Genomic DNA, 70,026 nt, shown 5'->3' with positions numbered 1-70,026 from the left:
GGCTGAATAAAATCAATGTGGAATTCAAAATCTATTGGACAGCTGCACTGCAATGGGATAACATACTCCTTGCTGAAAAGAGAGAAAGGAAGAAAGAAATTAATGATGCTACAGTTAATCATCAATTACAAGCTGGAAAATAATATTATACACAATATGCACTGAATTTATCTGTGTTTGGAGGGAGGGGTTACTTATTACCCACACAGAATCTGGTTACAGAAGTATTTATAAAATTTATTTTTTAGAAGTTACCTATGTGTATCCTCACATTCTTATGAACCAGAATATCTAGCAAGTACAAACAATCCAAAGTGGAGCAACACTAAGTACAGAACCAGAAATGAGGCTCCTCCTGTGGCCCTTCTCGTGGAAGACAATCACAGAATCACACGGTTGGAAGGGATCTCAAGAGATCATGGGGCCCAACCCCCACTACCAAAGCAGGGTCCCTAGGACAGGTCGCACAGGGAGGTGTCCAGACAGGTCTTGAATATCTCCAGAGATGCAGACTCCACCACCTCCCTGGGCAGCCTGTCCCAGGGCTCTGTCACCCTCACTGTGTAAAAGTTCTTCCGCATGTTGGTGCGGAACTTCCTGTGCTCCAACTTGCAGCCATTGCCCCTTGACCTGTCTCCACAGAGCACTGAAAAGGGGCTGGCCATTTCCCCCTGCATCCCATACTTAAGATATTTATAAACATAAATAAGGTCCCCCCTTAGTCTTCTTTTCTCCAGGCTGAACAGTCCCAGCTCACTCAGTCTTTCCTCACAGGGGAGATGCTCACATGAGAAAAGGTTGTGTGTGCCTTGCACAGTGTTGGAAATACCACCACATCAGAATGACAAGACTTTAAACACTGTAGAAATAATGATACCGTGGCTTGATTTTCATAGGAGCCCTTTATATCTCAGACTGGTAGTGCCAAGGGTATTAGCACACACCTTTTCAAGCTGTCTTGCTTTCACATGCATTTATTTTGATATAACAAATAAAAATACAAAGGCATCAGTGTAACACCATCCATCATCCTACAAATCAAGACCAACATACCCAAGCTTATTCTGGTCTTTGTAAGCTGACTGAAATCCTATCCTGCTGATTACCAAAGAATGCATGTTATACACAATTTTCCTTCGGAAAGTACACTTTGAAATGTCTAAGGAAATAAACAATAACAGCAAAGTCCTTTTTTCTCTGTCCTGTTCAGGAAGAAGACGGAACAGCAGACTGGGAAGGCAATTTGTTTTAAGGACCTTCTACAGTAAGTTCCTTAAGAGACAAAAACCCGTTATGCTGCCTGTTGCCTGATGGACCTTCTGTACCTAAGGAGAAAGCTCTGTGGTAGAATATATGACTTCTCCTACACTTATGGAAGTAAAAGGCAGTTTTTCCCCTGACCTCAAATGGTTATGAATTGAGCTCATAGTTCCTTAAGTTTCATACAGTACCAAGTATTCCAGAGAGCTTTCATTTTTAGGAAGGATTTAACAATGAAAAACACTGGTAAAAACTAATGTTAGGAAACCATCAGCAACTCTACCAAATTCCCTCAGGGGCATCTCTAGGCATCCTTCTTGTATTGAAAAAAACTGCCATGATTTAAAATTGTGATCTGTACTCTGTCTAATCTCTGTATTCTGAGAGTATGAAAATTCTGCACACCTCAGCACTTGTTATAAAAATGGAGCAAATAAACAGAATCACATCATGCCTGGAGGTACCCACAAAGTGAGGAGTTACGTTCAGTGCTGTGAGAAAGCTGAAACATCCCTTCTGACAGATTGACTATTGAGTTTAACAGATATGGGGAAGTTAGAAAAACAAATACACAAAAAAGACACAAGTATCCCTTTTAGAGTGCTGGGCTCATTTTTACTGCAGAATTTTTCATTTTCCTTGTATGTGCCTTGTCTATTTATATCTCTGTGCTTCAGTAAAATATGAGCTGCTTCCAAATCACAGGCTAAGACAAAAACTAGCTGCTAAGACCTCCAGTTCCTAGAATTCACAGAAATCTTTGCACTAACACAACTCACTGTAATTACAACTAATATAACCAAAATACTGCAAAACTATTTCCTAATCAACAGGATCTCTCTTTTCCTTTTCCTCTTCCCAGTTCCTATTGACAATTACTACCAATTACTTCATGAGAACACTCAGCGTTACATCTATGCTCCAAACAGGGTAAGATGAAGTCTCTGCCACTTAGAGCTCCACATCAGAAGAGGACTTTAAATATTTTTAAACAGAAGAAGCAAATCTAATGACTGATCAGTCTCTGGACTGAGGTTAGCTATTTGCTGTCCCACCTATCATTACCAGCTCATACTATAATTTCCAGAAACCTTTATCTTGAAAGGAAGATCCATTCACTTAGGATTTATTAACTGGGGACTATACAGATTATGAACAGCAGGCATGTCACTTCACCATCCAATTAATGGAGTCAACATCAATTTAGAATAGCTGAAACCCCAGTTCACCTATGCACATACTTAGTTTGCACAGCATTTACTTCCCAGTGAATGTGTACCTGAAACAGTTCATATATGGAATTATTTTGCAGTCCAGATGGTAGCCGAATTCCTTAAAGCTTCCAAGATATTAACTTCTCCATATAGAGGAAAATTAGATTTTTCAGATTTCATGCATGTCTCATAAAATGTGGACAAATGTCTGTCCTTAACTCACCTCTTACCAACAGATACATCAGACAGATTTATAAATGATGGAAATTGTACAACATTTACAGCAGGGTAAGCATGAACAGGAATTAATAACGTATCTTCTCCCTGAAAAAAAAAAAGGTGTGTGTGGGGTAAATATTTCTTGCCATGAATAAATGCTATGGAAAGAAAAAATTCCTTGGCCAGTAAATGGCAAAAATCATCTGGCATAGTTGGCCAGTGAATGGGCATAATCATCTTCAAGATCATCACTGTGCACCTCAGGATATTGATATTCTACCTGCTTTCAGCATCCATCTATCTATCCATAATTTCAGCAACTTCAGAGCTTCTCCAAAGCTGCTCAGCTAAGACATTATATCAGTATGGCCCAAAGACTGACCTACTGGCAAAGAATAACAGAATAAGGAAGATATTCTCCCCACAGCTCCAAGATGCTTACAGAGAGGAAAATTTTAAATGCTTAAAATTAAATACTCCCAATTCAGACTTAATGGGAGTAAACCCACGTGGCTCCAGGATATTAACTGCACCTTTATCATTATCCTCACCTTTTAACAGTAGTTGCAGTCCATCACAACTACAAATGTATTTTAGAATAAATCCTCACCTGGCAGTGAATTCGGATGCAGTCATAGTAATACCGCCACTCATCAGGGCAAAAATCAACAGTCACCACATATGACAAGCCAGGGACAAGCCGGTGCTAGAAAATCACAGAATCACAGAATTACAAGGTTGGAAAAGACCTTTGAAGATCATCAAGTCCAGCCATTCCCATCCTATGCTAAATCATACCCCTCAGTACCTCATCAACCCTTTTTATAAACACATCCAGGGAAGGTGACTCAACCCCCCTCCCTGGGCAGCCTGTTCCAGGCCCTGATGACTCTTTCAGTAAAAAATTATTTTCTAATATCCAATCTGCCCCTGCCCTGGCATAGCTTCATGCCATTTCCCCTTGTCCTATCTCCTGTCACCTGGCTGAAGAGACCATCACTCACCTCTCTACAACCTCCCTTCAGGTAGTTGTAGGTGGCGATAAGGTCTCCCCTCAGCCTCCTCTTCTCCAGGCTAAACATCCCCAGCTCCCTCCGCCATTCCTCATAGGATTTGCCCTCCAGCCCCTTCACCAGCCTGGTTGCCCTTCTCTGCACTCACTCCAGGACCTCAATGTCCTTTTTATGGTGGGGAGCCCAGAACTGCACACAGCACTCAAGGTGTGGCCTCACCAATGCCCAGTACAGGGACACAATCACCTCCCCAGACCTACTGGCCACACTGGTTTTGATACAAGCCAAGATGTCATTGGCCTTCTTGGCTGCCTGGGCACACTGCTGGCTCATATTCAGCCTGCAGTCAGCCAACACCCCCAGGTCCTTCTCCTCCTGACAGCTCTCCAGCCAGTCTCACCCAAGCCTGTAGCACTGCATGGGGTTATTATGTCCCATGTGCAGCACTCTACACTTGGCCATGTTAAACTTCATCCTGTTGGATGAAGTTAGATGAAGACCCAAAATAATACAGAATACATGTAAAAGATGTTTATATGACACACACACAGTACTGCACGCAAAAAGCAGTGTAAAGGCTTTCTGACACTTACTGTTTTGCTGTATTTGATCTGAAAATACTTTGTCTGGGGTGGTATTATGTGAAGGTTTATTACATCGCCAGAAATGTTTATCAGTTTCTGTAGAACAAAAGAAAACCAAAACCACAAACCACTTTACAATAGGAGGTCAATCAAGAAGGCCAAGTGTGAGATCATCCATAGCTAAGAAGCTGGACTAAACAAGTAAGCAATACTTTTTATTTTAACATAAATAATTCTGAATATGGTCTAATATCACATAAAGCTTGTATCCTGCATTTTTAATTTTTGGAAACAAGTCACAGTCCCTTACTTAGGAATGATGGTTAGTCTTGCTAAAGAAGACACTAATGCTAAATCAAATTCTAGGCCTGTTTTGCTTATGTGCAAAAGGAACAAAAATTGAAACAACCTATTGACTTTGCTTTGTCAGAGGTCTGAAACAACAGAAATGATGCAATATTCCATGGTTTTGCTTTGGCTCTCAAAGGAACAAACCTTTGGATGGTAACAGCTTTTAAGTGCTGCTTTTTAGAGCACCCCACAGAGCAAACGGCCTCACGACCACAAGCAGTCTGCTCAGCTTCTGTTATCCTTCCACGAGCCCCAGGAGGATCCCCGCTCCAGCACTCACCAGCGTCTGTTGGTGATGCTTTCCAACTTCATACCCTCCATAGTGTAACACAGCAGGCTCAGCCTGTACAACCTTGCTCCTCTCAAGCTCTGAATAAATCTCTACAGTGATAATAAGACAGGAAGGAAACCAGGTGAAACACACACAATGACTGTTACGCTGATCAAGTATATTTGTGTTGTACCCAAAATATTACAGTGAAAAAAAAATGAGACATAAGATTATTTCTCTGGCTAAGCAGGCATGACTCTTTCAATGGAAAGTTAAGGCAGCATCTACTACCCAGCAGAGCCATGATCCTGTTGCCAGTTTATGTCTTGGCATCAACAAGCCACCTCAAAATTTTAGGGTCAGACAGGATCAGCACAGCCACTATTTCTTTCCCGACTACCTCTCCTATGATTTGGGCTCACAGGAAGATGCAATTTAAGCAACAGGATGGGAGTTTTGCCTTTGTGTTATGAAAAAAATATAATAGAGAAGTGTCTCCTAGGATTTATGCAAGGTTGGCAAAAAGTGAGAGCAGAAACTTACTTGATTCCAGCAGGTGATTGGGGACAGCATGTCTTTTTTTAGGCTCCTCCACTAGACTGCCCAGAAGGACACTGGGTATTTTCTCACAGGATTTCTTAGGAAAAGTAATTTCTGCAGCAGCCACTTGAACTATGTCCATGTTAGGACAGAAATGGAGTCTGAATGGTAGCAAAATTCCTCAGTGCCTGGGAGTGAATGAAAATAACATAATGATCAGAACATCTTCCCTTGCACTTGTAACATCTGATGCATAAAACTGCCAAAAAAGAAAAAACTGGGAAATGGAGTTACTTTTTTTTCCTACTGAAGTAGATTACTCTGTGTGTGCTGAGTATAGGGCAGAGTGATTCCAGGAAGCCTTGCTCCCATCACAAGCCCTACCACTTTGGGCATGTTCATCTGTTCTAGGGAATTTTGGGAACATTTGGTTTTCAGAACTGCGTAAAACATCTCTCTTCCTTCACATCCTCCAGCACAGAGAAGGAGAGAAGGTTCTTCTGATAATTCCACTATCCAAACTGATTTCTGCAGAGATGTTCTTCCAATCTCTCCTGGGTGTTTGGGTTGTTAACTTGCAGATTCATTTTTACTTTTTAAATATTAATATGAGGGATAAGAAAGCTGGCATTTGAATCTTTTGTTTAGATAGCATCATCTGGGTTATTTGCTTAGTGAAGACAACTGTAAACCCAGAAGGCCACCAGCATTCTAGATCCTTTGTTAAGTAAGCACAGTTATCAGAACATAAACTTCTCTAATGACAAGTGCAAATATTGCAAAGGACGGACACCGGACACAACCCATACACAAAAATTATCTTCATAAATACAGCACACAGCCCTTGGCTCTCCTGTGAACCAGAGAACTGCATGGAGAAAAAGACAAGATACTTTGTGGACAAAGTACTGAGTTCAAAAGCCATGATGCATTTTTCAGCTTTTAAGGAGGGGTTGAAAACCGTTTTGTATTTGTTCTACATGAACAGGAAGGTGGGTGCGCAGCTCAGGATGGTGCCACATTAATATCAATCCACACTTGAGCTCACCCAATGCTAGATAACACTGACTCCTCTTGCCAAGCTTCAGTCATGAGGCACCTTCCTACTCCGGGACCAGTGGCACAAAAGCTGATTAGCTGCTTGGACAACAGAGTTAGTTTGTATGATCCACACTACAGCAGCACCTTCAGACTCTATCAGTACCAGGAGTGGTATTTGGTTTGCTATGTTGTTTTAACACTCTCATACTGCCTTGAACGACCTTAAGGGGCCCAAATCTAAAATTAACAGTCATCAATAAAAGTCTGAAGGAGGAAAGGCAGAGGGGAGCATCAAAGCAATGCCCAACATACTTGGATCAGCACTTTCGAGGACTGAAAAGGTCCACCCTCCCCATTACATTTTATGGCCTCATCTCTGGTATTTGTCTGGTTTTCTATCTGCTTTAGATCTTTCAGGCAGAAGCTGAGAGGTGCTTCAAGCTCATAAAGTGCTGGTTTGATTTATGGCCTTGTGTGGTATTAAATAATAAATAAGCAAGAAGCTTTAAATAATGTGCTACCAGTACCCCAACCTCAATAATATTTTCCACTCCATGCCTCCAAGTACAAATTTTCCACTTGCAACAGAAAATCTGTAAGAGGAGCTGCATTATTTTGCACAACAGTAAATTTCTTCTGAGGTAGTGAGACCAACCAAACTCGGACAAAAACGTCCTAGGGAGCTGCTTTGGCAGGGGGGTTGGACCCGATGATCTCTTGAGGTCCCTTCCAACCCCTACAATTCTATGATTCCAACCCCTACAATTCTATGATTCTATGATTCTATGCTAAAAAAATTCTAAACATAAGGCTTACATTCTTTCCACTGGAGTTGTTCAATCTACACAGCTGCCATCCTCCTCCTCTCGGCCAGCGTTCCCCACCAGGAATACCAGTTTCCAAAGGCTGCATAAATTAGCAAAGGATTGCTGGTGTAATCTTATCAATAACTTAAAAGTGGTGCTACTGTCACCACTCACCAACCTCAGTAACCCACCGCAGTGTTCCTCGAAGGGCTAATATGGGATGCATATTTACGTGCCAAGGTCCGGGAATCTCTGACTGATGGACTGATGTTCTTAAGTCTTCCAGGATACCCATGTCTAACCTGAACATAACTATTTTTGGGGGGGGGGGTTGTTTGGGGTTTTGGGGTTTTTTTTCTTTCGGCAAAGCAATCAACAGGAGAACCCCGGGGCTCTGAAATCCTGTTTCCCTGGGAGGCAATGGCAGAACTCACCCCAAACCCCTCAGGCCAGGGTATCCCCTTTCTCCTGCGGGCCTTCTAATCCCTTCGTGCCTGACAGAGGTCCCAGCACGCCTCAGAACCAGGCAGCCATGCGGTTTGACGCTATGACACGAGGCTTGCAAGAGCACCCACTCGCTTAAGGGGCAAGCGCGCTTTTAAGGTCCGGACTGTATACTTAGCCCAGCGGGCAGAACGGCGCACAGCTCCTCCACACGTACCCCCGTCGGTGCCGCGGCCTCCCCACCTCCAGCCCGGTCGGAGCTGAGCTGGACGTCCGGCCCCAACAACTCTGGGGAGAGCGACGCGACTCGGGCCGAAACAACTTCCCCCGCTCCGCCCGGGCGGGAGGAAGCCCCTGCTAACCCCGCTCCTCCCCTCACCGCGGCTCCCCGCTCCCAGGGGCCCGGTAACCGGTCACCCCCACCCCGCGGCACGGCCCTCACCTCAGCGCCGTCTCAGGCCGCGTCTGGCGCTAAGCAACAGGGCACCGGGCCGCACCACTCGCCGCTGGCGGGGGGGGGCGGTGTGGAGGGTGTGCGCGTTGGTGCTGGGCCTCCCGCCGCGCTCGGGGACGGCCATTCGGGGCGGTGGATGTCCCCTCAGGGCCGGGAGGAGCAGGCGCTGCAGCCGGGCTGGCTGCGCCAGGAGAGGAACGGAAGGCTTTTCCTGCTCTTGCTCTCCCTCTTCCCCCCAAGGCCGCGTCGTTCCAGGACCCGCAGCGTGGCCGCGGGCAGGGCAGCGCCTCTGGCTCTCTTGACACCCCGTCGCCTCTGAAGGCGGCAGGCGCTGTCTTTCCGGGCGGGCAGGGGCTCCGGCCTGAAGGAGGTGATGCTAAGCCTGCCCTGGCTTCAGCCAAACAAGGAGAGCTTTATTAAAGCGTTAAAAAACCCAAACCAAACCCAGCCTTGAGAGAAAGCGTCACCATTACGCTGCCCGTGCGGTCTGGCTTCTCAGCACTGGAGAGTCGTCCCGTCAGCCGCCATCCTGGAAACAACTTTTCAGTGTATTGCACTAATCACCAGTTATTTTGCTTTATTTTTCACTTTTACCTGCACGTGTACAGGAAAGCAACCTGGGCAGATTGACCAGAGCGAGGAATGCTGCACTAAACACAGCAGGGTCTCTGGTGTGGGCAGGGAGAACCGCTATGCCTCGGGACACCCTGGCGTCCCATCCTTTCTAAGTGTCGTCCCAAATCTGTAAGCCCTTCAGACTCCCAACAGAGTTTGGTGGAAGAGCCAAAGAGAAAGACGAACACTGAGGAAATCTGCACTGATTTCCTGCATCAGGTAATGCCAAAAATACAACTGAGGGCATTGTCTGCCCCGGCTCCTTCTCCCATGGGTGTGTTGTGTTTTGCCTTGGGCATGAGCTGAAGGAGAGAAGATTTAGGTTAGATATTAGGGGAAAGTTCTTTACAGAGAGAGTGGTGAGGTGCTGGAACAAGCTGCCCAGAGAGGCGGTGGATGCCTCATCCCTGGAGGTGTTCAAGGCCAGGTTGGATAGGGCCCTGGGCAACTTTGTCTAGGTCATGCTTGGAGGTTGGTGACCCTGTCTGTGGCAGGAGATTGGAACTCTGTGATCCTTGGGGTCCCTTCCAACCCAGACCATTCTATGATTCTATGAGTGTTTGCTTGGGACAAGCTCTTTCCATAGCCCTCCAGTTCTTTTGCATGATGTCTCAAGGACACTTACTACAGAAAGGCAGAACTATTTCCAGAAGTTATTTTTTCCCTTAAGATTCCAAGAACAAAATTCTTCTCTTTCAGCATTTCTAATGAGGTAAAATTTGACTAAAAGTAGTTCAATGCTCCATTCAAATAAAAAAGGAAAAAGAAACTTCAGATCATAAAATTCAGTTCCCAGTATATAGTTCCTATACTTAGTAAATTTGCTGTTGATTAGCAAACAATGACTCCTGCACCCTTGACCAGAGATGGGGAGAGATGCCCAGTGATGACAGCATCTAGTTCTAGATCAGCTTCTACATGGACTTCATGTGAACTCCAGCAGCTCACTGCCTCACCATTTCACGGCACGTTTTTTGTCAGATCTGGTCCTCACCTCTGGTTGTGCCCCAGTGTGCATTCAAAAAGCACATAAATCCTCAGGGAGGTACATAAAACACCTCCTCCCTGTCAAACCTCCTGCCTCATCCTTCCTTTCCTGGGTACAAGCACCTCTTCCTCTTCGTAGCTCCGCGTACACGTGTATGTGCCATTTGTGGAGCTTGGACCTTTTCAAACATCAGAGAAAGCAAGCTAGTGCTGTCCCAAACCATTCAGTTTATTCTCCAACTGACAAGTTGGAAAGATGATTAAAATTATTTTCTGTTTCAGAGTGTGTCTGCTGGAGAGCCCCCTCAGAGGGACAGGCTGCCTGAATTGGCTCTCTGGGGCAAGTGGAGATGTCTCTGAAAAACGCTACATTTTTTCATGGCACAGGTTGGTGCTGTAAACAGACTTGCCAGCTCCAGAGCTTGATCCCAGTGTCCCACACTGAACTCGTTTAGGTCTATGGGTTTGCTGGGGTTTTCTTCCTGTTTCCACAAAAAAGACCGTGGGAACACAGTAGAGCAAACATCATGGTATCATATTTCTCCTCCCACAGAGGCACAGCTGACATGTCTGTCTGTCCACTTGAACAGTGGTAGTTGAGTGTGAACCAGAATCCATCTCCGCTTCCACATCAGATGAGCTGAACAGGGCACCTCAAGGTTTCCCAAGAGGTAGCAAATCAATGGAAAAGGTAGGTGAAAAGAGGGGGTTATGAGTCAATAAATCTGCAGATTTCCTTGGGAAGGCTAGTATAAATGGTGTGAACTGGGGTTTAAACAGGTTCCCACCTCAGTTTTATTTTTATATATGATATATATAAGATATATATGACATGTATATATGATATAGATAATGTATGTGATATATATGATACATATGATACATGATATCATATATATGAGATGAAAAATATGTGCCTGACTGTCAAGCTGTATGAGGGGCATTGCAAGCAATTTAATCATTTAGTGAAGGAGGGAGAAAAATGAATTATTAGGCCGAAACGCTAATGGAAATTTTAAGTATTAATAAATATTTAACATCAAAGTTGGTTAGTGTTTGATAAGTAAACAACCCTACAATGTGAGTAACACAAAGCAAAGTAATTTCTTTTATTTACTCCTAAAGTTACAATAAAATGTCTTATTCTGAGGTATCATTTCTGGTTTAGATTACAGACTTCGAGGAAATTCCAGCTGGACCACACTTAAAATGGATATACCAGGTAGGAGTAAAGGTAGATGCACACAGCCAAGTGCACTGCTGCGTTGTTTAGTTAAACAAACACCTCTTTTTGGGATGTGTGAATTACTGGTAAGAACTCTCTGTAGTCTGCTGCTGCTCCTAGATTTCCCAATGCACAGTGTCTGTCCCTCTGTGCTGACATCCGCTGCGCTGCCAGCCAAGGGATGGTTTGCTCAGGTGAGAATTCTCCAGGTTTTATTTTGCACCCAACTTCTTTGGAATGCTCAGCCTGCACACGAATATAATGGGAGGGTGACAGGCTCTTCATCCACACTGTTGGTGTTTAAATCCACCATCATCCCTCTGAAAGTCTCAGGTGACCATGGTCTGCCTCAGAGCATGCCCCACATTCAGGAGTACGTTCAGGAACAAAGCTCCCTCGACTACATAAACGGGAGCAAGAGTGGTGGCTTTCAAGGGAAGCTGTTACAATATGAATGGAATAATAGAATATTGCTGCAGCCAAAGGAAGAGAGAGAGTGACTTGGCACTCCACTGAGATGATGCAGCACTGCCAGTGTGGTTTCTTGAGACTACTGTAATGGCATCGTCTGGCTGCCTCTCAGCCCCCCTTTTAACAATTTGTTTAGTCCTTTGACCAGTTTCATCCAAACTCTGTGGAAAAGCAGAGCTCTTCAAGAAATGGAAGTTTCTATGAGTTTTGTGTGGACAAGGGCAAGGAGAACCGAAACGTTTGTCCTTTGCAATGGAAAGGATGCTGTGCGATGCAAACTGGGGAGCTGGGCAGGACAGATGTAGCGTGGGGTTAGAGCAAGTACTGCTGTTTGCCCCACTCCTGCTCTGGGGACGTGGGGGGAGATGAGGGCAGTGTGTGGGAAAATGGAGCATTGCAATTCAAGAGTCCTAAGGAGCATGTATATAGAAGTGCTCAGAGCAGGCGTGGGAAAGGGCAACGCTCACTAGGAAACATGGATTCCTTCACTGCTGCTCAGCAGATGACTTGCCTAAGCCAGTGGCTAGATGTTCAGTGCACAGGTAACAAGCCATATATTTTATGGCCACAGTCATTGACTTGTAGGCCTGGAGCACATCTGTGTCCTGGGCAGCCCTTCATCCTATTTGACCTGTGACGGGTGGTGGTGTGTTGGCAAAAGGTGGCAAAAGGTGTTTCAAGAGCCTTTGCCAAGGCTGCAGTGCTTTTGGAAAGAGCACCGGCGTGCGGTGCAAACTTGACCTCTTTTTTGAAGCCACGTTCATTATTGTGCTACAAGTGAACTTGGCAAGCAAGGGTTTGGACAGCCTGCCCGGGCAGCTGGGAGCTCACACCCCCAGTAAGCACACAGCCCCTTTACAACCGTTCTGCCACAGAAACTAAACCTGTAAAAACAAAGAGCTGGGGAAGGGGACTGTGGAGAAACTGCCTGTGGGGAGGCCAGGGCAGCTGGAATCTGCATCTCACCAATGAGGTACCACAGGGATCCAACCCAGTGACTTCTTATAACCTATAACATTAGGACAAAATGCATACTGACTGTTTCTCTGGATGTTGGATGAGAGGATGAAATCCCAGGAGCATTTAGAGTCCACTTTGGAAAGGGTGGGAAGAGCAGTTTCCCTGTTTGCATTTTCCCTGGGGTCCCTTGACCCCAGACTGGAGGTTTCCTTCACCTCTGGCAGCTGTGCTTGCCTGGGCTTGGTGGGAGGTGCGGGTGGCCAGCTGTGCTGCAGCAGGCTCTGCCAGCCTCCTGATTTCTGGCTCTCCAGGATGTGTGCTTGCTGCAGGAGGCATGTGCAGAGCTGTTGAGAGCAGAAGCAGTGCAGACAGCCTGAATCCCATTCCTCCAACCCTGTTTCTCAGCAGGGTGCTTATTCCAGGGCCGTATTTCCCCTTGATTGATCACCTCTGCCATCGTAGGGCTGACATCTTACACAGGAGTCCTGCTTGGTCCCTTATCTTGGGAGCAGGAGGAATGATCATTCCGCAGCGACACCCGTCGATAACAGTGAATAATCGCTGGGAAGGGAGGCAGACAGGAACATGCTCAAGAGAGGTGCTGTTATTCTTGGGACAGGAGGCTTCTGCAGAGGAGGAGGAGAGCTTGGAGGGTGGGGGGGGGGGGGAGAGGGAGGGGAGGGTGTCCTGTCATTGCTGATGCTCTCTAGGACTTAGCAGCTGGAAAGAAACATTGGCTAAGGATAGTCAAAGCTGGGAAGAAAAAAAAACTGAGGAGGGAAGGGGATGAAGTGAAAGGAGCTAAGAGCCACACTGGAGAGCGTACAGACAGCCCAGTCACCTCTGGTGTGCGAGGGATGAAGGAAACAGCCTGTGATTGACTATGTGGACCATTCGGGTGATCGTCTTCTGGATTTCAGCTGTCCTGGTAGGTGCTCAGAGCTATTTATTCCCAATTGCATGGAATCACACGTTGTCTGAGTAAGTGCACCTCTGTTCCATGAAGTTGTGGTGTGTTTGTTTTAAAGAGTCTGTGTAGAAGCGGATTGATTTTTTTATTATTATTATTTTACTCTTGCTGCTGCTGCTTCCTGTGCTAATTGACAGTGGCCAGGTGGCTAGATGCTGAATGCCTCAATTTCCCCACCTATATAAAGACAGCGGCATGCCTCAGTTTCCCCATCTACATAGAGACAGCAGTGTTACTAACTTGCTTTGGTAAACAAAGCAGATTCTGTGATGAAAGAGAAAAGATTTGTTGCTGTTTAGAGAAGCTTTGCTGCTTTGCACCAGCAATCCCCTAAGTGGGAATGCCCACCACTACCAAAGCCTCCCTTGATTCAGATTGAAGGGAAGCAAACCGATGGTTGACCCACAAAGTTTGGTTTCTTCCTTTCAGCTTTATCACTTCACTGGGAATTTATGTGACAGATCGTAAGTGCTGAGCTCCAGCTACTCAGACTGGTCGGGAAGGACAGCTGAACCTGGGCTGTGATCTCCAGGTGCTGCTCAGCTTTTTCATATTTTGAAAGCGTATCGATCCAAGACTGAAATGTATCCAGCTTAGGTGTGAGAAGTCAGGAAAGGATCAAGCTCTTGGCACATGTGAAAAATCCCTGTTTCATTGCAACTAATGGAAAACTCAATCTGTTTGTCCCAGCAGGGGATTTGGTTAAAATTCTGAAAAAAGCAAAGTTCTGCCTAGAAATTTATTTGGAGAGTGAACGTAATCTGTAAACTTTTTTTGCCTTTTGGTCGTCTTCTGCATTAAAAATAGTGATTATGATGGTTTTCTTGTCACTGTGCTTTCCTGTCCTCAGGTGTTTCCTAAAGAACTCTGTAAACAGATGTCACTGCTCTGGGTGCCGCTGAGAGCATCTCCTTCTGCTTGTTCTCAGAACGAGAACAGTCCTTCGAAATGCCTATTTTGATTTTGCCAGGCATCTTTTGTTCCCTTCTCATTAAACTAAACCCACTTGCTTTCACATAGCTGTGAATTCTGCAGCTGAAGATTATTAAATAGTGCTTAGATTCATTCATTCCACAGGTTAAAAACTGCAGTTGGCTATTGCTATCAAGTATCACAAACTGCAGCTGGTTTGTCCTGGTTTGGACACCTAATTATCACAGCGATTTGTGTTTCAAATGCTTTGAGTACTTTATATTTCCTTTAAACAACACATGAGGACGTCTTGCCCCCTCATCAAAACCTGACAGCCCGGGAGCTGTTCCAACGAACTTGTTTAGGAAAAGAGGAAGAAACCGCAGGGAGAGGAAGGAGCCCATTTTCCTCCTCGATTTCAAGGTGCGGGGGCCGGCTGTTTGCTCCCAGTTGCGGATGGTAAACACGAGCGAGACTGAGCGCAGCTGGCAGCAGAGTGGGGTTATCTGGCTGTGGCATGGGAAGCGGGATGTGGCATCGCTCGGCAAACAGCCGCGCCGGACCTGCCGTGGTCCTGCTCGCACCCAGCCTGCCCCCGTCGGATGCCAGCGTTGGCAAAGACTGACAGAGGAACAGCACTTGTGGAAAAACAAGGTCTTTAAAGCAGCACCTGGAGGCTCTCTGCTTTATCTGGGTTTAAAATCTGGTTTCCTGCGTGTCTATTACCCGACAGCGGTGTCTGGTCAGGAGGATGGAGCGGACATCGCTTGGCCGGGGTTAAAGAGTAACTGTAAAAACTTCACCATATTCCTGCTTGAGCCGCACATTCTACATAAGAAAATAATGCTGCATCAGGTCATCAGGGTGGTCTTTACAGCTGAATGTCCTAAAAGCACGCAGGCTTATTCTTAGCCAGAAAGAAATAACATCTTCAAGTCTCTCTTTAGAACAAAAGCTTTCTCAGGACCTACACTTCTCAAAAGGAAAAGTTGCCCACAAGACTTATAGCCTTTTTTAAGGTGAACTATTTCCCTGATGCTGAAATTGTTTCTAACGGGAGGGCTAGCACTTGCTTTGGCATACGTTCAGTATCACCCTGTACAACCCACATGCAAATGCTCATCAGTAGTATGTTTTTTTAATGTGTTTTCAAGTTAAAATTTGGACAGAGACACTACAGAAGTATGTTGTGGATCTTAACTGTCACTTGTGAACTCTGAAAAGACACTGAATTGCTTTACTGTTGGTAGTCAAATAGGTAACAATAGAGAGTGATAAATAACGCACGTTTTAAAAACCTGTCAGTATTTAGAAATCATCAAATTCAGCCTTCAGCTGACAACTGAAGCTACTAAATGCATTTACATTTCTATACACGTTACTCCAGCCAGTTACTTCTTTTTTTATTTTTCCCCCAGAGATTAAACGGATTTTTAAAAGTCTATTTTATCTGCAAATATGACGTGGATTAAAAAATTCATCGAAATCCTGGCACCAGAGGATAGTTTATTTAATCTGGATTCTTTGTGTGTGTGATTGCAGAAAATTCATTACGTTATGCAAAACCAAATGGTTTTTTAGTTTATTTATTTTATGACGCACAAAGACAAGGGAGAAAGATGCTGAAGTTAAACATGACAGACTGTTAGGTTAGGAACGGCACGCTGCTGAAAAGATCAAATGTTGTTCAGAAATACAATAGCCAGAGTAGGTCCAGCCAAAATGAGTGGGAATATAGTCGCTGATGTCTTTCAGGTTAGAATTTAATTGTAGAAAAGGAATAGTTCTCATTACAAGGATTTCAGTGATCATTCTTTCTTCTAAATCTAATCTGAAAGTGATCAGCAATGCTGCAAAACTGATGAGATTGAGTAATGGTATGATGCTGCTGGGTTAACTTTCCCTGCACAAAGTACTAAAAACATTCTGCCCAATTCTTTTCAAATAATACACTCTGATGGCTTGCTTTTCATCTCTTAAATGTGTTGTGTGTATATACATATGTGTATATATATATACACACACACATACACACACAAGTTCCATAGTGGGAATTTATAAATATCTTTGCGTTTGTTCTTAATATAACATCTATTTTATATTAGTATTTTTATTGTCAAAAATAATAGAAAGTGGTAAAATGATAGAAATGGTAAAAGTACATTTTTTCTGCAAGATAAAACAACTGGGACCTTGTCCTACAAATCATTGCACAGTGATTTTTAATACATGCCATTTTAATGGTGGGTTGCTGTTTCATATGTTCATTTTGGTCAAGCTACATATAACATAAACCACCTGTATAACTGCTACATCAGAACTGAGTTAAGACTAACATTTCCACACTGTTTTGGGAGAAAGGAGGATGGGAGAAGATGGGAAGGTGAGAAAATGGCCTTAGGAGAAATTACCATCTAGGTTCTCACAGAGAAATCTGGGTGAGATTCTGCTTCCAGGTTGGGTCCTGCAGCTTCCCGACCAGTAGACATGAAACAGGCTTGGGTGCTCTGCAACCAGTCCACGTATTTAAGATCACTTGTGCCCAGGAAAATGACCTGCCAGGTCCATGGTTTAACACTTCCAGGGGTGAACAATTAATTCCTTGATGCTCTAAGAGTGTCCAGCAGTGCCTTGGGTGTTTCTGCAGCCCTTTGGAAGAGCATCCCACTCATGTACTTTATTTAGCTGAATAACGCGTTCATTTTTGTCAGTAGCTAATGTCAGCAAAAGGGTGAAGGTTGAAGCTCAGTCTGTGCTTGCCTGCTGCTACTATAAAAAAGCAGACCTAATTAGGAAAACTGACTGCATTTCAAGGAAATTGACTGTATTTTGAGCAAATATTGCCCGCAGCCACTTGATAGGGTTGCATGAGAAATGTGAGCATAAGAAGGGTAAATCCTGCCAAGGGACTGTAATTTTTAAGACAAAAAGTGATTCTGCTGCTTTTAAAATTTTCAGGTCAGAGCTGTCCTACCCTTGTGTGACCTCCTGAGTATCCTGAAAAAGGAAGAAGAAGACTGCGCTGAGGTTCTCTTGCTGGAGGCGAAGAACAGGACATCTGAAAATGATCTACTCCCGAGCTCAGGTAAAGGCTGGACCAATATACACGATAAAAACTGCTCTCAACTAAGCTGAGTGGACTCAAAATCAGATACCCCATATTCCTTCACATAGGAGGCATACATCTTGTAAGCATCTCTCATTTAGGAGCAGAAAACCAAGTAAGATCTGTTAAAAGGCTCCAAGAGTGGGATTTTGACCTTGCTGTGACAGCAAGGGTCACAGGAACCTTCTAAGTCAGCCACCCAACTGTGCTCCTTATGATCAGGGAGCACATCCACAACAAAATCTTGCAAATACAGAGGCTTTGGAATTCTTCTCATCTTGGAAAGGGATTTTTTTTTTTTTTATAAAGTCAGTCCAGTAAGTGCAGATTTACTTAACTACATTTGCCTTCAAAATCAATGAATACCAGCAGCCGACATTTAAATCATGTGCCCTGAAGGCGTCTGGTGCTTCCTCCTTACTCCAACTTACTGTCACATAACAGCACTCTTGTATTTCAGAGGGGATTTATCATCATGTAAGGGAGCTTTTTGGCCTGGGAAGGTCTTGTGATACTGAGTCCTCCCCATGTAGACAGCTTCCCTTTCACAGCTGAGCAAGCGCGTTCATGTGCGAGGGGTCTCAGAGAGACACCTGCAAGCAGTTACTGAAGCTTGCCCATGGTCTGAATGGTACCTACCCCAGGGCAGCAGCTGGGTCAGCATCCCACAGGGTACGTTGGATGTTAGGCAAAAATTTTTTACTGAAAGAGTTGTCAGGGCCTGGAATAGGGAGGGGATTGAGTCACCTTCCCTGGATGTGTTTAAAAAAAGGGTAGATCAGGTACTTAGGGATATGGTTTAGCACAGGATGGGAACGGTTGGACTCAATGGTCTAAAAGGTCTTTTCCAACCTTGTAATTCCGTGAGGCAACAGATGTGACTATTGTTTGTGCAGAGGCAGCCATCCCTGTGAAGGATGGGTTTGTCATTCACAGCATCTCACAGACTGAATGGTATCTGGGTGACTTTTGTGGACCATGACATAGCAAGGCCCTCACCCGTGTGGAAGGCGATGGAGCTCCCATGAGACATGCTGTGTGACTGGTGTCCTGGCTAGAGATAAGTTACCATGTGGAGCAAGAGTTGAGGCTTTTTCTTAGTTTCAAAGCTTTCCTCTCTAGCAGAGAGTGCTGGAGACATAGAACTGGTCCACTATTGCCTGGTCCAAGAGCAGAACTCAGAGGGAGGATGTATTACCTGGTTTCTTAGCACATCTAGCATTTTTCTCCATCTTCATTTGATGCCCGTGAGCCTTGCAGACAGATGGGTGTGAGCACTGCTTCAGAGCAATTACACCCATGTAGCAGTGACAGGGTACCTTATGGCAGGTTACCTGCTGTTCCACAGCATAGATCTGCCTCGTTGCTTATAAGAATTTTGATGACAGGAATAAATAGATATTGTTCTTTCCTTCCCTGGTGCCCTTCGCTGAAGAGGAGGGTGGCTTGACAACCTACACATTTTTCTGCTTCGATCCTGTGACATAACTCTAATGTTAAGCTCTGTGGTTCCTCTGTGTCAGAACTCCAGTGACATGAGTTAAACTTCACAGGACCATGAGCCCAGCACCAGCGTTAGCAGGCAGTGCCATCTCACAGATGCACTCATTTTATCTCAGTCAAACAGTAGCTCCTCAACAGAGAGCTAATCCAGTTTTAAATTGGATCCAAGTCTTTAAAATTCCCTCAAGGCCTTTTGCTACTGGGATAACGGTTTTAAACAGGATAATTCTACTCTGTGCCCCTCTCCCCAAAACTACAGAGAGAGAAGATAAAAGGGTAGTATTGTGTTAAATCTTTCAGAAGCATTTCTCAGTGGCTCTCAAAATTGCTCCTCTGACACTACTAGTCAGGTCGAACAAGGCATACTGCTGTGGGCTCAGGGCTACCATTAAAAGTGGCCAGAGTGACTAAGCCCCTCTGTGTATCTCTGCAAACACACCTCCTGGCAGGGAAACCTCAGAAGAATAAACAGGGAGTAAGATGCACATCTTTCCCCAAGTAATGGTTCCCAAAGAGAGAGACCAGGAATTTTCTCCTGCTGGCCCTTACTCAAGGAAGGTTTGTTACCTTGGTAAGTCACAGACTAATGCTTTTATTCTGGGTAAAGGTGCATCTGAAAACACCTCCAGCCTTCCATTATCTGCATGTCTGAGCTCTGCACAGAGAAAATCCCATACAGAGACTTAAGTCTGAAGGAGAGAGAAACAAAGCTCTGGGGATTCAGCACATGTCCTTGGTGGTTCATGTGGAGAGAGAAAAGCAGCTCTCTGAGGTGTAGGTTGCCTTCCACACCCCATCCTTCATGCACCTACCCCAGAAGCTTTGACTGGTGCAAACAGGAAGGAGGGCAAAGCAGAGAATGAGCTTCCCTGGTGCCATCTCTGCTGCAGTGGTCACACCTCTGTGACAATGGCACAAGCACACAGGAGTAGTTGTGCATGAATCGAGCACAAAGCACTTGAGCAGGAAGCCTTTTTCTCTTCCTGCAGTATAAGGAAAAAGACACTCTCACAAGGACACACTCTTGTGATGCCCTTGGCTTGGAGAAGGAAGAAGTGTTACATTAATGTAACCCAGGTCATGGTAAGGCTCTTCGGTGTGCATGAGCGAAGAAGAGATAATCAGGTGCAGGGAGCAGGGGGGAAGCTGCTGGATGTCTGGGAGCTCTGGATGTGGTGACCTGCAGTACGGTTGCTGGGGAATGCTCTATTTGCTGCTCCCAAAGAACAGAGGAATGTCAGGGAGGTACTGCTGTCCTCTCCTCCACCCAGGAAGCTCTTTAGCCAGGTAAGCGTGGGTGGCACCAGCTTTGGTCCATGAGGAATGGCAAGAAGCCCACCTGTGGGAGGAATGGCTCAGCTGCTTTCTGTTATCTCCTCCTGAGTGGTGACCATCTCAACATGGTAATGCTGAGAGATTCTTCTGTGCACCCAGTCTGATTCGGGGGCCTTACGCCGGTGGTGTTGGAGTGGAGGTTCCATAGTGTGAACAGTGCAGCATGGTGAGGTGTGAGTACCACCCAAGGTGATGTTTCAGTTAAACTACTGCTTTGAAGTGGCTGCCAGGTCCCACAGTGAAGGTGACAAAACCCTGGGACAGGCTGCCCAGGGGGGTTGTGGAGTCTCCTTCTCTGGAGATATTCAAGACCCGTCTGGACGCCAACCTGTGCGACCTGTCCTAGGGAGCTGCTTTGGCAGGGGGGTTGGACTCGATCTCTGGAGGTCCCTTCCAACCTCTACAATTCTGTGATAAGCATTGTCATGGAGAGGACATCAGTGCTGAGGTGCCCTGGCTGCAGAAAGCTCTGTATTTCCAGGCACTAGGACGGTTGTGCAGGAGGAAACCAACACATTTCCAGAAATGTAAATATTTTTGTCAGGCTAATGGAGGCTGCCCTTATAAAGCCTGCAGTGTTTGAAGAGAACACTCGACACTTCCTCCCCTCCACTTCCAGTGAGCATGCAGGGCATTTGGCACATGCTGGGACCTGCCAGGTGTAGGGTGGTCCTGGCGTGCTCCAGCACCCACATTTTTCCCTGGCATGTAACAAAACCCATGGACAAGGCTTTGCAAAAGCCAGTGACGGTGAGTGGAGGCAGAAGCAAACCAGCCTGAATGCTTGCAGGAGAAGAGCAAAATAAGAAAGACCAGGTTTGCAGCTTCCCCGTGGCACAAGGAGCATCAGTTACAGGTCTTCTTTATCAACACTCTGCACTGCAGGCCAAAATGCATCCATGCCAGCTTCAAGCAGCCAAGCAAGGCTGAGATCACCATTACACTGTGTTCCACTGACCATCAGCTCCTTGCTGCCTCTCTACCACTCCTACCAGAAGGCAACACAGCCAAGCTGAGGACACGGATGGAAAAGCCCCCCTCACACCCTGACTGTAGGAGGGGACCATCAGATGTCTATCCTTAATACAAGCAGCTTGTGCACCTGAGGGAAACGGGGTGAATCTGGGCAGTGTTAGTCAGTCCCTGCAGCTGATGGAGGCCTCAGGTGGCAGAAGGTCTAGGGAGGGCAACTGCATCACAGGCTCGTGCCTGCAGAGCCCAGCAGGACTCCAAGTTCAATGGTTGCTCTGAGATGGGTCCTCCAACAGGCAGTTCACACCGTCAGAAGCTTGGCATCTAGAAGAACAACACTACAGGCAGATTGTACCAGCATATTTGGTATGTACCAACATGCTTGGTTTTGCTCTGGCTTGTAAACGCGATGATCTTCCCTTTACAGTCCCAGAGACTGACAGAGCTTGGCAGTTTTGCTCTCCTGTAGCAGAAAAGCCACTGAGGTCCCAAGCCAAGCCCAGAAAGTGGTCTGTTGGCCACAACAGCACAGTCTTAGCATAAGGAAAGAGATGAAAAGCAGAGGAGAATTTATGGTGTTACAAGGATGACATTGATACTGTGCCTCTCTGTTCTCCCTAGTATCATTCTGAAACTGTTTAAACTCCTAGTCATGTTGTATCTTTTTCTGTTTACAGAAGGATTATGTAAGGAAAACATCAGGGTCACTCAAAGTGGAAGCCTTAGAAAGACTGAAAAGTGAGCTAAAAAATTCACATCTGGTTTCCTTCATCTTTCCAGAGCCATTCAATAGTTACCAGAAAGCAGATGGGTAGCCAAGGGTCTGATGCAAAGTTCACAATGGCCCAAGTTGCTCTTTGTGTGTCTAGTAGAGACTAGTGGAGACAAGGACCAAAATGGGATGGGCCTGGAGCTTGCTGGGGCTGGTTTAAAGCAAGCAAGACCTGTTCTGTCCTATCCAGGCCTCAACAGGTCTCAGCAGGACTTGTTCTGTCTTGTCCAGCTTACTTTTCAGAGTACTGAGCATCTTCATTCCTGCAGCTGCCCTGGTCCTTGGGAGACATTGCATGGTGTTTCATTGTTTGGAGATGTTGGATTGTGTTTCATTGTTGGGATAAGTTTCACAGCGTTCTGTCACTGGGAGATCCTTCATGGTGTTGTTACCAGAGTTGTTCAAGGTATCAGTGTTTTGTTGTTGCCTCCCCAGGCAGATGTGCTGGAATGTGGGATAACATGACCTGCTGGCCTTCGTCTGCCGTGGGACAGACTGTCAATGCTCACTGCCCTGAGTTCTTCCAGATGCTGACAGGGAAAAAAGGTAAAACTAAAAAGATGCTTTTCTTGCCCAGGTGATTTTTTTTATGGTCTGCTTATTTTTAAAAGTGTTATTGACAAAGATGCCACTGCCAGGTCTGAACTTGAAGTGAAATTGTGTCCCAGCTTCTTTTAAAGACCAATGGTCAATTAGCAGCTACGTTTCCAATGCTAAGTTAAACGTGGGAAAGCCTGGAACTAAAGTAACAAGATGTTTGGAGTGTTTATTCTTCTTAGCCAGGTGGAGAAAAGTGCAGTAAGTACATGCTATCCTGAAAAGCAGGGGTTTAGCATCATTCCTTGAAGGAAAGAGTTTTCTTCACTCAGGCTCTGTGTTTATGTATTTCTGTCCATCTTTCCCCTTCTAATAACTCTGCTGATCGCAGCTGAACTTGGTGGGGACAAACCTTCACACAGCATTACGTTCATACAAGTTTTGGAAAAAGAGCCAGCCAGGCAGAGGGAAGCATTCCCCTTTTTCCCTCCATCAGGAGGAAACCTGCACCAGGTTTTCATCTCTTGGCTGTGACAGGCTCCACACAAGTGGCACAAATTCCCAGGAACGTGGCTCACCAAACAACATACTCAAAGAGAGATGGGCTCAGGCAGTGTTTGTTGTCCATTCTCTGGGATTTCTAGGCTAGAAATGAAGTGAAATATCTTCCTAGGTATACTAGAGTAATCATTAGCCATTAAGTATGAGTTTCTGTCTGCTTGCTGTTCCGTTCTGCTTTTCAGCCATGCCCAAGAAATGTGCTTACATTTCTCTGTAGCAAGTTAATGATTCGGTTGGAAGAGGGGTTTGCATTCTTTGGTTATAGCCCACGAATTAGTGAGGTCCAGTGCTTACAGAAAAGCAGACAGATTCATTTCATGGAGGGAGGGAAGGGAGACAAAAGTATTAGACTGTCTAATAAAGATTAGATAAGTCGGAGGAGAAGCACTTAGTGCTCTTTAAATAAAATCAGAAATGAGCCGCTGGGATTAAAATAAATACTGTGCTTCTTTCTGTACACACAAACAGTAGCTGCCCATTGAACCCTGTAATCTGGTTTAAGGACAGAGGATAAACTACACAAAGGCAGAGATCGCAGCAGAAGCCATCCATCTGGCGTGCACTCACGGATCGTTAGCATAGTGATACCGGCCCTTGGATGCTGGATGCATTAAATGGATGCATTAAATGACATCCCCGCTGGTACTGCCACTAGAGGGAACTGCTCCCTGCCTTCGGCCCTCACCGGCAGGGAAGCTGGAATTTGTACATCCAAAGGTCACAGCTCCATCTCAGCGTCCATTGCATTATCTTGGAGATAGTCTAACTGCTTTAAACTTTAGTTGCCCTCCTTATCGAGAAGCTGAAGCACTTCTGATAAGCAGTAATCAGAGTGACAGTGTTCAAAACAGTAACCCAAGGCATGATCCATTGGCATTTGCATCTTGTTCTGGTCTCTGCATTTTGTGTCCAAGTCAGCAACAGTTTATTCTCATAACCACATTCTTCTCAGGTGTTGTGCTGTGGTTGGCTTGTGACTCACACAGTTATTAACACTAGTAGTTGTCCTGTTTATAGCAATTTTGCAAAAGATCTGTTTGCTTGGGGAGGGGGGGGGAAGAAAAGCAAAAGTTTTCTCTCCTCCCCACTTACAAAACAAACAGGGAGCCACCAAAGCCAATGAACCATACGTTAAGGGACACAGACAGCTCTGAGCTCTGACCAAGCCCTGGTCTCTGAGCTGTTGAGCTCTGTGCCGACATGTAGACCTGCACTGCAGCCTGGAATGTCTGGCCTTTTTCTGTGTAACAGGCCAAAGAAACAGAATCACCTGGAATCAAGTAACTGAAGTTCACACCCAGACCTGCACTTTATGTCTCGGGCAAGAAGTGAGGAAAGGTGAGACAGCTGTGGGGGTGCAGAGGCAGAGGAGAAGGACACATCAGGCAGCCCCACTTCCATGGCCATCCTTTTAGCCAGTGTTCCCCCTTGTCTGCACAACTCCAACAGCCTCCAAGGCACCAGTAAACACAAAGCACCGGTTGCTAGACAGGCTGCAGTCCCCAAATCTCCTCAGATCAGGGCATGCTGCAGTTTGCCCAGTGTGTGTGTCACCTGTAAGCAAGTAGCATAGTTTAAAACTGTGCTCATGCCCATCAATACAATGTGCCCTGTGCAGTCTCCTGTGCTCAGCATACAACACAACTGCATGCACACACCAACACAGAACCTCACCTCTTCTTCTCTGACCCACTTTGACATCCCCAGGCAAAAGCCAGTTACAGGCATGTTTACAAGCACAATGCTGCTCTGAGCTAAGTTCATGTTGTCTTAATAACTGAAGCTCAAGTAATTTGCCTCCATACCAGTACCTAGCTGGGTGCCAAGGCAGTCTGGGGAGAACTGTTTGGGTGAGTTGTTTCCCTCCTGTTCCTGCTGCACTGCAATAGGGTATAGAAAACCTGACTTAATAAGTAAGCCTGGTCCTTCCAGAGATACTACGCTGGAACAAGATGTTTGTAAAAGCACCAGAATAATAGTCTGATGCTGACACACCCAGAGCTCTTCCCACTTGGACATCTCAGCATGTTAGCTGTGCCTTGCAGCTTTACAGACGTGAGTTCAAACCAAGTGCAGGGCACCAGAATTAGCCCAGCAGTAGCAGGAGCCCTGACTCTGTCCTGACATCTCAGTAGGGCTCCAAAGAGCATAAACCAGGGCCAAACACTGCTGTGTATGCACCTCCCCCCGTTCCTTCAATGCTGCAGGGATGTTTTGCAAGAATGGGGTGCCACAGTGTCCCCATAGCTAAATGTGTGGGCAAAAATAAATGCTGATGGTGCCTTCTGGCAAGAAGAGCTGCTGATTGCAGGCACTTTCCAAGTCCTTGCTAGTATTGCCTTACTATGGCAAAGCCAGGATTTCACTCCATGTTTCTAAAGTGTGGCTCCTACCTGGCAGATTAATGTGATCAGTACAGCAGGCACTGGTTTTACTCTCTGTGAAAGTTTCTCTTCTCTTCAGCACAGAACCTACCTGCCTGCTAAGGTCATTTTCCTCCAATGAGTTTGCAAGGTGCATAGGGCAGGGCTTTCCACTTCTACCTTAGTGCCAAACATGAACGTGAATGTGTTCAAACATGCCCTGTTCAAACACATGCAACTTGCTGGGGATCCATCTCACTCAGCTTTATGAGTCTACAAGTCAGTTGTCCCAGGAGGAGTGGGTCAGACAAACTGCCTTCTGTGGATGTCTGTCTGAAAACGAGATGAATTCTGCAAATGTCTCTTTTTCTCCACTGACTAGGAAGACAGCCACAAGGGACACGGTTGAAATCACGAATTTAGCTTTCAGAAGTCTAACTGAAGTGAGGGGAATCCCATTCTAACCTTTAACTGGCAAGTAAGCAGGGAAATCAGCAGTGTCAGATAATTCCCTGACCAGGCTGTGGGGACAAGCCTCTTTCATTTAAATCTCACCAAAAATCGGTGACCACCTAAAGTTTTGCGTTCTCCTCAGCCCACGACTAAACCACAGCAAGGAGGTGGGAGCATTCAGGAAAGCATCAGGTTTGCATGGAGTATGAATCTGTGATTGAAAACGTCATGTGTTTGCTGATCTGGGAATGCTGGCCAAGAAACACCAGATGTACCGAACAGTATTATTTATGTTGCAATTAATAAAAACACATCCATCACAGTCATCCCTGAGTTGGCAAACAATATTCTGACCCACAAGAGTACACTGGGCAAGTATCAACATAATTAGCCCAGCTGCATTTCACCTCCAGCTATGCAGAGTGCACTGCCTGGGGGAAAATCCTCTCTTTGCTCTTGGAGCAACCCTCCACACCGGTGACTGATCTCCCAGGAGAACAAAGATGCCACTGGAAATTATGGCACCTGGTTTTGTCCTTGTTTGTTGTTACCACCCAGGTTTCGTCTACCGGAACTGTACGAGCGAGGGTTGGTCAGACCCGTACCCAAGGCCTGACATTGCTTGTGGCTACAATGTCAATGACACAAGCAACGAAGCGAGGGTGAGTCTGAGTGCCCATGGCCACAGATCTGCTGCCTGGGGGACCTGTGGGAGGACTGTGTGAAGGAGGGGCTGAGTGATGCTGTGGTTTAACTCAGGGGGGGTTATTGTTGTGGGTGGTTTTCATGCTTCCTCCAAATGATCAGAATGGGTTGCTCAGGGTAAAAACTACAGTAGCTGACTTTAGAATAAAGTTTATTTCTTACATAAGAGGAGACACCTTTCTCTTGATACGGGCTCATTTCTGCCAGACAGTCAAAGGTAAAGGTGTGAATGAATGTTTCCCCACAGCGTTCCTATTTCATGACTCTGAAGACCATGTACACCATCGGATACTGCACCTCCCTTGTGACACTGATGATAGCCTTGGCAGTCCTGGGCTCTTTCAGGTGAGGAGAAGCATCTTTGGTTTGTGTTTGGCCAGGACTTCTGGTCATCTCAGCTGACACAGATCTTTCTGGCTTTCGGGGCAAGTTAAAAAAATCAAAGTATTTCTGAAAATCTTCACAGAAATCATGACAAAAATGATCTCTGAGTTTTGCCTCCCAGAAAATGTCAGGGCTGCTCTTCATACTCTGCTCTCCTTTCCAAACTGCAGCTGAACGTATTTTTGCAGGCTGGTGTTTGCACCACTTCCCTGCTGAGGTCTTTCCATGACTTCAGTGTCCCCCCGGGCAGAGTGTCTTTCCCCCTGCTGTTCTTTTCCCAGCTTGAGACTGTGGCAAAAACTTTGCTCTATGTGTTGCTGCACTGACTTCTGGGGAGGTGCTTCAGGTTTATAGCAGCCATCTGACAGCTGGCTTACCTTCATGAACCCTTATAACCTTGCATTTGTACTTTGCTCCTTATTCAGTCAAATTTATTTCCCTTACAGTGTCAGGGAGGCACCTCTGGGCAGAAGGAACCCCAACTGATTTGCAAACTCATCTCCAAGGGAGCATGGCCTTCTGATCCAGATTATGTGGAGCTTTTGTGCAGAAAACATTGCACACCAAATAAATCCACCCAGGTGCAGACAGACACCTTGGGGTTGTGTTACTCTGGAGAGGAGGGAAGGAGGCTAAGCCAAGCATGTTGGCATGGGATCTCTGTTCTTCTGGCACTGTTCAGCTTGTTTAAGTACCCGAGTGGAGCAAATGTGACTTCAGCTTTTTTAAGTCCTCTCTAGGATATCCCTCTTGGGAAACATCTTCCTTTCACAGAGGGAAAAACAGCGTTCTTAATGTGTCCCATTTAGCATTAATAAGGACTGAAACCTGCTGTTTGCAGCCACAAGCTGCTGGCGCTGGCTGGGACTGTGATTTCACAGGATCCCTCTCTCCTTCTGCAACAGGAGACTTCGCTGTACGAGGAACTACATCCACATGCACCTCTTCACATCGTTCATTCTGCGGGCGTTGTCCAACTTCATCAAGGATGCTGTTTTGTTTTCCTCTGACGACATAAATTACTGCAGGGAATACACGGTAACCCTCTGCCTTCCAGCTTGCTCCATGCCTGTTTCCCAGCAGGATTCTAGCAGTAGTTAGTGTGCAGGGAAGAAAATCCCCGTCCCAAATTTCTCTTTAGCATGTGGGGTTTTGGGGGAAGAGAGGTATGTCCTGTCCCTTCTCCATCACTCAATCCCACGTGTTGGTTGTTCTTGGCTGAGCTTTCCCTCTTTGGGATTATTCTGCGTGGGTGAGGGAGGCAGGAGGATGCAGAAGCAGTCCAGGCTGGAGAATACATGCAGAAGCCCAGGTACAATTCCTCCTGGCTAGAGATGCCCTTACAAGTACCAGAGCAGACGGCACTCAGGTCAGACTGAAGTAGGTACCTGCATCCATCATCTTGGTGGCCACAGAAGACACCTGGAGTATAGGACATTGACCCAGAACTGCCTAAACATGAGCGTCTCAGGCTGTGAACACAGGATACACAACCAGGGAGGAGATTCTTATGTGCATTTTGGATTCCAGTAGATGGGGCTGGCAGGAAAAGTATGGTTAATATTAAAATTAATTATTAATAATATTAAATTAATATGATTCAAAATAAATATTGCCGACATACTGCAGTGTGATCCCTGGTAGTAAGATATGGGTCTGCACTCAGAGATCTTGGAAAAAGAACCTCCTGAATTTTTAATTGTTTTTTTTTTCCTTTTTCTTTTTCTTGCTAGTAAAATATCTTTAAACTTTGTGGTGGCCAGGGAGCACTGGAGACATTGCTCGATACTTTAAACCTGGATAGGAATCAGGGAGCAAAACAATAACTTTTCTTCTTCTTCTTGTTGCTGCTGTTGCTCTTTTACACCCATTTTGCTGGATTTTTGTTGCCAAACAAGAACATTTTAAGCAAATTTTAACTTGTTTTTACAGACCCTTTTTCTTAGGAAAAAATTTCTGAAAGACACATCAATGTGCTTGTCTAAGGGGACAATAGTGCTGCTGATACTATCAGGGTCTGGCAATGGCAGTAGTATGAAGGAGTGAGGAGTAGTAATAGTGAAACTCCTGTGAGACCGCAACCCAAACCCGTTTCCATGACACATTTGGTTCTTGCTGACAAGGCAGTTGACTAGTGCCAGTCCTGCTTTCCTGTGGTGTGAACGCCTGCCTCGGGGCCACCCGTCTAATCCCCTCAATCGCTATTAAAATCTCTGTTTGCCAAGACTTATTTACAGCTGGCTCTCAGGTAGATACAAACCCAGGCAGAAGCTAATCACCTTCTCTTTCCTCAGGCTGGGTGTAAGCTCACCATGGTCTTCTTTCAGTACTGCATCATGTCTAACTACAGCTGGCTCCTCGTGGAGGGACTGTACCTCCACACGCTCCTGGTCATTTCTTTCTTCTCGGAAAGGAAATTCCTCTGTCGGTTCATCGCCCTCGGATGGGGTACTGGTTCTCCTTTCACTACGAACAACCGCGGGTTTGGTTTGCCTTTGGGATGGGCTTGTGGAGCCAGTAACTGGCTTTTCCAATCGCAGGTGCCCCAACCGTGTTTGTGGCTGCCTGGGCGACTGATAAGCAACTGCATGAAAATATCGGGTAAGTTGTGTGCAGGGGGGAGAGGTGGCATGTCGGGAGGAGCATGCAGCCCCCCACGCAGGCTGCTCCACAGGGTCCTCCTTGAGGCTAGCCAGGCAAAACAACCACCACCACCCCCCCACCGTGGTGCAAGCCTGGATCTTAGCATGGTGGGGAGTGTAGGTCCGGCTGAGCAGCCTGAGAAAGAACCTCAAAGTTCATCTGAGCATTTCCAAGAGTAGGAGGTCACCTTCAAGTATGAAGTCAGCTCATGGCATTTCCCACCTCTGCATTTGTCTTTCTGGTGGGTGAAACTTTGTTCCTTTATCTTCCCTCTTCCAAAATTTTGAGCAGTGGTTGTACTTTAGGAGCAGGACGTAGTTTTGTCCTGTGCAGATAGACAGTTTTCTGTTCAGAAATGTGCAGAGAAGTGAGAACGAGGAATTAATGTTGTAGAAGCAGGGAATAGGGGCCTGTCTGAAGCATAAACCAGACTAAACCCCTTTGAAAGGACACCAGTGTTTCCATAACTGACTGCACCTTCTCTTCTATTTTTACAGGTGCTGGGACATTAACACTAATACCAATACCTGGTGGATCATTAGAGGCCCCATAGTTTTGTCTATTTTTGTAAGTCTTCTCTGGCACAAGCAGATTCAAACTGTATTTTCAAATATTGTGAAGTCAGAGATCATCTACTCAACTTGCTTTAGAAGTGGGTTAATCAACTGATCTTAAGACATGTGCCTGAACTGGTGTGACACATGAATTACTGCTTAAGCAACTTCTGCTCAGCAGGATTTAGTCAGTAACTAATGCCCCGAAGCTAAGTTCACAAGGAAAGCTAGAGTGTCCTCCCAAGAAGCAAGAGCCTAAAGAAGATCAGGTTTCCACATCCTGTTGATTTCATATGAACTTGGCTGGCTTGTGGAAGCTTGTTTTGGACTGTTTCAAAGGCGGCTCCGGAGGAGAACCAAAGTGGCTGTACATTTCAGTACAATCGCCTTTGTGTCTCCCGGTCAATGCCCCTCTCAGCAAAGCCAAAAACAACTTGCCTTACATGACCATTAGCTTTTGTTTTTAGCAGTGAAAGTGGCTGACAGGGCTGCACACACCGTCTGTTCGTGCGCTGCAACTATGCTGTAGTGGGATTGCTCACTGCAGTACAGCACAGGCGTTGAAACTCAGCCTGAACCTGCCCGGTACAGTGCCGAAACGATGAGAAGTACCATTTGGTACAAATAATCCTATGGTTTGAGCATTTGCTGGTGCTCAGAGCCAAAGGTGAGAGAGCTATCATAGATATATGAGATAGCTGCTCTGCCCAACTGAGATGCTCTGGGACAGACGGCTCTGCAATGACCCATCTGAAACCTTAGCAGACAAACACACACGCCACTGGTTACCCTCAAGTAACCTACTGATGGTCTGAGTGAGAACTCAAGAGCTGGTTGAGGTTTTTGTGTTGCCAGTAGAAGCAATTATGTTTGCAAAACACAAACTGCAACACTCACACACTCTCTTGGAAACCCAAGCAGCAGAGATGGTGGGTTCTGCTCCCATTTACCACTGAGCAACCCTTCACCCATACAAGACAAGCAGAAGACCACAGAAGTGATTCATGATCAACTTGACAAGGCCACAGGATGTATTTTTCTTAATGAATCAACCCTTATGCTCCAAGAAGCCACTCAGCAATATTTAAATGCCAACAAGGCCCAGGCACAATTTAAATTTATCTTTTGAGGGCCACCCTACCCCCTCCCAAGTTTCCTCAAAACCCTGATCACATCCAGCTCAGGCCCTTAGGGCAGGAGCTGCCTGCATTACTCTGCCTCTTCACCGACAAGAGGCTTTTCTCAAGCCCATAGCCACAGAAAAACAGCCGGTCCTCCAGCATTCAGATCTAATCTCTTTATTCCTCAGTGTCCTTAGCAGTTCAAAGGGCAGAAAATCAACACCATAAACTCCTTTGTGCTCCTGGGCAAACATTCATCGCTGTGCTGCCCAAGGCAATCGCTCCCAGCAGGAATTCTGCATACTATCTTCTCCAATAGCTTGTCATCAGCAAAAACTCCTGCTCAACCCACACTGCTCATGCCTGGAGGGTTAAGACCTCAGAATCCTCAGACCTGAACCTCCTTTCCTCCTCAACACCTCCAAACTATTCCGGTCTTTCTTTTGTGTCCCCCACCCCGAGTTTCTCTCAGCTCTCCTCATTTCCTCGCACCCCCCAGCTCCCCAAACTTCCATCCCAGCCCAGGCAGCCAAGGTTTTTTCCTCTTCATTTAATAATTTCAGAAACCCAGGGACAACCTGGGTTGGTCCCATCTAAAGTAGACACACGTCTCTTGGGGGAACCCACCACCTCGGAGCCCTGCTTGACACCCACAGGCCCAAAGACGGCACCACAAGGAGGATGGACACAGCGGTGGTGGTCCCAGGTGTAGGGAAGGGCGCAGGGTGTTGCAAAAGGGGTGCAGGTCCACAGGCAGTGCAAGGGGCAGGAGCAGGGCAGGCCTCTGTTGGAGCCCTGATGCAAAGGGCGGATAAAGCCCGGGTTGCTCCCTGGTGCTGGGAGCCTCCCCTTCAACACAGGCTCTTTGCTTGAGGGTCAAACGAGCAGTAATAGCTATTGCTTCACCTTCACCCAAACCAAGCAGCTGGCCAGCTTTGATGATATCCACCCTTGGAGAGGAGGAGTATACGCACCAGCTCTCTCCTGTCCCCACTTTTCATCACTTTGCCTCCATCATCCCAAACCACACTGTGTCTCTTGGCAGGGGACAAATGGCATTTCTGGTAGCTCCAGTGCTGTTCCCTTGCTGGCATACAAAGTGGGGCCAGATTGCACAGAGGCTGTGAACCCCACAGCCAGAAGGGATCCTCCTGATGCCTCTTCGGTGATTTGCCCAAATAATAAGCCTTGATCATCCCATAACTAAAACTGCAGCAAACTGGTGGGGAAAGCAGCCAGCACCCAAGCCCAGGGTGACCAGGCAGACTGGAGAGGCAGGGACAGGGCCTGGGGTGGGGACAGGGGCACAGGCAGGTCAGCCCCAGCCCCTCTGCTCTGCTTGCTCAGCCAAAACACCCCAAACTGGCTCTGCTGATACCTTGCAGTTACACATGTGGTTACTGGGCATTTGGGTTTGTTGTCTGGTTTGTTGCCTTGTTTTGGCTGGGGTTTTTTCCCCATGTCCTTTTTGCCTTTTTTTTTTTTTCCAGATTAATTTCATTCTCTTTGTCAACATTTTAAGAATCTTGATGAGAAAGCTCAGCTCACCTGAACGCCGGAGCAGTGATTTCAACCAATACAAGTATGTCCCTTACATCGTGACTTTACACCACCTGAGTCCACCCGGACTCCTCTTGATCCTTCTACACCAGCTTTCCTCTCTGTTTTTGTTCTCAGGAGACTTGCAAAGTCAACGCTTCTCCTCATCCCTCTCTTTGGGGTTCACTACATCATCTTCGCTTTTTTCCCTGAAGACGCAAGTAGCGGCACAATGGAAATTCAGCTGTTTTTTGAATTGGCTCTTGGTTCATTCCAGGTACTATCTGACAAGCCATGATTTCTTTAAAATCAGAGTGATATAGCATATAGCTCCCTAACAGAACAGACTCCCGAGCTGCCCGATTTCCCTTCAGATGCCTTGTCCCCATTCAAAAGCTGAAACTGCAGTTCTAACTCTCTGACCATTGTTCTTTTGTCTTTTAGGGCTTTGTTGTGGCTGTACTTTATTGTTTTCTTAATGGTGAGGTGAGTTTTGTGTGTATAGCGTTCTTCTTTATCGGTTTGGGCGTGCCTCCTTAATCAGAGGGATAAGTTTTCCGATGAATTACATGTTTTATCTGAGGATTTTCTTCCCAGCTACCTCATGTCACTTGTGAAATACCTCCTAGACCGGGCAAGCCTAAGTAACTGTATGCCAGATGCAAACTTCACCTCTCAACTATTGCAGCCCTTTTGTAAATCAGATAGTGTAATTACTGTCTGGGAAGGAGGGTTGGAGCATCATCCCGCACGCATCACACTGACAATCAGCTCCTTGTAACGCACACTGCTATTATCTGCCATCCCAGGGCTGTTTTCTTTGCTTGATCCATGGGAGGGGATTTATCAAAAGCTGTATCCAAGTCCAGTTAGGCCCCTCATAAAGGTAAAGCTTTTGGAAGAGGGACAGATTCCTTTGTGGTCCTGTAACTTCCAGGTTTCTGGGCTAGAACTTGCTCTCTGAAGTGCTGCTTGCTGGCAAAGGTGGGGGGAAAACATACAAAGCTGAGAAATCCTGAGGTTATTAGAAAACAAACAAACAAACAAACCCACCTTGGTGCCTAAAGATCACTTTGAAATGGAGGAGGGGTTTGAAATACTTTGATAAGTTAACAGGGTTCAGAAAAGGTTGTTTTGAAAGAAAAATCTGTTGGGTTTGGGGTTTTTTTTTTGCCCTAGAGTGCCAAAATGTCCCGTTTTTTATAACTAACACAAAAAACCTTGGAAAAATCTAACCCAAGCACTTCCTAAGGCCCGCTAGATGCTGTGAACAGCTTCACCTGCACTTAAACAGAAAAAAACAGGTTAACAGAAAGCTGTGGGACTGCAACAGCAGCATCAGCAGAAGTGACAAGAAACAGGCCCCTCCCTAGCCCCCCCCCCCCCCCCCCAGACTGGGGGTTAAACAAATAAACCCAAGCCTTGGCAAAGGTAACCCCGCTCTCCTTTTCCTGTTACACCGCTCTCCACAACGCACGGCTCCAAGATAAACTAGCTGAACTAAGTGTTTTGTGACCTTTCTACCTAGGTTCAGCTGGAAGTGCAGAGAAAATGGAGGCAGTGGCATTTAAGCAAACACTTGCGTCAGCACCTCAGCACCTCAGCAAGTAACGGAGGAAGTGGCTCAACTCAAGAGATGCAGATGGTGAGGTCCAGCCCAGTAGAGCAGAGGAGAGCCACCCTCCAAAGACCAAGCGTGCTTTAACACTCTATGCCTGGAGGATATCTCCGTGCTCAGATACACATGGTTAAGTCCCATGGACCGTGCTGGGAGTCTTGTGTGTATATATCCAGAAGTGGGACTTGGCTGTAGATCAATGGTTCTTCAAGCACATCTGTTCATCTATATCCTGTGTAGCACCAGAGTTATTTTGCAAGGCAAAATGGCCAAAAGTTTTTGCTCTTCCTTGGGTTTCTGGCCACAGTCATTTGTGTTTCTTTCCACACTGATATTTTTCAGCTTCTATTTCTACCTTAGATGTGCCCTTTCATTTCCACGTGGCTCTCTAACCTGTCCCAGGCTAAGCCAGGCTGGTGAGTTTTAGATGTTCTCTATTTCTTCTGCTGTTGAAGCTGGGAGGGCACGCAGTTTTGTGTGACCAGGGTTCTGTCTCATCCTTTAACACACCTCGTGGATTCAAACTGCAAAATTAATTCATCCTTAAAATTGACCAAGACTCAAATTCTTTCTTTTGTGATGACAGATGGTGGGCACTGACAACACAAAGCATAGCTGAGCTAATGTTTCCTGTCCAACTGCATACCCATCGCCCAGATATGCTCCAGGGCTTGTGGCAGGTTCAGAGTTTTCTCCCTTTGCCTCTTCTAACAGCAGAGATGTCAGAAACAGAGTGGTCCTGCTTGGGTTTCAATATGGTTTTTTAAATGGCAAAAAAAGCTAATATAGCATATCCCAAGGGTGGCCAAGAAAACTTTAGTAAGAAGGCGCTTTCCTATTGTGTCTGCACTGCTGAGACATCCTGCTAGCCTTTGAAGGGAAGCAGTGAAAGCCCTCGGGACACTTAAAACTCAATTGAACTGGACATTACAAGGTACCTTGTGAAAAACAACACGTAGTGGCTGGCAGAAAAATCTCACCACGGTCTATCATCGCTCAGCCTGCTGAAATCTTTTACAGCTTTCTGTTTGCCAGGATAAAATTGCTAAGCAAATTTCCCTGGTTTGAGTTGGAAGGGGATAAAAGAACTCATTCCACAAATGCAATCACGCCTCCTGCTTGATATTGTATCTGCATTTCCCCAGTTGGGGCAATTCTTGCCTGGTTTTCTTCAAGGGCAGATATGACTGAACAGAAAGCCAGCAGTGTTTATCACAGCTCTCCCTCCTCCTGCTCACCTACAGGTCATCAGCAAAATGTGAATGGTATGTCAGCTGCTATGAGTGGCAGCCCCCAACCGCTCCCGAAACTGCTCTAACCAGCTTTTATTCATAGGACACCCACATGGTAAGCTTCCATCAGCATGCAAAAACGTAGAGAAATTCAAAGGATGCTTTCAAAGTTAAATTACCTGTGTAGAAGCAGATTGTCAGTGCTATTAGCACTGTTTCAAACCCCCAAAATCAGGGAAAATACAATCCTTTCCTCTCCCTGCCTGCCAGTGCAGACAGTCAGACAGGCACAGCCTGTATCCCCCAGAGATGCAGCACTGCAGGCAGCAGCACCATGATGGCAGCTGAGCCCTGAGGTTCTTCCCCTGCCACCTTGGGCTTTGCCTGCTGATCCAGGCAACCCAGCAGTGGGAGAGTTGAACCTCTTTAAAACCAGGGGGAAAAACCCAAAACAAAAGAGTAAATTAAAATCCAAAGCAGTGAACTGGCAAGGATTTCCAGGAATTAATGATAAAGTTAGATTTTTTGAAATTGCTAGATTTTGAGTGGACATGGTCCTTTAATACTCAGCCAAAGCAAGTGGAAGGAAGAGCAGAAGCTGGATCAGTCCCATGACCAAGGCAGAAGTAAGTGAAAGCCTCTCCATGCACGTTTGGTGGAAAATCTCACTTCCTGCTGACTAACCCAAGCCAAGCAGGGGCTCCAGCCTTCTTGAAGATTCGCTCTGTCCCAACGCATTTAGCAAGTTTTACTCCCCAAAAGACACAACTATTAGCCTAATTTTCTCCCTCTCACCTACAAATAAAGACCAAGAAGAATGAAACAACTTGTATGTTCCCTGTCTGACACTTAAACATTTATCAGTCAAATCCAAGCAGCTGTTTCTTTTAAATGCAAGTGCCTTCCTCTAGCATAAATGAAGAGCTATAGATTCAGAGATAGAATAAAATGTAATTGGATCTGATGCAATTATTGGCTCTCCCACAAGCCAGTTTCAGAGCTCAGCCTTGCAGCGCACAGTTAGGACCAGCACCAATGGCACAAGGTCAGGTGGAGCCCAGGCTGAGCAGTGATACCTATTTTCACCAGGACTCCTGTACAACAGGGGCAAACCGCATGCACCCCTCAAAAAATGCTGCTGGTTTTCATATTAAAAAAAAAATCTAGGATGAGCTATTGTTTTACATGGCCATTTTGGGTTTGACTTGCTTTAAATAAATAAAATAAAGGAAGCATTGCCAGATTCTGTCTTTCTTCAGGCATCAGGAGTCCTCAGGGAAAACCAAGTCCCCGGAGTTACAATGCTGTGACCTGGATGTAGAAAGCTGCTGCCAAACACCACTATAGTAGGATGGGTTCTCACCTTGTCTTCTGCACAGGCAATGCAGAAGCACCCTTCCCTGATAGGGATCTCTCTTGATTAACTGCACTGAAGAGCTGTTTAACTGGGGAACCAGGGACACACGTTTATAAGCAGATGAACAGGGAAGTGAATCTCAGCACGCAGCGCTGAAAGCTGGAGACAAAACGGGTGCACAGCACACAAACTCCATGTTTAGAGGTCACTGACTTCTTCTCCACACTTGTTCCTCAGTATTCAATGCAAAGCAGGCATTTGTCATCAGCAAGTAGGACTTGAGTACCATCTTTCAGTAACAAGTCCTCACTGTTTTTCCACAGCCCCTGTTTAGCTGCTCCAGGTCCCTGGGAAGCTGGTGGCTGCTCTGCACGCAGCAGCTCCTGCAGCCTGACATCAGCTGAGACCCAAGGCTGAATTTAAGAGGAAGTGATTAATGGATATTTTTTTTTTCTCCCAACACAGCAACAAGGAAGTTCCCTGAAAAACCCACAGAAGCAAAAAGCAGTGGTGGTGTGCAGTGAATAATTGTGTTGTGCAATGCCTGGCTGGGAATGGGAGGGAGCTGAAATGAACTGTTGCAGAAGAGGGTGGTGTGAATGCAGAGGGGTTGGACCCCTGTTGAAGGTGAGAGGGCCCAGGAATCCAGCCAGCACTCCTTCCAGGACACCTGCAAACCAGTCCCTTTGTACATGTGCAGGCTGAGGTGGTGGGTTTAGAAGGGCCATTAGAATGGACCAGAGCAGGGGGAAAGAGAAGGTGGGTGAGGGCAATCATCTTCCCGCAGTCACCTTCCCCTGGTTCTCAGAAGCAAGCAAAGCTCAAACCCTGAACCAGATGTCCCTGCAAGCACAGCTAATGGAGGGTACTGTGGACTTAAAATGCCACTAACAGTCCAGGATACATCCCCAGCTAGCACACCTTGTACCGTTACTTCCTGCGAGCAGTGGCTTGTGCACAAGCTTCCAATTAAAGTCAGTAACTGAGCAAGTCTAAACAGCTCATTAACAAGAGGTGATGCTCATTACCCTGCTTTCAAGAGATATTAAACCATCTGAGACAGGCCAATAACCTCTCCCATCAGAAAGAGAACACCAGGTGCTAATTACCTTACTCCAGATTACATAAACTAATTCAGTGCTGAAGCTGGAAAGCTGTTTTCCTGACTTTTAACTAAACCTTTTAGTACAGTGAACAAAGCAGGGGGAACAGACTGCCAAAACCAACTGTATAAATACATCTGTACTCAGATACCGCTTCTGCAGGTCAAATAAGCAAAGCTGGGAAAGAGAGCAAGGATGCTTCAGACACAGGGTGTGGGAAAAGGGAGGTGAAGGACACAGGAAAGAGCTTTTTAGCTGGTAAACAGAGCACATGCAGCAGCAGGAAATCATTAAGAGCCTACAAGGTTATCTCTAATTCCCATGAAGCAGCTCAGCTGACTGCCCCTCTTGTTCTGCAAGACAAGCAAGCATGCTGGCTGCTGGGGTTGGGGTGGGCTTGTTGGAGGGGAGAGGGGAGTGTGCAGCGGCTGTGCGGCCTTGGCTCCCTTCACTGGAGCTTGGCAAAGCACCGAGCTGCCTTTTCTTCCTTGGTCTAGCTGGGTAAACACACAGAATGGGTGTTTGGGTGATAACAAGTCCAGCTCATCCCTTAAACCTGCACCCTAATATCTAAATATAAAGAGAGAATTACGGTTATCTTACTTCAAAGAAATTTATTTAAGAAACTTCAGGAATATCACTTGACACTTCCACAGACCAGAAAATGAACAGTTGCCCATCACTGTATGTAAGTTCAGAGACAGCCAACCTTGCTTTGTAGTATTTAGCCATCACAATGCATCTTCTCCCAGCATTAGCGAGTCAAGCAGTACCATACAAAGCCAGCTGGAAAAAGTTTCTGTGTTTTTCCTAGAGGGTTCCCTACCCCCAACAAAAGGCCTCTTCTTCAGATGGCAGAGGGCATCCTAAAATCGTTCACAATCACACCAAGTCTTTGGTGAACTCAATGGCCAATTGTCCATCACCTCCCTCTAACCCAGTGGATGGCACCAGCCTGGGACTCCCACCCAGCTTTGGCTGCCTTTCCCTAGGGAAAGGGCTAGGGCACAGCCTCCCGCTACCATGGAGGCTACATGCAGAATTGATTTCCAGTTTTCAATGTCACCAAGAAGGCACTCTGAAGTTACATTCATGTTTCTAGACAAGTCATGGACACCCTTGACCTCACGCAGGCAGAGCTGTCCTGCCAGCCACAGGCACCCCTAGGCAACAAACCGATGAACTGGTTAGTTAAGGCACTTGATCACCTGGAAACACCAAAGCTCAACAGTTTGGGACCAGACCTTGCAGAACCTCTGTGGGGTATGTGGCTCTGCAGAAGCCAACAGCAGTGTTCACACAAGCACCTGCAGGTTCAGCCCACTCACGTGTCTTCAGCACATCGAAAGCACCTTCACAAAGAGACATGATCACAGTGCAGTCTTCCAGAGGCAGGTTAAAGGTACAAGTCCTCATCTTTGACAGTGAGTCAAGAAACGCTGAACGAGCCCCAAATATCTCCAGAGCTTCAGGAGTTGGTTGGGTAGCACAGCTTTGTGCATTATCTCACCAGATCATCTCCTCACTGGCAGATTCCCATAGAAAAGCACAACCATCACTGCCCACAGCAAGCCTGGCCTGAAACGTTGCAAAACGGGCTTGGGAGCATTGTCTTAAAAAGTTACAGACATTGGAGAAGGAACAGAGACTGTCCTCATGAAGGCAAGTGTGGATGTAGGCTCAGGAAGTCTTAGGACTCTTGGCTTTTAAAGACAAAGCTGTTTACTCATGGCTCACCAACACAGCCTTCTTGACCATTGTGCTGTGATAGTTCTGTTTCAGGTGAAAAATTGTGTCAGACTGGCTACATGGGTAAGGAAAGCCTTGCTCAACAGCTATCAGATAAGCTACAGAGATGAAACGGTTTAGGACACATGTTTCTACAAAAAAACCAAGCAATCTTACCAGAGGATACAAAACATTAAACCAGAGACCCTGAAAAATTCTGAAGATACTTTCAGCTGTGGTTATTGGAGTGCTGTATGTTGGGTGGGGAGGACACGTGCAGGGCAACCCAGCCTCTGAGGTCTCCTCTCTTTTTACATCAAAAACCACAAGGAACTTCAAAATTGCAACCGTTGTGGTTGACTGAGATGTTGGCAGGAAGAAGACCAGTCTTAATGCTTGGCTCTGATGGAATAGAGTTGCCCCCGTGAGCCCCTCCTTAGGTAATCTGGGGCTGCTTCTCCTCCCAGGCCCTCTGCTTATTGGGGGAAGAAGAGGACTTGGTACAGCCAGGAGGATCTAGAGCTTTCTCCTCCCAAAAGAAACACTACAGGAGACTCTCAGCTACAACATGAGCAGATTTCCCATTGCCTCAGGGACCAAATCTGACAACGAAAACCAACCGCAGAAGGTGTCAGCATGGTGTGCCCAGCCCCAGTGCCCACCTAAAGCCCCTGCAGAGCTTGCTCCTCTTGCCCCAGAGGGACAAAAAAGCCAGGAAGAACAGTGAACTTCACAAGGGCTGTGGAGGAGTCAGTTTGGGTCACTTATTGGCATGTGTCCTACAGGCAGCTACATCTCCCTGTACATCTGTTGGTGTCCCCCCAAAAAATGATAGGAAAGGACAGATACAGAGAACCTCACAGCAGGAAACCAGTAGCCAGACCAAGATCTGTGTGCCTCCTCTTTTGAAAGAGAAATGGGAGGAGTGAGATCCAGCAAAGATTTTCAACCCTGCACACCAGTGAGCACGGCCAGGCACGAATCATCTGTCCCAGAGACAGAACAAAGCCAGGAGATACACTGAAGTTGTGTCACACCCCCTGTGAGCTCCGGAACACGGGGGAAAGCCCAGCAGCACCAAACCCACAGCAGTACAGGCTTTGTGTAAGCCTCAAAACTGAGCCCACAAGAGCAGATGGCAGTCTGCCACCCCTCAGGATGCTTAGTGGGACACCCTCTTCCTTCAACCACTCCTCCAGTAAAACCATGCTTCAGTGGCAGCCAGTGTCAGTCTCTGTTTGCTCGTGTGGTGCAGCCCTCCACGCTGACCAGTGGGGTGGGTATGTCTTCCACGTGCACCCAGACCGACTCATGCTTCCCCTCCTTGCACACAGTTTAAGACACGGTGTCCTTTTCAAACTTCATTAGACTCCCTTTTCTTGCAGTCTAATTGGCAAAGCTGATTACACAAAGGCAGAGGTACACCCTTTGCACCTAGATTTTGCCTACCCTGTTCCTGGGGTGTGTGAGGCTGTTGATGTGCAGTCCACTGATCCCGTTCAGGAAGAAGAGGAAGGCGGCGATGAACTCGCACCAGTACGTCAGAGTGAAGCCCGTGAAGGTGAGGTGATCCTTCACGAGGATGGAGAAGCTCAGAACACCAGAAGCTGACAGCAAAAACGAGACGAGGATGAGAACTGAGCCCATTGACCACTTCCGCCTTGCGTTGGCATCCTCGCAGACTTGGGACACCATCAGCAGCTCCAAGCCAAATATGGCAACGACCACAGCAAAGGACACCATGCTTCTGATGGGAATCGCCCCCACGCTCAGGCCCTCTACCTTGGCCAGGCTGAGGTCAGTGACACAATTTAGGACGCTGCCATTGCTAACGGTGCAGAAATGCCACAGTCCGAAGAGCTGCCCCTTTTCAAAGAGCCAGCGGCCATCACAGACTGAGATGGACGACAAGACCACGGCTATCGCCACGCATAAGATGATCAGACTCCTGATGAGTGTCTCAAAGAAGGATTTCTGTGGTCTCCGATGCTCCAGCAGCCTCTGTGCCTTAAATGAGTGTGGGGGGGGGGAAGGAGAAAAGTCTGGGTTAACAAGGAAACCAAAGGAACACAGCTGCAGCACTTGCACGTTTTATATTATTTGCTTGTGCAAATCAAACCCCTTCTCACAGGGAAAGGCAGCGCAGCCACGGGCTGTACCCAAGAGAAAGGAAGGGCGGGTGGAAGCTCTCCCGGTTCCCCGGCTGCACAAACAGTGCTCCCATGCCAAGGCCTGGGTTTGGGGTCATGGAAGTTCTGGGCTGAGCAAGTCCCCTGCCCCATGGCCCCCACGGCCCAGCCTCCTGCTGGAGGAAGCCACCGGCCCTGGGAGGGTGGAAGCCGACGGCTGGGACGGGGGAGGGGGCAGGAGCGGGACGGGGGAGGGGGCACCCAGCTGCCAGCCCTGCCCTCCTTGCCGGTTGTCCTCCTCTCGCCGGCAGTACCGGTCCGGACCCGGCTCCTCACCCCGGAGACGGCACGGCTGGAGGGGGGGGGGAAGGAAGGGGGGTCCGTCTGCACGCCCCCTCATCCCTGAAACCTTCCATATATATTTTTAACCCCCGACATTTAATTAAGGAGAAACCAAGCACCTCGCAGTCCTCTCCAGCCTTACCCGGCAGACGGAGGCGCTCGGAGAGCCAGGTGCGGCGAGAGAGGAGGGGGACCCACGGGGAGACCCACGGGGAGAGCCGGGCGAGCTGCCGCCGGTCCGGGGAAGGGGGGATCCGGCCGGCTGCGCGCCGCGGCTCCGGGAAGGGTCGGGGCGAACCCGGCCGCACCGGGAGAAGCCGGAACAACAGCCCTACGGCGGGGGGACGCGCGGCCCCGGTGCCCGGAGCCTCCCCCATGTCCCCGGCCCCGCCGGCGACGTACCTGCGCCGCGATGGCGGTCATGGTGCCAGCTGCTCCGAGAGACGAGGACAGGCTCCGGACACGGCTTTTATATCCCCGGAGGGTGGCGGGCAGCTCGCCCGCCCGCCCGCCACGCCCGCGGGGCCGGGACACCCTCCGGGCCCCCCCCCGCGGCTGAGTCAGCAGCGCAGCCCCGACGGGCGGAGCCGAGCCGGGCCGGGCCGGGCCGGGCCACTCCGCGATCCGGCCCGGCACAGCGGGCATAGGCAGCGTTCTCCCGGCCCGGGGCACTGGCTCATCCGCGGTAGAGCCCCGCCGTCCCGGTCGGCAGCGGCTGCTCCCGCCGTGCCCCAACCCCGTCCCCCCTCCGTGTGCCCGCGTACCGCCGGCTGCCAGGCAGCTTCGAGCTTCAGTTTCTCGAAGCAGCGTTCGCGGCCCCAGCGGGACCGGGAACGAGCCCGAGACCCACCCGCGGGTCCCGCGGCCCTTTGGGAGGCGGGTATCGCCCCTCGCCGGAGCCGCGCTGCGACGGAGCCTCTCCGCTCTGCTCCCGGGGCTACAGCTCTGTGCGCAGCGATGCCCGACGGCAGAGCACACCGACAACCCAGCCTGCCCTGCCCTTCCCCTCCCGGCAGCTGCCCGCGGTACCCGCTCCCGGTATCTCCGGAACCGCTCCGACCACAACCTCTCCCCCCGGGCCGGGTACAGAGCGCCCTTATCAGATCCAGCATACTCAGCCCTACGTATCTCCCTCCACCTGTACCGCCAGCAAAAACGTTTTCGCTCACAAAGTTGCACACTCTGGCTCTTTTTCTCAGTCACTGTTTCCATCCTCTAACGAAGTACTGCTTTATTTTATTTTATTTAATTTGAGGGGGTGGGGGTCGTCAGAAGCAGCTTTAAATAAAAGCCCAAGGAAGTTGGGTTTTGTGGTTTCATCACAAACCCCGGCTTTGCTGCCAAATGCTGATTTGGATTCCAGCGAGAGCTCTGCCGTGACTCCCCAGGCTCCAGCGGACAGACCCAGCCAGGGTCAGAATCCAACCGTTCCCTTTCTAGCTGAAAGGAGTTGGAAGCATCTCCTTCCCCAGCACCAAGGGGTAGAAGTTACTGTAACTTTCCCCTTCTTCCAGCTTCTATTTCTGAACAAATCAGTTGTCTGTGCAGATTGCGTCATTATTTTAATCTCTACCCGCTCTCAGGAGACAACGTATGTATCTATCTGCTGTGGCTTGCCTGGGGGGCGGTGGGGAGGGGGTGGTATATCGCACTTCTTAGTGACCGTTCTGAACAATGTTTACTTCGGTTTTCATTCTTCACATTTTAATGATAAATTCTGACCTTTTTCTTTCTCTTTCTCTCTTCCTGCAAAGTCCTTTGTTTAATAGTTTCTCTATCAAACACCAAATTGGGATTTTCCACTTTTGCAGTGTGGCAAATCTTTTTTGCAAGGTCTGTTGTTAAAAACTTCTCCTGTGGGTTTCTGGTCTGCCACATTTTTGTTTTCTGAACTCGTTATCCAAGCCAGCAGACTTGATGCTGCCACATCCCTCTGGGGTTTAGGTTCATCACACGACAGAATAGTTTTATGAACACCCTGGGCTATTTAGTCTACAGGTTAAACAGCGTTTCCACGCTGCATCAGATGCGTTTGCTGCTACACTTCTCCCCCTCCCAGTTTCAAATTTAACAGTGTGTGTTTTTGGCTCAAAAAGCACAAGCAGGTCTTGTTGTCTCGTTTGCTGCACAAACTGAACAAACGCTGCTTGCACGTACCCATGCTTGGCAAACGTGGGCTCGGGCCAGACAAAATACACCGACTCTTATCTGGCAAAAACCTCACATGACACAAGCTTTTTGTACCATAGGTTCAATCCTGCAAAGCGTTAGGCAATTTGCCCCCCAATTAGCAAAATTATTAAGTATAGGTTTGCCTCTTGAATGCATGAGTCATCCTAACGACTGCAGCAATTAAAAAAGTGAGGTGTATCTTGCTGAACAAGGCAATTTGTCTGTAAAAGCCTGTTCACGTGAGCAAACATGTGCATAAAAAGTTTTGTAGAGTGAGGAACTTAAAGTGGTTGCTTTTGAAACCAGAACCCTGCCACACTTGGATCCTTCAGCAGATACAGAGTTTATGCCAAACTGGTTCATTGAGGAAAAGGATGGTTTGGGGATGGTACTTTTGCTGCAAACCCAAAATTGCTTTAATATTTTGTACTCAATTTAGCTTCCCCAAATAAATTAAAATAAAACCCCACAACTACAAACCAGAATTAAACTTGACTTGTAATGAATAACAGAAATGAAGTGGCACTTTCAGATTTCCCCTTCACTGAAGTCACCCAAGGGAGGACGATTGTAACAGTTGTGTTAATAGAACAATTATTAACAGTTTACTAGCTTGTTTCTGCTGTTGTTTGGCTGGAGATAACTTAGACTCATAGAATCACCTGGGCTGGAAGAGACCCTTTAGATCATCGAGTCCAACCTTCTGCTAAAGAAGTCTGGATTCACAAAGTCTGCTAGAAACATGCACCGTTTTCAGATGGAAACATGAGTTTACCTTCACCAACTCATAACAAAAGAAGCTGAAAACATTTTCTGTCTTTTTCAAGATAAAATAACAAAATTTATGGAAGAAAAGACAAATTGTGGAAAAATGCCAAAGTGATTATTTTGGAAAATTGTATGTGAGAACAGTGTTTTACAGCAAAAAGAGCTCAGTACTTTAAAAGAAAAAACTAAGATTTTTTTTCTTTTTCCCCTGAAAAGTCTGTTACCTACATGGTACCACCACAGCAAATGACCTTTAAAGCACTTCAGATGTGTTTTTGGCTTGGCTGTGTTAATTTAGAATTCTTGGGATATCGCCAGTTTCATTATTTTGTTTAGAAAGTCCCTTTTCTCTATTGTTTAAGTGGGCATTTCACATCCTATCCCTGGAGAGAAAGTTTTCAGGGAAATGTGTTCATAAATAATGGAAATTACCAGAGACTGATGTAAAACATAGAGAGAGTTTCATCTGGTGCATTTTAAACCGTGAGAAATTTAACACTGAAGCTTCTCTTCCAGCTTTTGTCCTGTAGAAGCCCAGAGAAGGTTCAGGACTGAATTTTGAGCATCGCCAGGGCTTAGGGAATGGTTACCTGATAAAGTATTTCACTCTGAGGTAAAGCAGGACATAAGTGACTGAGTCCACCACTGAGATTTGACTGATCTTGAAGGTGGCTATTTCTGCCAACACCTTTGTCTGCTGAATGTAATCGTTCCTGATCACATTTTTAAACCTTGGCAGAGCAGCATTTAAATCCTCATTCTTACCAAAGCCCTATTTCAAGATGTCATTCCAGACAGAATTCAACCTGATCTTGGAAACAAATAAAGCTTAAGCATCTTGTAGGCTGTGACTCTGGGACATGCCCAAGGCCTGTATGAGGGACAAAAGGATTTTATTTGTGTCTTCCCCAAAAGTGAGCAAGTAGAAAATGTTCACAAGGAAGGAGGAAGAGACTGTCTGTCTCCTGTCACTGTTTTTCTGTGTTTGGTTGTTTGGGGTTTTTTTTGGCAGTGTGTTGAAAATCCAAGTTGAAGAAGCTGCTCTCAGCTCAGGCTGGGTTCAACCGAGCTGGGCTGAAAGAGCTTCTGGAATGGGGCAAAAAGGCAGCGAGTTGCTGGCAAGCTGCTCCAGAGCAGCAGCTTCTGGGAACAGGAGTATGGCCATCCTCAGCAGCCAGTGCCCCGAGCAGCGTGTGTGACACACGGGGGTTTGGGTAGCACCTTACAGCTCGGACCAGCCCCTTGTCACAACTACTTTCGCTCATGCTTTTCCTCCCATCGCTGCAGGTTACTGTGGCCAAGCAGATGGCCCCATCCTAGCACAGAGGAGAGATGCAGTTAAGCATGTAAAGAGGAGGCAGCTCTTGGGCCAGATGGTTTCACTTTGCCTCCTGCCTGGACACCTCTTCAGTGGCACTGGAAGCAGACTGCTTATCTGGACGCCTCTTGGCTATCACAGGATGGCAGACTGCTTGCCCAGACTGGGGCTACCCCATGTCCTGGTGGCCCTGGGCTGGGCTGCTGGACACTGCTGCTCACTGCTGAGGTCTGAGATCCTGTTGTGCATTGGAATCAGACTGCATGGGCTAAGGCACCCCTCGCTGGGTTAGAACCATGAGGATAATACCCTGGCCCATTATGGTGACTTTATCCTCCATCCCCAGCTCACTCCAAGAGTAAAAAGAGAGAGCAAGTAGAAGAACAAGCTTCAAGAGATACATTTTGTATCCTGGACAAAACTGTTTGATCAGTTTCTGGACCTACCTCAGCAGAGACCCAGCACCGGGTGCTGCCCATTCTGCTTTGGATTCCCTGTTCAGGGACCTCTGGCAATAGTTACACTGGCTTAGGACATACCTCAAACTATTTGCATCTGTCCATTGTGACAAACTGATGACTTGAAACATACATTCAATACAAAACAAAACAAAACAAAACAAAACAAAACAAAAACCAAACAACTTTAGCCCTTTTAGCACTGAAATTTGGGTCTGTATTTCAATACTATGTAAGCTGGGGAAAGAATATAGACTCAGAATCATAGTGTGGTTAGGGCTGGAAGGGACCTTAAAGATCATCAAGTTCCAACCCCCCTGCCAGGGCCAGGGCCATCTCTCACTAGATCAGGCTGTTCAGGTCTCATCCAACCCCACCTTGAACACCTCCGGGGAGGGGGCAGTCACCACCTCCCTGGGCAACCTGTTCCAGTGCCTCACCACCCTCACAGTGAAGAAATTTTCCCTAATATCCAATCTAAATCTATCCCCTTCCAGTTTAAAACCATTCCCCCTTGTCCTATCACTACATGCCCTTCTAAAAAGTCCCTCCTCAGCTTTCTTGCAGGCCCCCTTCAGATACTGGAAGGCTGCTATAAGGTCACCCTGGAGCCTTCTCTTCTCTGGGCTGAACAACCCCAACTCTCTCAGCCTGTTGTTGTAGGAGATGTGCTCCAGCCCTCTGATCATCCTCGTGGCCTCCTCTGGACCTGTCGTAACAGTTCCATGCCCTTCTTACGGTGGGGACTCCAGAACTGGACACAATGCTCAGTATCATTCACTTTCTCAGCTGTCACATGTCCCTTCTCTCAGTAAAACTCAATGCAGCTAAATACTCCCCAAGTACTTTTAAAGTGACAGGCACACCTTTCAGATCCCAAACTTATACAAACAAGCTGTGTTCCTTCAGAGGAGATGGCATACCATGACCTCAGCCTTTCGGGCAGCACAGTACAAGTCAGTGCCTTGTACACTTCGGTGGAGACAAACAAGGTGTCTCCCTGGCTGCTATAGCCAAGTAGTGGCATTTTCATTCTGTCCTGGGTGTGGAAGCACCTGCTTGAGGCAATCTGGGCTTGCAAACAGAACAAGCTGGGCAGAGAGAGATCATATAATATGCCAGTGTACCAGGGCTTGGGGGTCTTTTACATGACAATGACAAACTTCTTGCAGTGGCAGAACTTAAAGCTGAAGTAATCCTTGCTTACACAAGTTTTGGAAGGGTGTTACTGAACCACTGATTCTGCTTCTAGGCATTTTTGTGTATCACCTCTTTCACAGGCTTAACAAGCTCCAGGAGTTTTGACCAGCTGTTCCTCCCCTGGCCCGTGCTGGTTACTCCTCAATGGTACTGTGTTTTTGTATGGCTTCTCCATTAGTTTAAACAGTCTAAAATAGAGGAATGATTTCAAAAACCAGAGACAAGACACATTGTATGATTTTGAAAACAACTCTTTGCATCTTCATTTGTGAGATAGCAAAGGATTGCTCTGACACTAGGCTGGGATGATTGCCAAGACTAATCAGCTCTTACTGGCATTAAGAGGGTCAGACCCTGACAAATCTGTATGTGTAGTACTGGGCTAACCAGAAGCTCCACAAGAAACCTCTGGTCTAGAATAACCCAAGCTGTGTTTAACTTCCACAGATATGTTGGTTCTAGAGGATCTACAAGCTCATTAGCAATGAAGACAGACTCATGCCTGGAAGTTATGGATGTTATCTGCACTTCTGACGAGCAGCTGAAGATTGGCTTATTCATACATCAGCTGTCTGAGGCTCAAGGTACTTCATATGCTTGTGGGTAAGGGGGAAAAAGTCCCCAAACAACCCAAACCAGATTTCCTCTTTTGTCCTATTAACTTTTACACTTCTGAATTTACTACTGCATCTCTCCCTCAAATGTGTTACATCTAAGTAATTTCAACTTGTCTTACCTCTGAGCAGCTTTGACAACTTAGAAGATGATATAATCCTGTTTGGGTGACAGCAGCGGTATTCAGAAACCTATCCAAACAAAAACCCACCTTCTTTTTTGCCTCCCCCAATTATAACCAATCCCACATGACGGCTCCAATGCCCAGACACCCCAAAGTGGTGTTGCCCAATATTGTTTGTCCTGAATGTTCAAGAGACAGAGCAAATATTTTAAACAACAGCAAATACAATTGCCAGTTATTTTTAGCAGGATCATCAGGGCCAAATAAGTTCAAAAGTTAAAATGCTTGCACTGTGAAACAAGATCACTGCAGGTGAGGACTGAAGAAGAAGTTTGACAGAAACAGTTGTACTCTGCAGTCAGCCTCGAGTGCCTTTTAGACAAACAGAAAACTTCACTTTGCAGGACTGAAGAACCTGTTACTGGCCTGAAGCAGTACACAAACACTGATTTAGTGCTAAGAGCGTTGCACCTTCATGTATGTTTGGTAAAGAGCAAACAAAGCCCACAAGAAAAAAAAACAACCCAAGGAAAACATCACCACCTTTACAGCTTATCTGCTGATTGCTTGGGGTACCGATCAACTAGTCTCTCTGTGCAAGAACTAATAGTAGAAGTGCGATAGAAGGAGCCCTGTCTTATCACAGACGCAAGTTAACATTTATTATTGCCACATCCAAAGTCCAGATTCTGTCCTGCACGCTCTGCAAACTCAGCAAACCAGGCCTGAGTGCATGCGTGCCAGCTGGCCTCCGACCTCCTACGTGTTGGGCTTGTTTCAGCGCACGCCTTTTCCCCTTCGCAAGCACTGCAAGGAGCAGGATGTTGCTGGCCTTTCTTTGATCTAATACAGAGGAAACAGCAGCTCCTGAACGGGTGTCAGAACAATTCCCTGTTTTGCAGCACTGCCCAGCCACCAAAAGCATCTGTTCCTCAGTACCTTTCTGCAGACAGAGCAATGGGTCTCAGGTTGCATTTCGGTTTGAGGCTTGCTGCTTCTGTTTCAAATCTCAAGGCTATACGCCTTAATGGTTATCTATTTTTATTGCTTTATTAGTTTAATAAAAGCAATTACCTCTACCTATAAATCTGCGTGTGGATGTCCTTAAAGCACCATTGCCCTAGCAACACTGCTGCCATAGAGTTATTTATGCAGCCCAGGAATCTCGTACGCCGTACAAGCAAGCACTACACTGTCAGGAACTCAGCAGCATTTCCAGATACCCCAGCACCCTGGGCATTTACAGGCACTCACCCTGCTGCTCAGCACACCCCACCCACCCTGGTCTCAGTTATTTACCATACACCAGCAGCGCTGGTACCCACAGCTAACGGCTGTGCAGCCCATCTCCACCCTGTGGCTTCTCACTGCAAACACCATGCAGAGAGATGGCCGTACCTCTGTTTCTGCCTTGGTGACTCTTTTACAGCTTCTTACTGCCACAACTCGAAGTTTTTTCAGCTCACCCCTGTGAGGCCCAGCTGATGGCCACATGGCAAGCTAAATAATGGTAAAACTACCTGTAGTGCTTTCAGGAAGGTAAGCAGGAAGATGTTACTATGGTAAAGTACCCATATAATGACATCCAAGGTAGAGTTCTCAGTCCCTCACACAGGCTGGCAAACAGCAATATTTCCAAGTACAAGATAACATATAAAAGCCTGGCCATGACCAACCCCTCTCTGGGGTAAGTGGTGTTTTCCTAATGCCAGGCAGGCATGAGAAAGGAGGGCAGCACTGGAAAGCTGGAGGAGGAGCAGGATGGATATAGGACTTGCTACTCTCAGCCTGCTCTTTAGACAGAGACCAACTTCACTGCTTCAGCAGTCAAAAATCCTGAGAACATCCATTTTGGCAGAAAGCACGTCAGCAAGCGTGGCACACTCACACCATGTCAGCTTCCAACATACAAGAGCTAAGTGAAGCATTTGCCAGTATCAGTGTCATTCTGCTACAGGCTGGCAGAAACCTCCACTAACCAGCCTCAAGGAATGTGAGGATGGACCTGGCCGTGGAACACAGAGCTGGCCAAGAGCTAAAATCATCTTATGCTGAAGGTCTGCTCCTACCCTTTTTTGGCAAGGTGAATGTAATTAACACAATCTCAGATCTTACTGGGAGTTATTGAAAAACAGCTAAAGGATAACACAGTTCTTGGGCACAGCCAACTTGGGTTCAGAAGAGGAAGGTCCTGTCTGTCCAATCTGATTTCCTTTTACGACAAGGTCACCCAGCTGGCCGACCAAGGGAAACCAGTTAATGCTCTTTTTGGATTTCAACAAGGGCTTCAATACTGTGTCTCATACAACTTGACAAAGCCATAATGTTTTGGGTGGGCAATTGGCTGAGGGTTGGGCCCAGAGGGTGGTAGTGAATCAAACATCAAACTGGTGACCAGTCACAACTAGGGCTCCCCAGGGCTCCTCAGGGTTTTTCACATTTTCATAAACACCGGACTAGAGGGTGTCTGAAGTAAATTTGCAGATGACACCAAATTGGGAGGAGCTGTTGTCTCCATTGAGGGTGGAGAGAGGCCTTGCAGAGAGACCTGGACAGATTGGAGAGCTGGGCAATCACCAACAGCAGGATGTTTAACAAGGCCAAGTGCTGGATTCTGCCCCTGGGAAGGGGCAACCCTGGCCACACATCCAGCCTGGGGGATCAGATGCTGGAGGCCAGCTGTGCTGGGACAGATTTGGGGATCTTGGTTCACAACAAGTTACCCATGAGCCAGCAGTGTGCCCAGGCATCTAGGAGGGCCAGCTGTATCCTGGGGTGCATCAAGCACGGCATGGCCAGTTGGTCCAGGGAGGGGATTGTCCTGCTCTACACTGTGCTGGTGCGGCCTCACCTCATGTACTGGGTGCAGTTTTGGGCACCACAGTGCAAAAGGGACATAAAACTATTGGAGACTGTCCAGAGGAGGGCAATGAGGGTGGGAAGGGTATGAAGGGGAAGAGAGGAGAGGCTGAAGTCCCTTGGTTTATAGAGCCTGGAGAAGAGGAGGCTGAGAGGAGACCTCATCATGGTCTGCGGCTTTCTGACAAGGGGGAGCAAAGGTGCAGACACCAATCTTCTCTCTTTGGTGACCAGTGACAGAACCTGAGTGAATGGCATGAAGCTGTGACAGGGGAGGTTTAGGTTGGATGTTAGGAAAAGGCTCTTTACTGAGAGGGTGGTCAGGCACTGAACAGGCTCCCCAGGGAATCGGTCACAGCACTGAGCTTGGCTGAAGTCAAGAAGCATCTGGACGATGCTCTCAGTCCCATGCTCTGACTTGGCTGGTCCTGTGTGGAGCCAGGAGTTGGACTTACAGGTCCTTTGCAGCTCAGGATATTCTGTTTCTGTGAAATAACTAACGAGGATACAAGAGGTGAAAAACCTCAAATGCTTGTATTACCCAGAACAGGGAACAAACCCTTCTTTATCCTAACACACTTTAAAGGGTGAACAAGTATGTCGTAGAAAATTCCTCATTAAAAAGTAGCCAAGGGGGGAGTTTTTCAAAAGTTTTGAAAGTATCCAAAGTCATCTCCATATCTTACCTACAGCCTAAGAAAACACACACAAAACCTGTGTAACTTGGTGCAGAACTATGTATTTACCTAAATATATATGTAACTATAGGTTTAATCCTTATGTATTCCTAGCAATCAATTACTTAATTGAAGACAGTCCTCACCTCTTCAGATGCTAACCAGCACAGCAGGAATTAGAATGCCTTATTCCTACAGGAGGCTGTGACTTCATTCTCATATGTCCCTTGGTGCTACAGTTCAGTATTACATTTCAGAAGCAAAGGCTCCTTTTCTAGCATCAGAAACTCCATCAGACCAAAACAGCCCCTCACTGTAGCCTCAGGATTTACATCAGTACAGTATCAAGGGCATCAGCACCATTGTCTGCAAAGCCTTTTCTTTCACTGGAGGGTTTTGTGCTCAGCTGTCTCCATGTCTGCCTTCCCTCCAGAACCCTAACGTTGGGGAATAACATCTCTGAGAAGTGCAATTCTCCGACAGCCCAAGGCAACAAACATCGAGCACCCTGTTCTTAGCATACCCAGCAGCAGACCTAGCTTCTTCGCAACAAGCTTTGTGGTGCTCCAGCTTTTGTGTGCCGCCGTTTATCTACGTGAGAAAGGAGGCAGAGCAGCACCAGACATCGCGGGTTTGTTTTGGGCGCAAGTCCGCGCCGTGCAGAACACCGATTCCTGAGCCCCCTCTAGTGGCACCGCGGCTGGAGCTCGGCTTGCGCCCCGCAAAGGCGTCTTAGGCAGGGATCAGCTCAGAGGGATGACCACCACAGCAGCTGAAGTACCAAATGCACTTTAATGAGTTCCAGATTTTGTTCCCAGAAGGTATTTATAAGGTGTCAGTACATTAGGCAGGTACACCGCTTCTCCTGAACTACAGGCGGAAGGAGAAGCAACTATAATATACTCAGTATTTAAAATGATTTTCAGGAACCAGTTTTCCACAGTATTAGAAATAAGGCATGTTTCAGGTGCACAAGTGGCTGCTATATCCAGTCCTCAGATGCCATATTTGCCCTTCAGTTCTTCCACTTTTGCTACGTAAGCTTTCATTGCGTCTTCTTTGGACATTCCTGCAAGACAGAGCAGAGGAGCAGGTATCTTTTACACACGAGCCACAACTCCCTGCCATCACACGTAGCAGCACACTACCAGAAGGCAAAGAAGCTAAGGTGGCCACTCAGCTGTGACACCATTATTGAAGTTTAAAACAAACACCTTCATCAGTCATGAGAAGCATTCAGAAGCAGTTACATTTGTATAGGCAGCAACTAAAGGGTATATTAGTTTATTAAGGCCATTCACAATTGTTAGAAGAAAGCCATTCAATCGACTTTGACTGCATTTAGATGTAGTGCTGGTTCCTTAAAACACCAGGAAAAAAAAACCCCACATTTTCATAGATTGGACAATTTGTTTGGCTCCTCATTCAGAACAGAACACCCAGTTGCATCTTCCAGTTTGGAAAGCTTTAACAGAAACACAACAACTGGAGGGAGAGCTCAGTCTCTGGGGTACAAGGCTAGGGACTGGAAAAGAGATTTAGGTTGCTACTGCTGCTACTGTTCTCCTTTGTTTAACATCTTGGGCTCCGCTTCTTGGGCATTTTGCACCTCAATTTCCTTTCACACAAAGCTACGTTTTTGAGGATTACTTCCACCTTGCAGAGGTAATCAGAAGTAAGAGTTTATTATCATGGCATTCTGAACTTCTAGAAGTCCTGTCTTGCAATCCAATACAATTTCATTTCTTGCTGAACCACATATGCTTTCCTGAACTAGTTTGCTTGTAGCTTTATTTATTAACTTTTATTTTTTGAGCAGACACTTACCTTTCAATGCGTTCCAGGCATCCCACTTTGCTTTGCCTTTGAAGTCCAGCATACCAGGGCGGTCTGAGACAGGATAAGCAAAGCAGCAGCATTAGTTTGTGTGGTCTGGGTGTAGGCAATGCCTACTCCCTGTCGGGAGGCTATTTACCTCTTAACTACAATAAAATACAATGGTTCATCTTTGCAGCTGTTTTACTTAAGGCAACTTGACAAGAGTTCCCTGAAGACAACAGCACTTGAGCAGAAGAGTACCAAATACTGTGAACTGCTGACACTTGACAGCAGTCTCTTCCGAAAACACAAAACCAATCTGATTAAAGAACATCACCTCTAAAGTAAAGCACAAATGCCCTAAGGTCCATTACATGTGAAGACATGGGGAAAAAAGCTAGAGACACACAGCCTAGAACTCATTATCATCAAGTTAATGGTATGTTTTCTAACCCATAACTCTTCATTTGTTCTGTGAACTTGGGATATAAACTCTGAATTCTAACTCACTCCATTGCAGGCTATGTTGTGTCCAAATAAGAGGAGAAATGAAGAAGATATGGATATGCATATTGTTTTTCTGCATGTGAAGTACCCTCCATGCTTTACTTCCTGTCTCCCTAAAGACAGTTCTTAGGATTAACAAATGGAACTGGACAGTAGCCTGTACATTAGCCACAAATACACCCTTGTGGTAATGTGACCTGCAGAGCTAGTTGGCAGCTCCACTCCAGCAAACCCCCTATTAGCTCACCCTTAAACGGATTGATTTTCTAGCCAACTCCTGTTAGCTGCAGCTCCACAGGAATGCAGCAACTTACAGAAACAGTGGTGTGTTAACAGTCCTACAGCACCATTTCACCTTGGTAAACATTAATAATACTAAGGCCCATTGATATCACAAAGATCACATCTTTAAAAAAGTCAGTCCTTCTCTCTCTCCATGCTGCTAATCTTGGGAAGGAGACTCCAAGCACCTATACTTACCATTTCCTGTACACTTCACTGCTAGCTTTGACTTCAATCAACACCCAATAAACTCCACCAGCAACTGGGTCAGGAGGCCAGCGCTCCAAGCAAATGACCTTTTTCCTTTCTAATTCTAGTTACTCGAGTGTTACACAAGGTCAGTAGAGACAGGCTTCATTGTAAGTGTTACTCCTGAGTTGCCACTGACCAAAGTAGCAAGAGACTTTGGATAGCGTACCTGCAGAGATATTTCTGCTACATTTCTTTCAAGATGGGATATTTAGTTGCAGCTCCCATGAAAGTTCCTCTTGCTGCACATCTCCACGCAGTTTCCTCCTGCTTTGGTTTCCCATTGTATTTTTTAGTAGCCGAGCCAGTTTAAACAAACTGCACATCCCCCTCAAGGCTGCCATTCCACACTTGGACAGTTTGCCTCGCTGTTTAAGCCTGTTTAACCGGGATTGCATGAAAGCAGCATCCCTTGACCTAGGCAGCTACTTGCCGATAGAAGCCTCTAAAAAAAAACCCCCAAACCCAATATTTGCACAAAGCTAACACGAAGGATTCTCAGGCCGCTGCCACGGGATTCAGATGACTGCAGAGGGGTTAATGTAAAAACCGCAAGTTGCACAAGCCTCTAGCAGGTCAGCCTGCGCCCGCCTGCACATAAGCCCCTGCCAAGTCGGCACGGAGTCACTGAGGCCGGATCGCGGGATTGCGCGAAGCGAAGCGCACAACAGGGGAGAGGCCGCGCTCCCCGGAGCGCCTCAGGCTCGGCCTCAGGCCGCAACCGCATCGCCCCCGCCCGCCGGGCGCGCTGGCACGGCCGCCGCCTCCGCCCCGCCCGGCGAAGGGCCGGCGCGGCACCTACCCGTGTTCACGTCGCCCACCGTGGCCTGTTTGTAGTGACTGTAGATGTCGAGCATCTCCTGGTCCGTGGGCTGGGACTTGAGCTGCTTCACCTCCTCGGCAGCCTTCTGGAACGCGGCCTAGAGGGGAAGGGGAGGCCCCGGGTCAGGGTGCGGGTGAGTGTCCGCAGGCGGCTGCTGCCGCACGGGAGAGGGGAATGCCCGCCACCCTCCCGCTTCCCCACAGCCCCCTCTTCCCTCTCCCCCTCAGCCCATACCTCAGACATGGCGATAAACCCAACACGATCGCGACCCCCCGACGTCTGCCACACCACCCTCGCCACTCGGCCCCTTCACCCCTCGCCAGAGCGCCCGCTAGCCAATCACAGCCCCACGGGCAACACGGCACCAATCGGCGCCTGCTGGGGGCGGGGAGAAACCGGGCAAAAGGCCAATGAGAGGGCGGTGCGGGATGGGCGGGCTTGGGGGAGGGGCCGCGGCGCTCGGCAGCATGAAACGAGCCCCGACTCTGCCCACCGGGAGGGCTTCGGGGGGCGGGGCTCCGGGAGGCCCCGTCCAGCCCCGCCGCGACTGGGAGGTGCGGGGGCGGGGACAGGCTGCCCCTCAGCCGCTTCCGCGTTGCGCTGGGCGGCACCGGAAGGACGCGGTCGCTGTGTGAGGCGGGGCGGCCCGGCAGTGTCGGCGGGAGAGTCGGTAATAAAGCTGTAGCCCGTTAACGGCCGCTTTTGGGCGGGGCGCGGGGGCCGAGGGCAGGGAGGATGCTTGGTTTCGGGGCGGGGGTGTGTGTGCGCTGAGATGAGTGGTGTCCCGCTGCGGGTTCTGGGGCTGCTGAGGGCGGCCCGGACCAGGGGAGGTTCTTCCCGCAGGAATCACAGGGCCACCTGGGTTGGAAGAGGCCCTTTAGGTCATCGAGTCCAACCGCAGCCCAACTCTGCCCAGCCCACCTCTAGGTCATGTCCTCAGGGGCTTCATCCACACGCCTTTTATATACCTCCAGGGATGGTGACTCCACCACCTCCCTGGGCAGCCTGTTCCAGGGCCTGACAGCCCTCTCAGTAAAGACATTCTTCCTGGTATCTAACCTAAATCTCCCCCGGTGCAGTTTTAAGCCGTTTCCTCTCGTCCTGTCGCTTGTCACCTGAGAGAAGAGACCGACCCTGACGTCTCTGCAACTGCCTTTCAGGTAGTTGTAGAGAGCGATGCCTCCCCTTGGCCTCCTCCAGCCTAAACAGTCCTGGTTCCCTCAGCCGCTTCTCATAAACTTGTGCTCAAGGCCCTTCACTGGTTTCGTTGCCCTTCTCTGGGTGTGTTTCAGCATCTCAACTCCCTTCCTGTAGTGAGGGGCCCAAAGCTGGACACAGCGCTTGAGGTGCGGCCTCACCAGAGCTGAGTACAACAGAATAATCACTTCCCTGCCCCTGCTGGTCACACCATTCCTGATCCAGGCCAGGATGCCATTGGCCTTCTCGGCCATCTGGGCACTCTGCCATCTCATGTCCAGCTGGCTGTCCACTAGCACCCCTTAGTCCTTCTCCAGGAAGCTCTCCAGCCACTCTGCCCCAGGCCTGTAGCATTGCCTGGGGTTATTGTGACCAGAGTGTAGAATCTGGCACTTGGCCTTGTTGAACCCCGTTAAGTTGGCCTCTGCCCATCATTGACCATCAGTGGCTCTGATCCAGGGCAACAACCTGAGGAGAATCTGCCATGTCCTGTGAGGAGACTTGGGGTAGTACCTGGTCCTAGCCCTTGGTGGGATAAGCCTGTTGGGTCTGCGCAGTAAATGTGAAAATTGGTGATGTGTAATTGTTCCCCTGACTCTGTGTTCCCACAGCATCCTTCAGTGCTGCGTGGGAGAGAGTGAATCGAATGCTGTCCCCTTTTCTTTACTCCCTGCTTTACCCTCTAGATCTCAAGCCCACGTGGAATAGGCTTATATCTGACAAGAACATGTAGTTATTTTCATGTCCCCAGTATGTTTTTCTTCATTGGCTTCTTTTATTTGTGTACCTCAGCTCATTTACAAAGGGAATGGAATTAGAGCTCTGTGACTTATTAACCAGAGGAATGTGAAAGCAAGTTGTGATGCAGGAGGTGCTCTATGATGGTGGGGCACTTCAATAATTTACCCCCCCAACAAAAATGGTACACCCCCAAAAACACCCCATGTCCCTCCATAAACAGATGAATAGGTAAGAGAATCCATTGTGAAACTGAAGTGGTGATTGGGGATGCTGAGGTGGTGCTGTGCCCTTGACTGATGTTGCAGCACTCAGACTGCAGTCTTTGCTCATGGCTGCAGCAGCCACAGCAGTTTAGTGTGTAACTAGAAGGCAAGGTTGTTGAGGAATACCCAGCACCAAAAATAGGGGAGATTGCTGAGGTAGGAAGTAACTTTCCTGTGGAGAGAACAAACTCAACAGAACAGCATGTGGGTTGGTTTGTAGAGGGGCTTGGGTTTATACAGCAATTCTGTTGTAGTTTCTGCTCTTTGTTTAAATAGTATAAGTCTTGTAGAACCATTCTAGAGACCTACTTTTATGAATTAAATTAAACCCCGTAATTATGTGGTAGGATACCAGGAGAACTATTTGCATGTGTATGGGGGGGGGGGGGGGGCAGTTCTACTTTCTGCAGGGTGGTGAAATTGAGTGTTATGTAAGGGCTTAGGCATTTTTCAGGGTATTATGCTCTCTACAGTATAAGAATATTGAAAAGGTTTTGGTTTTGTCCATGTCAGTACATTCTTTTACACTTACTCACCCAGCAGGTCAAGACTTCAGTCACTTAAAACAATATTCTTGCATTTATCCTTAACATTTTTCCATGTTTAATAGGGAGCCTGGTGCAGTAGTACTCAGCACAGTTGCTAATACTCCACTAGTCCGGTGTGTAGTGTCAGTAATATCCTAGGTAACCCTGTTTGTTTTGAGATCCTGTTGCTGCTACTGTAGAAATAATAGAGCTGAAGTCCTGAAAAACAAAATGCTATTGAATTTCTCACCATGTTTCAATCTTGGCATGAGGCCCACCTGCACCTTGGTTTCTAGCTGTGCTCTTAGACAGAAGAAAGGCAATAATCCCTCTCTCTAATGTTTTCCAGGTTATACAGAACTGATTCTCATGTCAGCAGAAAACTCAACCGTCACAGTTCGTCTTGTTCGCTCTTTTGAACACCGGAATTTCAGACCTGTGGTGTATCATGGAGTTAACTTGGATCAGACAGTAAAGCAGTTCATTACTTTCGTGCAGAAGGGTAAGGGGTGGTTGTCTGATTCATTTCAGTCCCATTTGTTGCTGTTTCTGCAGAAGAAAGTGGAAGGGAGCGAATGAATGGTAATCCAGTGGCTTTGCTGGAGATGCCAGCTTTGTGGTTACCTCCCCTGTGTGCTCTCCTCCCTTGGATAAGAGGTCTGGAGTTAACAAGAGCTTCCATGGTCACTGTGCCATGCCTAAATTTGGATAGACTGCTCCCCCATCCCAAATCACAGCGTCATAGAATCTTAGGGGTTGGAAGGGACCTTGAGAGATCATGGGGTCCAACCTCCCTGCCAAAGCAGCTCCCCAGCTCATATTGCACAGATCCCCATGTTTAGTCAAAAAGAGACAAGGGCATTACTGCACTTGGCTTGGTGCCTCAGCTTCCTCGAGTGCTGCTGTCAGGCAGCTATTTGTAAATTAACAGGAGCAAGTTAATTGAATTTAGAGAGCCTTTGATCCTTAGGAACTACACCAATACATGGAATGTGGGAACACGAGTCTGCTATTTGTGAGAGGATCCTGAAAAATTGTGTTTGACGCTGTGAGGTCTCACTGTGCAGGTTTGTTTCTGAGTTTCTCTTTCCATCTTGAGCTTTGGGATGTGGATTTACTCAGCTGTAAACTGTGGGGTTTATGTTTTAGAACCCTGGTTGGAAGTGACAATGTATCTGAAAGTTAATTAATGTAGATCAGCCCACGCAGTGATTCAGTAGTTAGGGTGTTACCCTGGTCTTGCAGGTGTATTTCTACACACCTAAATGGAGACATTCAAAGGGCACAGAATAACATCATTTGATTATTTTTTTTTTGCATTAAGTCAGCTTAAACAAGTCCTAAGTTGTTACAGCTGATAACTTTTGAGCAACTCCTAGGACATTGCCCAGGGCCTCACAGCTGTACTGAGTTTTCAGCAGCTTTCATACTTCTAGACAGTGATGGGCATGGCAAGATCTTGGGATCCTTTTAGAAAACCTCAAGCACTTTCAGAACATATGGTACAGCTGCTGTTACAAAGAATAAAACAAAATAAAAATCAAGGCTAAGACATTTGCTTTTGATGTGTGCAGTATTGCAACTTGCTGTTATTTGAGACAAAGCTGGTGTCTTGAACAAGACTTTCTGTAATTTCATTCCACAGGGGACAGTGCTGTTCCTGGTCTAAAAGCCATGTTCCTTCCTTTACTGAAAGCTGTTTTGAAGAGGCAGTTTGAGATAAATTGTTAAACTAATGAAATTATGGTTTCAACTCTCATGCTGCTGAGCACCCCTCAACTGCCTGGACCTTCCAAAGCCCTGGCTAAGTCCCTGGGTGTCACTGGGAACACTGGGACCAGAGAAGGTATTAATGTTCTTGCAGTTGCTTGTGGGCAGTGTCCTGAGTGCAGCTAAAGAGTTAATTTTCTACACTTTGGCTTCCTTTTTGTGGCTGGTTTACTGAACAATTCACTTATGAATGACAGTTGGCAGTTGTTTGTATAAGATAGAGAGAGATGCTGTGCAAACCATTAACAGGATGTTCCTGGCAGATTTCTGGAGGATCAGGCTCCGGTGATCATATCCTAATTGCCTTGGCTCACTGTCCTCATAGGTTGTTTTGTTCAGAGTGGGCTTCGTGCTCAAGTGAAGTTAATCATGTGTGGAGTAACTACAGAGTCTGAACCAAAGGTTGTGGTTTAGTATTTGATGCTCAAACAAGTCTTCTGTGTGGTGGATTTGTTCTGATGAAAACCATGTCCAGAATGGATGCATAAAACAATGGCAAACAAAACAGTGGAAATAAAAAACCAACAAAAAAGACAACTTTGTTTTAACTTGGTGCTTTTATTTTAATAGATGTGCCTTCAAGAGCAGGACTTCCTCCTCCTTTCAAAAATTACAAGTATGGTATGTGGGGTTTTTCTTTCTTGTCTTCATTCCTATAAAATGCAGATATAATATTCTATACCACTTTCTATACAATTTAAAAGAAGACTGCTATAAAGCAGCCATGCTGGTGGGAGTGCCTGCCTACACTTGCAATTCTTTCCAGCTCTTGTACCTGAGATTTTGCCACTGGGGTCACATCTACAGAACTTGAGCATTATTTTGAAGTTCTGTATTAATCTTTGAATTAGGCTGCATGTTATACATTATTTGCTAATTGATACTGATGGGTTTTGGTATTAATATTTTATTACTTTTATAAGTGCCTTTTAACTCTGTTTTTAGTCCAGTAAGCAGCTTGTGATCTCAAATGCTTTGAAAATGTATTTCTCTGTGTGCTTATGTATTTCAGTATTTATTTACTAATTGTGAAGTCAGAAAGGATGGTGAAGCAGAAGCTGAAGGCAGTAAATTGAAAATGCTTAAGACTTAAATACTTGCATAATTTCCCTGATATAACAGAAGCAGGGGAACTTTGCTCAGAGCAGGTATGAAAACCCTTAAATTCAAGGTGATAGAAGGAAATAGGCTGGTGTGAAATTTGGGCTGACTTTATTCTCTAATATAAAGCTATGTGTATATTTCTTTTTTTGGTGAAGATTGGTATAAACATGTGCCTTTCATCTGTTTGGGACAGAATGTACTTTGAAAATAAACTAAATTACTTCCTTACTTGGAGTTTAACTCTGATAGCAGTAACATCTCTTTTCCTGAACTCTGCAATTCCAAGAGCTCCCTTGGAGTTTTGCTGTAAGTGATCCTGTGTTTCCCCTGTTCTTGGAGTTGACAAACTCCTTCCTCCTCTGTGATTCAGAGAATTGGATCAGGAACCTACTTAGTACATGTGAATGGTAATAGACTTTATTTGCCTATCAAGAAAAAAAGAAGCAAGTATTTAATTCTGTGTTCTCACTGATGGTAAAAACAGATAGTGCAAAATGAAAGCAGAGAAGGAGTTAGGGATTAAGATTTATGATACATCAGTGGCAAGGACTTATACATTGTTATTATTTTTAATATATTATTTAAGGTCTTAAAATCTAAGTAAGTTTGAATTGGAAGTGCCCTTCCTCCCCCTGGTATCTGTGGCTTAGGTGAGGGACCCTGTTTGGGACTACTGCTGTCACCTGTGGGTGCTGCCTATCCCTGCTGGTAGTCCTTTCATCACTTAGAGCATCAGTTTAGTTTTTCCCAAGGCATTATGTTGTGGCTGAGCACCTGATTGTGCTGTGTAGGACTAAGCATAATGTGGGTGAAAAACACTGCAGAACTTAAAACCTGTTACACCAGTTAGTGGGGTCCTACTTTTAGTGGGATGGTGCTGGCTGCATGGAAATTTTCACAGAAAAATCAAAGCCAAGTTCCTCACCTCCCCCCCAGGCTGTGAATCATCCAGGTTCATGTTTTTGGCATCTCTTGGTGCTCTGACATGAGTTTTGGTGATGAAACTTCTGTGTGAATAGTGCTAGTCAGAGTCAGATTTTTCCTTCTGCTTTGTTTGGCAGCACCAGCAATCTCAGCTGGACCTGGTTGTCTCTCGCCTTGTGCCTCTTCTGGCTTCCTTCCCTCCAGAATCCAGCACCACTTTGTTCTCTCAATGTCATGCACAATGCCATCACGTTTTTCCTTTTGGCTTGGTGCTCTAACTCCTATCTCAAAGCTTATGATTCTTATTTCCTCTTTATTTCTTTGTGTGCATCATATTCAATCAATCTTCTCATCTTCCTACCCTGTCATTGCCACCTTTTCACTGATGATGGCAGCCTGGGTGCCAACTTCTCTCATCAGCTGCTTCTCAATTATTTTTTTTCCATGAATGTGGAGCAACATGGCAAATACTTCACCAAGTCAGACTTAGAAAGTGATTTATTTTGTTGTCGTGGAACATTCCTTTTCCTTCCAGAAAAGGAAACATGAAAACCTGAGAATATGATTGAGTGGGGCTAAAATTGGTATGAAATAGCAAAGACAATTGTGTGGACATAAGGCTTTTTATCTGAGATGTAAAGAGACTGTAGTGTCATCTTTAACAGAGGTAGGGGAGCCAGTTAATAGCTCAGATAAAGACGTGGTAAACTACTGGATACCGAAGGTGGAGTTTTGAAGAAGTCAATTTGAAGCCATAGTTCAGAGAATGACTGGCAAAGGCTGGAGAAAAGGGGATGTGAGCAAATAGATGGAGAAGCTTAAAACTAAAGCAGAGGCTGGATTGTATTTGCTGTGGTTGAAAGGTTTCACGATGGCAGAGTACTTCTGCTGCGATTGCTTGGTCTTTTTTCAATGCTTCTGTGCAAGATGGATCCAGGAACCACAATGTAATATGTCTCTTGCTTCTATTACTGCAATTAGTACACTTTCCAGTCACCTCTGCAGTGGGAATACAGAGTAGTTTTGAACTTCTGTAATGTTTTGAACAAAACATTAAAAAGGGGCCAGGGTGGTATGGAGCAGACTTCTGAATGGGAGTGTGAGCTCTGTTATTCTGCACGTCTCAACACTTCCTCTCAGTAGTTTGAAAGTTGCTTTAGCATATATTTAACTTTCATGCATCCTTCTCCTACCAGACTGTTTAAACACGTAATGTTCAGTTAATGCACAAAACCAAACTAGAGCAGAAAATGAGCAGGCAAACAGAACTGGTTTTTCTTCTTTTCTGGGAAGGGATTGATGTGATATTCTGAATTTGTTCAAACACAGAGACTTTGGAGTTTGGGTCTTTTTTTTTAAATGCTCCATGGGCATCCTATTATTTTTCCCTACTTTTCCCTTCTGTTAACAAAGCTCAGCCCACATTACCAGAGGAAAGCAATTTTTTTTTTTAATAGCATAATCTCTTAAAGTGCTACACTGCACAAATATCAGAGGTAAACATTACTGAAGAGGGTATAGCATTAAAAAGAGGAGAGGCTGTATATGTTCATGGAAAATGGACTTGCTTAGCAAAATTTCTACTTCTGGTGCTTTGTGAGAAGGAAAATTTCAAGGATCTACAGGGGTGAAGTTACTGTGTCTTAATTGCTTGCTGCCAATCAACTTACCTGTAGCAGTTGACAGTACATAAATGCTGTTTGTCCGGCCCCAATCGCGTGTGTAAAACCTGTTAGGTTGAAACAGCCTCACTGGCTTTTAGATTGATGTGCTGTGACTGCTGGATGGGGTGGTCACGAGTTACTTATTGTAATTCAGCCAGCAGACAGAAGCCAAATAGCTTGTGGTACCTTAATGCTGGATTGACTGAAGGACTGGGAGATGAAGATGTTTTCGCCTCTTTTAGACTGAATACACAAAATTGTTAATAAAATAAAAGATTTTGAACTCTACCCCTTTGTTTGTCTCTCCTTCCTCAAGTACAACTTCCAGTTTATCTGCTTATTACACCTTATTTTAGGATAACTGCTGTGTTTTTTTTCAGATACAATGAAGATTATTCACCAAGCACACAAATCTAAGGTACGATTATTAGCTGTATTCTTCCCCATCCCTGCTTTAATGCAGGCAGATCTCTGTGCTGTCAAGCAAGACCAGGGCAGAGACAGTGAGTAAATTCTTACTCTTATCTTTGCATTCTGGTTCTCTGATCTGTAGACTGGTGAACTTGTAGTGAGTTTGGAAGATGACGACAAACTGATTTTGAAAGAAGACAGTACGCTGAAAGCAGCTGGAGTAGGTAGGAGCACATTTGTATTGACTGAAGGTGCTGTTCATTGTGGTTGTCATTAAACTGATAACTGGCTGATTATGTTTGGATAGCCTGCTGAAAAGTAAATGCTATTCCTGATGCTCTTTACACTTCTTGATAATTATTCAGGGGAGAAGGGGGGATAATGTACATTCAAATCATTGGGCTGAGGGCAGCAGGTATCTGCAGCCCAAATGTTCAGAATGCAAATTGTGATTTTTAGAGGGTAGGCTCATAATTCTGCTGAGAGTAATTTTAAATGATTGACAGATAGGTTATTAGTACTGCATCTGCTTAGTATTATCAGTAACATTTAAACTGATGTTTTGGTTAGAAATGTAAGTAGTGGAACCAGCGTGGAATAATGAAATAAGATTAGATTGGTTTAATGTGCAGCACACAGTGCCTGATAGCCAGATTGCTCAGGAAAGCTCGGGCTGTATCATTTAGAGAATGTGCTGAACGTAGCAAAGAGTTGGAACTTGACCTGATTTCTCACATTTTGACAGGGGACTACATATAGGGCATGCCTTTTGGTAATGTAAAGAAATGTCTGTCATGATAAAATTGATGGTCCCTGGATGTCCTTTGGGCTTCTCATAAATGTGGCTGAATGACTTTGTGGCAGCAGGGTACTTAAGGGATGTAGTTGCATTCCACCTTGATACGGACATTTGCTCATTTGAATCTGATTTGCCTGGCTGGAACGCATAACTGCCTGTGCTCCAAGTGCAGGGGTTTCACAGAGAAAGCTCCCTCCTCATGCCCTTTGGTTGTTCCCCAGCTAGTGAATGGGATTTCTTTCTCACAGGTTACTTGGCTCTTGTTTCCTGACATTTACTTTCAGTTTTTAAATGACTTGGGATGTCTCTTCATTGTTTTACTCTGGGGTGTGCTGCAACTGGCATCCATATACCTTTCCTGTAGGTCTTTGGGTGTTCCTGTATTATCAGGTAGTTATTCTCTGGCTGTACTAAACCAGGTCTTTTTATGTGGAGAGAAAAAAAAGAAAGGTTCCTCAGGAAGGAAGATTACTGACAGACACTCAGGTTTTACAGATCTGTAATTCAGTTAGCAGAAGATTCATTTAAGCATGATATTTATCCATCTAAGGCATAAGTAGCAGCGCAGTTCAGAAGGGGGACTGATGACAATGCCAAATGTTGAATTAGAAGTGGCATTGTCCAGAGCTTCCTTCTTTTAAAAAGGTATTGATAAATACTTGTATCTATTATCCATCTTTGAAACCAGGTTTGTAGCTACAGCAGCAAAACAGTTGGATGTGATCTTGAAAAAGGTGTCAAAACATCAGAGTAAATGTTACAGTGAAAGGAAATTGGAACAGACCAGCCTGTCTGTGGCTCTGCAAAGAGTGGGGTAGGTTTTCCAGGGCAGAAAATTCAAAGCAGCTTTTTATTTTTTTCCAGACAGCAAATAGTCATTAGGATATGGTGGGTATTTGCAATATAAAAGAAAAACTCCTGCATTGTAAAATGCAGTGTGCCATTATGCCTTTTTGAATTTTGATATATTCCAGTGCAGACTGATAGGAAAATAAGCTAAGGTAAGAGTGGGGCCTTCGTAGTAAAATCTTGAAAATTTTACTTTTCTTCTTCTACAAGAAGTAGAAGAGAATAAACCAAGGAAGTGAAATTTGATAGCATGTGCCATTAGTCCTCATTTTGTACAGTTTCATTTCTGTCAGTAAGAAGATTTGAAACCTCCTATTGACACATTACATTTTCCCAATATCTAGTCAGGACAGGAATTACTAGAATAAAGCAGAGAATTACTTTTAGAAAATCTGAGACATGCAGAACATTTTTTTTCTAAGCTGCAGTTGATCGCCCTTGGCACTTCACAGGGTTGGGCTGGAGACTTTGAAATTATGAGGACATTAGATAAGTATCCTCAGGAAAGCCTCTGTGGTAGTGATTATTATTGCAATTATTATCTAGTCAGCAAAGTTAATGCTTGTCTGTTTGGGATTTTTTTGTTTTGGGTTTGTTTTTTTTAAGCAGGCTGTATGTTAAAAAGTGTTCATCATTCACTGCAGTCTTGTCTGTTTTCTAGTTGAGATTCTAAAAACCCTTTTGCTTTTTTATTTTTTTCCCTTTCACAAGACAAGCAGACTTCATTAACTTCAGGTTTAATTTAAAAAACGAATGTGGAACTTATTGGCTCAGCACCTTAAAGAATTCCATGTTTAATAATTGTGAAGGCTTTCCATCAGATTTGTCTCTGTTCTGAATTAGTAATGTTGCTGACTTATTGTTTTAGAAGAGGAAGTCCTTGACCTACTGGGTTGAAAGAATTGTGACTGCTCTGAACCTTTGTGGGTCCTTTAGCTCTGCCATATCCCCTGTGAATAATTAGAGGTATTTGAAGGTATTGCTGGAGAAGCCAATTTGTGTCTTTCACTTTGCATATTGTTGAAGCCTCATGAATTAATCATCAGCAGGGCAAAAAATTAACTTCTTCAGACACATATTTTGATGGGTCATGAGGGAGAATGTAAAGTGATCTGTAAAATATTCTACTGATCCTCTAAGTATTAAATTATTATACCTACAGGCTAATTTAATGGAAAAAATAGTTTCTTTTTCCCTTTCTGAACAGAAAAATGCACAAAAAAGGAGAAAATCATGCTTCATATTTTTTCTAGCATTTGAAGGCGTTAGAAATGCAGTTGCTTAATTTGCTGCAGGCTTATACAAACAATTCTGAAGCCTGTGTTAAATCTTGAGGGGTCTTGTGTACATATTTACTTCTATACATACAGGTTCTTGGTTTTTAAACAGTTTTAAACAACATCTTTAATACTGGAGTCTTCTTTGCAAAAATATGAGGGAGGGGGAGAAAAACGTGTGTGGGGATTTACAATTGTCTTTGACCAAAAAGTTGCCAATTCTCTTCTAAGATTCTGAATAGCTGTGGGGTCATTCATTTACTGGTGTGCTAAATATTTAATTTTTTATTTGTTCTAGCAAATGAGACTGAATTAGCATTCTTCTGTGAGGAAGATTACAGAAACTACAAAGCTAATCCTGTTTCGGCCTGGTGAAGATCCCAAGAGATTATTTTGTTTTCCCATACCTGTTGTAAATTTTCCTTATTCTGCTTAATGAGATTTTTCTTAAAGATCAATAAATCCTAGAGGATTGTTTTGCAAACAGTGCAATTCCCTTCCTATAGAAATTAATTTATGTCAATATGCTGAGACCAAGAGAAGGAAAACTGGGGGACATAAATGACTTCTTTTTTTTTTCTCCTTGCATTTCTGTTTCATTTGCTTGGCTCTTACAAAGCAGGTGGTGAAACCTCTGACTCAAGATCTCTCACACCAATCTCTCACACCAAAGAGTTGCTGTTGGTGTGATCCTACAGCAGATATTAGCTATGTATGGAGTCTGTACAGTGCACAGTACGATCCCATCACAGTACAAACTTTTAATGAAAGCAGAAATGTTTTATGACCAAATCACTGGGTATTTTAGAGAGCTTGAGAAGAGAATCTCTCAAGCCATAGCTTTATTTCTCTCACTTTATGTTTGTTCTGATGTTTCAATGGTGCGGACAGGTGTTTCATGCACTTCACTCATCAGTGCACTGAAGAGAGACTATAAGGAACTAATGGCTGTTGGGAGGCTTCTGCGTTCCAGGACCAGCTCACCTGTTCCTAGCTTTTCTTCATGGAGACACCCTCATGTAAGAGGTGGCAACCTAAGCTCTGCCAGGACATCAGTGTGTATAAGTAGGAATTGGGCATTGTTTTCCAGATGGAGTTGAAAGCTCATGGTTTCAGTTTTAAGGATAAAACCTGAATGATTGTGTTTTTGTGAGGAGATGCCTAGTCTGTGAGCCACGTGTTCAGGACTGGAATTGATTCTTTCCTGCTTTCCAAGGGGCAAATACTCTGTTGCTATGTTAGTTCTTGGTAATTCCTGGCTTTCCTACTACATTAACTAAATCAAGGATAAGAAAAATTAATCAGGCATCCAGTAAAATACCTTTTAAGCCTCTCTCCACTGAAACAGAAGTGGTGCTGGCTCTCTGCCTGAGCAGGCTTTGTGGGCATAGGTTCTGGTGCATCAAATGCAATCTGTGTGCAGTTGCCTTAGACCCCACACATCTCCCCTTAGCTTTGGGTGAGATCTGACAACACTAGAGACTTTCCAGAGAAGTAAGCTTACCATTTACTGGAACAAGTGATAATCAAAGCAGATGTGTGATTTCCAAAGTAGCTAAGTAAAAGTTCTCTTTCATGTAGGGCTAAAGAAACGTCTGTGTGTAGCTGCCACCTCATTTCTTCATCCTTCCTGGCAACTCTGGTTAGGCTGGTTTCGGCTGCTGGTGTTACTCACCAACAGCTTTATTTCAAACAGAGTTCTGTGTTTGAAAGCACTCTACCACTTTTCCAGCTGCGATTTAAAAGGCTTGCTAGTACCTGCTCCCCAAACATGGGCCCATGTCTCAGTTACCTTTTTACACAGTCTGATTTGCCAGGTTAATCAGGCCAACAGTTTGCACTCATCTTCTCAGACAGCTTAAGCTAATACTTCACACTCCAGAGTACAGCAGCTTTGTTCAGCCAAATTTACAGCAATGGAAGTAACTTTGTAGGAAGTAGATGGCATACAGGAGGGATCAATGTCTCAGACTGTCCTACCAAGGCACGTAGATGGCATCTGTCAGCACGCTCAAGTTCTCAGGCTGAGCAAACACTGTCATTCTCCTCTTCCTGTTCTGTGGTTTTGAGTTTGGTCTCCAGCCCTTTTTCTGATCTCTTTTTCTGTAGGGCATTTAGGTTTGAAAGAGTCACCAAATTTTAACAACTGCCCTTTTTTGGATATTACAGTTACAGACATAAAGATAGCACAGTGATGTACAGTTACAAATGAGTGTGGCACAGTGAAAGCAATTCC

At 46.2% G+C, this 70,026-nt stretch overlaps 5 protein-coding genes across 5 annotated transcripts in view; 2 read left to right on the top strand and 3 right to left on the bottom strand.

Moving 5' to 3' along the window:
• CFAP221 (cilia and flagella associated protein 221) overlaps positions 1-5,594 on the bottom strand; it is a gene marked incomplete at both ends in the record, with an annotated part of 22,107 nt that extends 16,513 nt beyond the window's left edge. Inside the window, 6 exons of the mRNA XM_084264884.1 lie at positions 1-72; positions 2,698-2,798; positions 3,304-3,399; positions 4,300-4,386; positions 4,922-5,022; positions 5,456-5,594. The exon at positions 1-72 is cut by the window's left edge and continues 32 nt beyond it. Coding sequence (XP_084121010.1) covers positions 1-72; positions 2,698-2,798; positions 3,304-3,399; positions 4,300-4,386; positions 4,922-5,022; positions 5,456-5,594 — 596 coding nt within the window. The remainder of the gene's footprint in view (positions 73-2,697; positions 2,799-3,303; positions 3,400-4,299; positions 4,387-4,921; positions 5,023-5,455) is intronic.
• Positions 5,595-13,234: 7,640 nt separating this feature from the next.
• SCTR (secretin receptor) lies at positions 13,235-34,590 on the top strand (the record flags this gene model as incomplete). Its single annotated transcript, XM_084265198.1, has 13 exons — positions 13,235-13,383; positions 17,296-17,422; positions 22,461-22,571; positions 26,498-26,601; positions 26,892-26,989; positions 27,934-28,066; positions 29,323-29,476; positions 29,569-29,629; positions 30,169-30,238; positions 32,837-32,928; positions 33,024-33,162; positions 33,330-33,371; positions 34,414-34,590. Exons 1-13 carry the CDS (start codon positions 13,339-13,341, stop codon positions 34,588-34,590), a joined length of 1,353 nt encoding a protein of 450 aa, XP_084121324.1. The 5' UTR covers positions 13,235-13,338.
• Positions 34,591-41,357: 6,767 nt separating this feature from the next.
• On the bottom strand, positions 41,358-43,039 carry TMEM37 (transmembrane protein 37; the record flags this gene model as incomplete). Its single annotated transcript, XM_084265671.1, has 2 exons — positions 41,358-41,930; positions 42,797-43,039. The coding sequence occupies 2 exons, from the start codon at positions 43,037-43,039 to the stop codon at positions 41,358-41,360; spliced, it is 816 nt and encodes a 271-aa protein (XP_084121797.1).
• Positions 43,040-53,358: 10,319 nt separating this feature from the next.
• DBI (diazepam binding inhibitor, acyl-CoA binding protein) lies at positions 53,359-56,605 on the bottom strand. Its single transcript, XM_084265415.1, has 4 exons — positions 56,499-56,605; positions 56,244-56,361; positions 54,413-54,475; positions 53,359-53,654 (listed from the first exon to the last, which is right to left on the bottom strand). Exons 1-4 carry the CDS (start codon positions 56,505-56,507, stop codon positions 53,581-53,583), a joined length of 264 nt encoding a protein of 87 aa, XP_084121541.1. The 5' UTR covers positions 56,508-56,605; the 3' UTR covers positions 53,359-53,580.
• Positions 56,606-56,889: 284 nt separating this feature from the next.
• On the top strand, positions 56,890-68,273 carry LOC311192820 (UPF0538 protein C2orf76 homolog). The gene is made up of 6 exons (XM_084265414.1): positions 56,890-56,934; positions 59,342-59,494; positions 61,333-61,383; positions 64,835-64,872; positions 65,008-65,089; positions 68,089-68,273. The coding sequence occupies exons 2-6, from the start codon at positions 59,362-59,364 to the stop codon at positions 68,163-68,165; spliced, it is 381 nt and encodes a 126-aa protein (XP_084121540.1). The 5' UTR covers positions 56,890-56,934; positions 59,342-59,361; the 3' UTR covers positions 68,166-68,273.
• The last annotated feature ends 1,753 nt before the right edge of the window (positions 68,274-70,026 follow it).

Source organism: Gallinula chloropus (genome assembly GCF_964237585.1).
Source record: "Gallinula chloropus genome assembly, chromosome: 5".
Classification (NCBI taxonomy): domain Eukaryota; kingdom Metazoa; phylum Chordata; class Aves; order Gruiformes; family Rallidae; genus Gallinula; species Gallinula chloropus.
This window is presented reverse-complemented; position numbering and strand designations above follow the sequence as displayed.

What these genes read in the sequence shown, in the direction of transcription:
- DBI (XM_084265415.1), bottom strand. An exon ending in GGTGGGCGACGTGAACACGG is followed by an intron (nt 54,476 to 56,243) that starts GTAGGTGCCGCG and finishes ATCCTGTCTCAG; the next exon opens with ACCGCCCTGGTATGCTGGAC. An exon ending in TGCCTGGAACGCATTGAAAG is followed by an intron (nt 53,655 to 54,412) that starts GTAAGTGTCTGC and finishes TCTGTCTTGCAG; the next exon opens with GAATGTCCAAAGAAGACGCA.
- LOC311192820 (XM_084265414.1), top strand. Translation starts at nt 59,362, where the DNA reads ATGTCAGCAGAAAACTCAACCGTCACAGTTCGTCTTGTTCGCTCTTTT. An exon ending in CATTACTTTCGTGCAGAAGG is followed by an intron (nt 59,495 to 61,332) that starts GTAAGGGGTGGT and finishes TTATTTTAATAG; the next exon opens with ATGTGCCTTCAAGAGCAGGA. An exon ending in GCTGAAAGCAGCTGGAGTAG is followed by an intron (nt 65,090 to 68,088) that starts GTAGGAGCACAT and finishes TATTTGTTCTAG; the next exon opens with CAAATGAGACTGAATTAGCA.